This window comes from Juglans regia, chromosome 15, assembly GCF_001411555.2.
Source record: "Juglans regia cultivar Chandler chromosome 15, Walnut 2.0, whole genome shotgun sequence".
NCBI lineage: Eukaryota > Viridiplantae > Streptophyta > Magnoliopsida > Fagales > Juglandaceae > Juglans > Juglans regia.
The window spans coordinates 4,224,468-4,285,415 of record NC_049915.1 but is presented as its reverse complement, the minus strand read 5'-3'; the positions used below and the strand labels follow the sequence as shown (position 1 = coordinate 4,285,415).

General features: G+C 34.7%; 5 protein-coding genes and 1 pseudogene across 5 annotated transcripts; all 6 read right to left on the bottom strand.

Annotated features, from left to right (window-relative positions):
• Positions 1-209: 209 nt before the first annotated feature.
• On the bottom strand, positions 210-2,876 carry LOC108990346 (annotated as a pseudogene).
• A 10,599-nt stretch (positions 2,877-13,475) lies between these two features.
• LOC108990345 (putative receptor protein kinase ZmPK1) lies at positions 13,476-16,196 on the bottom strand. The gene has a single exon (XM_018964286.2). The coding sequence runs from the start codon at positions 16,030-16,032 to the stop codon at positions 13,630-13,632; it is 2,403 nt and encodes an 800-aa protein (XP_018819831.1). The 5' UTR covers positions 16,033-16,196; the 3' UTR covers positions 13,476-13,629.
• A 4,282-nt stretch (positions 16,197-20,478) lies between these two features.
• LOC108990336 (putative receptor protein kinase ZmPK1) lies at positions 20,479-23,272 on the bottom strand. The gene has a single exon (XM_018964276.2). The coding sequence runs from the start codon at positions 23,212-23,214 to the stop codon at positions 20,812-20,814; it is 2,403 nt and encodes an 800-aa protein (XP_018819821.1). The 5' UTR covers positions 23,215-23,272; the 3' UTR covers positions 20,479-20,811.
• Positions 23,273-24,950: 1,678 nt separating this feature from the next.
• LOC108990412 (putative receptor protein kinase ZmPK1) lies at positions 24,951-27,631 on the bottom strand. The gene has a single exon (XM_018964379.2). It carries the CDS (start codon positions 27,561-27,563, stop codon positions 25,158-25,160), a length of 2,406 nt encoding a protein of 801 aa, XP_018819924.1. The 5' UTR covers positions 27,564-27,631; the 3' UTR covers positions 24,951-25,157.
• Positions 27,632-32,703: 5,072 nt separating this feature from the next.
• LOC108990414 (F-box protein GID2-like) lies at positions 32,704-33,817 on the bottom strand. The gene has a single exon (XM_018964380.2). The coding sequence runs from the start codon at positions 33,445-33,447 to the stop codon at positions 32,914-32,916; it is 534 nt and encodes a 177-aa protein (XP_018819925.1). The 5' UTR covers positions 33,448-33,817; the 3' UTR covers positions 32,704-32,913.
• Positions 33,818-55,793: 21,976 nt separating this feature from the next.
• LOC108990338 (MFP1 attachment factor 1-like) lies at positions 55,794-56,663 on the bottom strand. Its single transcript, XM_018964278.2, has one exon. It carries the CDS (start codon positions 56,497-56,499, stop codon positions 56,005-56,007), a length of 495 nt encoding a protein of 164 aa, XP_018819823.1. The 5' UTR covers positions 56,500-56,663; the 3' UTR covers positions 55,794-56,004.
• Positions 56,664-60,948: the final 4,285 nt, after the last annotated feature.

Sequence of the window (60,948 nt, the reverse complement as noted above, 5' to 3'; positions counted from 1 at the left end):
CATGGGACATTAATGGTATACCTTACACCAAGGCTAAACTAAAACCAACCCCATAACCCCATACCTACACATCATTTTTCTTTTCATTTTATTATTCCTACCTACCTTCACCCCTCTCTATCTTAATTACCTACTCACTTCTACAACATCACCCCCTACTACTATTACCATTATCAGCTAGCCTTCAAATTCATAACTTCCATGTCTCTCAAGCAAACTCAAGATGTGATCCAACACAGATTTTACACAAACTTATCAACTGCAACATCCATCCTATTTTAGTTACACATATTTTACACAAACTCATCATCACAAAATTATACATATTTTACACAAACTCTTCAACACAAAGTTACGCAGGTTTTACACAACCATAGCATCACAACATTACACAGATTTTACACAACCATATCATCACAAAATTACACAAGTTTTACACAATCATATCATCACCCTAACGATCATTTTCTTGGTCCAAAAGCATCTCAACGACTTGTCTCATGCTGGGTCGTGCATCTTTTTCTTCCTCTGCACATTGCAGAGCAACCCCAATCAGTGTTTCCATCTTTTGTACGTCATATTTGCCTTTCAACCTTGGGTCTATGATCTCTTCAAGCCAGGACTCAGTTAAAGCTGCCCTATTCTTCTTTTCCCTCACCCACGAAACAAGCCTTTTGTGCTGTGGCTGCTCTCCACTGTCTGTGTCATGGACACCCTTTGCTGCATCTTTTCCGGTCACCATCTCCAACACAACAATCCCATAGCTATAAACATCTACTTTAGAGGTGATGGGCAGATTGAATACCCACTCCGGAGCCATGTATCCGCGGGTTCCTCTCATCCTCGAGAAACTTGGATTGTCGGGTTCTCCTCTGCTTTGTAGTTTGGACAGGCCAAAATCAGCAACCTTTGGTTGATAATTAGAGTCTAGGAATATGTTTTCAGGTTTTACATCGCAGTGTAAAACCCACTCCAAGCACTCTTCATGCAAATAAGATAGGCCTTTTGCAGTGCCCAAAGCAATTTCAAACCTTTTCTTCCAGTCAAGTGAATTGGAAGAGAGGTTGTCTGCTAATGAGCCATTCTCCCTGTACTCGGACACCAAAAGCCGCTGCTTTCCCTCAGCACAGTAACCCCACATTTCTATTAAGTTCATGTGGTTAAGCCTACCAATGATGTTCACCTTCTGCTAGAAATACATCTTCTCCTTGGTTAGCTTCATAGAGTTGCTTGATTGCTGCAACTCGATTGTCCGCCAACACCCCTTTGTACACAATCCCTCCTGCACCTCTTCCAATCTCCTCAGTAAAACCCTTTGTGGCCTTCTTGAGCTCCGAATATGTAAATTTTCTGAATCCAGTGATGGCAAGAAGATAGCCTTGCTTGTCTGGACTAGAACTGTTGGGGGTTCTAATGAAGAGAAACCACACCAAAAAGATACTCACAATTTCTAGTCCACCTAATCCACATACAAACCAGAGCATGAATTTCCCGGTCCCGATTACCCGGCTTTTTAAGTATACTCTTTCCAGTAGCAGGGGACCTTCACTTGAACAATTTAAACCGATTTCTTCTGCAAGATTGGCATTCGAGAGGAGATTATTTTCCGGCACTCTCAGATAGAAGCTTCCTTCAAAAGAAGGCGATCGATATCCATTCATCAATTGAATCTTGGTGTAACATTTTGAAAAACCAAGAGCCTTATCAAAGGTGTATTGGAATGCTTTGCACTCAGCCAATTCCAAGCATAACTTCTTGCATTTATCGAGTGTATAATTATCAGGGTTGTTATTATAATCATGACCATAGAAATCAAGATGGGATAGCTGCAAAAAACCATTGTTTTTCCCGAAAGAGAGATCGAATTCGGGTTCACACCCTTGAGACCAATCGGTATGATCTATCATCTTATACCCTGGAAGGCACGAGCAATTTCTGCCAATACCAAGAACATAGTTGCAAATACTGTTAGCCCCACAAACACCATGAATTGTACAAGGTTCCTGAAAGGCCTGCCACGAAACAACCCACATCTCGCCCTCCTCGTCCAAACTGTACAATCGTAGATTACCATCGTAATCAAGTGTCAATCTTCTATGGAGCAATTGCCCATAGTCGGCTGAAGAAAACGTAAATTTATCAGAAGAACTAAACTTGCCGAAGGAATCGAGAATTGCGATTCTACTACTGTTGAACGCAAACCTTCCGCTTTGCACGCTCGAAAGCCATGGTGCTGGCATGTAACTACTGGAAACCTCTGCCCCTTCATAAATAAGGCAGAGGACGTTATGAATATCGAAAAGAAGCTTGTAGAAGCCAGAGGAATGGTTGGTCTGGCTTCTCGATGAGACAAGCTTTGTATTTCTAGTTAGTAATTGCTGGGGAAGCAAGGTATCTGTGGGAAAGTCGAAGCTTTCCCACAAACTTTTACCTCCCAAAGTTCGTAGAACAAGATTACCAGTATCGTAAAGAACTAATTCTAAAGACGAGATAGAAATAGTGTTTGTCTCCCAGACGGTGAACTTACCGGCGTCGGTTAAGATAAGATTACCAGTTCTGAGCAGGGAGAGCTTCGATTTCCTTCCGTTAACCGGTTGGTCTCGGTGTGCCATCCAGACAACGGTGCGGTACCGACTCCTTGAGGTTCGTGAGGCGAACCATATGGCAAAGCAATAAGCATTGTCACCGACGGAGTAAAATCCAGCGGAGAACACTCCATTCGGCGAAGTCAAAACATCTTCCGGTTTCTCGCTGGAGAGAGACAAACCTTCGCTCAAAATGCGATTTGTGGATTTTGCCGGAGCAAAAAATGCTGAGAAGAGGATGAAGGAGATCAGAGTGCCCATGAACTTCAGTTCAACCAGTTTTCCGATTTGTTTTCCCCACGCACTCGTTGAGTCGTAGGCGTTCAAATCTGGTTACTATATTTAAGAAAGGGCAGTTATACTTACAATCGTGAATTGCGTAACCGACGCGTAATCGTTTTGAAAAAAATGAATAAATATGGGACTCACATGAAAAAAATTAATTTTTTAATAATAGACCCCACTTTTTTTCAAAGCGATTACGCGGCGGTTACGCACTTCACGGTTGTATGTAGAATTACTCATTGGGCCACAGAAAATTCGGTACGGAATGTGTACCGAGCAGTATAATTTTTTTTTTCTTCAATTATTTTTTAAACTCTTTTAAATATTTTTAAAAATTAAAAATCATAAAATTATTAAAAGATATTTTCTTAACCATTAAATAAAAAAATATTAAAAAAAATTAATACAAAATATATGTTATATTTATTATATTTCATTTATGAACCTATCATCTAATGTCACTGCTACTTATCATTTTAATTTTCATCATACTTTAATCATCTCATAATGTGATATTAGATTATTAGAGATTATTTATTATATTTTATTTATAAACTTATCATCTAATGTCATATCATGAGATGATGAAAAAATGAATGATGAATATATTTACCCTAAAAAAAATGGATAATTCTATGCATCAGCCTACACTCTCCACACACAATGCATTTAAATTTTTTTTTTTTTTTTTAAACTCAATACACTAAGTGTATTGAGTGTGTGATAAATAGTAGGCTGATGCAAATATTTTTCCAAAAAAAATAGTTCTTCTCTCGCCAGTCGCCACAATAACGATGACTTGGCTTCAAGGTAGACAATAAAATTGATAAGAGCATTGGCAATGGCCAAGTCCAAAGTTCAGCTAGAATTCTAAATTTTGGCTATAGTATTAAACTTTAGCTAGATGAATTTACATTGGGCTAGCCATTTTAAAATCAAAATAATAATATAATATTTTATATTTTATATTTTTTTTACATTTTTTTTATATTTTGTAAATATACTTTATATATTAATTAATAATTTAATTTTCTTTTAAAATTATTTAAATGGTCAAGTCGGCTATTTTCAAAACCAAAACCACAATTAGTTTCAAAGACTGAACCAACACCAAATCAAGAACTTCTAGAAACTGAACCAATCAAAATAAAAACTAAACAATACAATGAAAAGTTACATGCATGCACACATTTCATTGGACTCGGCGAATGCATCCTAAATTATAAATCAGAGGGTATTAGCTTCCATCAAATAGAAAGGGGATAGACTTTACTTGATCAAAGAAAGACATCACAATATGTAGCAGTGAAACAATAACAGAGGTGGCCTTTTATAATAAAAAGGGAAGGGGTAACTCTCTACTTTTTTCTAATGTTCCACTTCCATTCAATGTTTGTTCATTGTCTTGGAAAGAGTTACTAATAATTATAATAACAACATGCTAATAAAGTTGTACTCTAGTATCAACAATGCCATCCAAGCATCATGGTCACTTGAATCTTCAAATTTTATGTTGCCCAAAGTTAGAGAAGCCTTCCAAAACTTCAAGCTACCTCCACTATTTGGCATATGTGAAGGAAAGTACATCTCAAGACCACTGTCGTCAATGAAGTCTTCATCATAGTCATCTTCAGAATCAAAGTTAGATGAATCTTCTGTCTGTGTTTCACCAATATCCTCACGAAGTCACCAATATATTTAGAGATTGTAAACAACTACAATTAACAGATGAGAAAACATTATCTAAGGAAATGCAGCAATGCTATGTTGGAAAAACTAATGTCCAATAATGCTCTGTCGCAATGCTCTATTTCTATAATTTTTCGATTACTTGAGGGAAGAACTAATGTCCAATAATGCTCTGTTGCAATGCTCTATTTCTATAATTTTTCGATTACTTGAGGGAAGAACTAATGTCCAATAATACACAAAAAAGCTACTAGACTTCCATAAAAATGCACAAACACGAAAACTCTCATTGAATAATTTAATTGAATTGAATTAAGAAGGGTATGCACAAACTTCATGAAAAAGTGAAATTGTTCAACCACCCTAACAAAATAAAATAAGGCAATCAAGCATCTTTCTTCATCATTATCCCTCCAGAACATTAACTATCAATCTTGTAATAGTAAGAGTGTGAAGAGAATCATCAAGAACCTAATGTTCTGTTGGAAAAGTAAACGAAGAAAATATACTTCAGCCATCTCTTTAGCCTCGGCCAAGCACCACCTTCTGAGATCACTTTTATTGTCGACAACTAAATATGAGCGTGAAAACAAGACAAATTCAAATAGAATAAAGCTTATACACACAAGAAGTTGTCAACAACCATTGGCTGTTAACAAATAGGTGTAAAAAATCACCCTCGTTCTCTCAGCCATTCACCCAAATATTAAATCTGCTTACATTGTTGGAGACTTGGAAGGAAATCATTCCCCAACAAATCAAAACTAGAATCGACATGAAATCAAAACCAGAATCAAGAAAGTCATAGAAATCGACAAGTCTCCAACAAACCAGAATGCATATAGAAAGAAAAGAAAAACCCATGGACTATGAGTAATCAAAGTTTTGCAGCCCAATATTTTTTTATTTTATTACGAGAAAGATAAGGCAAGGCCATCTAGCCCATCCCTTTACTAATTTGGATTTGGAAAGCACCACGAAACTTCACTATATTTTTGTGTTTTCTTGACAAACCAAGCAAGAGCAGTATTTCCAACAAAACGCATACAATCAAAACAAAACCTACAAATCAAAAGCACAAAACAAGAAGAAGGAACAGAAAGACGGGCAAAAAATGAAAAATAAATAAGAGAGAAGAGTGAGGAAGAGGGACTTACTATTTGGCCTGGAAGAAAATCAAGAAGAAGACGACCGAGAGAGAGAAGAGGGACGAACGAGGGAGAGAAAGAAGAGGGACGAACAAGGGAGAGAAGAGGGCGAGGAAGCGTGCGAGTATGAAGAGAGAGAAAAGAACGAGGGAAAAAGAGATGGGAGGTTGATGAAAATTATAAAATAATTTGATGGCCTGTGAACAATAACTCACCAATGTTGGCTAGTACCCTTAATTTACTGTAGTTCAAGTCTTGAGTTTTGAACTTTTAGCTAGTCTAATATAGATTTTTTTTCTTATATATATCTAAATTATAGACTTATATTGATATTTAGCTAGTCCATTATCAATATTCTAAGAATGCGATTGTTTGACACGTACTCCTAAATAGTAATTTACTAATTAATTATATTTACTGAAGTGTGTAAGTTCCATTATTATGTTTGAATAAAATGGTAAATAAGTGATTTATATTAAAAAAATTAATTTTTTAATAATAGACTCTATATTTTTTAAAAAGAATATACATAACAAGTGATATTTTGACATTAATTTTTAAAAAAATATATAATTATAAGGAGTAAAGTAGTAAAGCTGTTAGTCGTTAAATATTTTAAATTAAATGAGATAAGTTGAGATAAAAGGTGAAAGTTAAATAAAATATTATTAGAATATATTTTTTTTAATATTATTTATATTTAAGGATTGGAAAAAGTTGATTTATTTATTTTAATTTATATGAAAATTTTAAAAAAATAATAATTAAATAAATTAAAATGAAAATAATTATGAAAATAAATGAAGCGTAATTGGTCCCCACTACTTCCTCCTTCTGTAATGGCAGTGTAGTCCGGAAGATATGAAACAATAGCACTAGATATAAGTCATATAACCAATAAGGATGGAGCACTCGCTGGAAACAATAAATGCTGAGAAAGCAAGAACTGGCATGCACGTGCTTATAGTCACGTGCCCATTGGCTGAGCTGAACAGTTGCATACCTTTCTCGGAAGTTACTCTTTTCTTTCAAAAATTTTGACATTCTCACACAACACAATACATTATACATAATTTCTTATTAGAAAAATCTTCTTGCAAGTATATACACCAATTAAATTGCATACCGATATTAATATATAAGATATTTATTTAATGAAATAGTATGAATTAAAAATAAAAATATTTTTTGTGAAATAGATAATAATATTCTTTTCTCTTAAAATTTTTCTAATTTTATTTTTCTTTTTCATAAAAAAGAGAAGAGATATGTCAATGTTGGTACCCAATTTGGTATGCTAAACTATTTGTACCTAACAAGGGTCTTTTTTTTTATTATTTATTTTTATCTAATGTATAATATATGGATGATAATTAAAAAAACTCAATTAATTTAAGAAAAAAATTAATTTAGGAACTTAATTAACTACTTTTTTTTAATGTGAGTGTGTAAAACTTATACATCCTACAATTATATCCAATATTACTCAAACAATGAAAGAAACTCTCAACCACAGTATTGATGATGGTGTTGGGAGGCTTGTTAGCAGCTAGAGGACGAGCGTCTGACATGAAAAGTGCACAACTCTATAGGAGAAGACAAAGGAAGAAGTTGAGAGACTTGAGACTTGAGACTTTTGCCCATTTCAATGGTTTTAATGCTTTGGTACATGCTCAAAATTAGGATCATTAAATGGGATAAAGTCCAGACTTGGAACTTAAAGACCTCTTTGATACATTCCCACTCCTTTCGAACAGCGTCCATAGAAGTTTATGCTGAAATTTCTCTTCAATTCTCTTTCTTTTCCTTTTTTTTCTTTCCATGTGATTCGAATAGAAGAATGGATCTTAAGGGACTCAAAGTAGAAGAAATCTTTGCAAAAATAGAAAAGTGAGTTTCTTTTAGCTAGAATTTAGGTTAATTGTTGTTTTTAATTGAAATAACCATCCACTTGCTTCGTGGATCTTGGATCTTGGATCTCTAATATGGTAGTTATCTTCCTATATATCTTCCTTCGGTTCCTTTTGAAAGGGTACATACAAGATGATGTAGGATTTGAATCTTGATTAACAAAATAAATTGTATTCCCCATCTGTCAATTGTGACAGTTTTAGATAAAATATTTGTCAATTTTTATATTATCATATTCAAATAGGATTGTAAATGAACCAGTCTATTCAATAACACTCAGTACTTGTCCAGTTAAACTCGAATTAAATTCGACTCATGAAAAAAAAAAAAATCGCCCATAGAAGTAAATACTCGCTCAATTAGTAAATGACACATACCCGACAAAACTCAATTCGACTTGGCTAATGCTCATTAAGGTCCACTCATTTATGCTCAAATCATCTCATTAGCTCAATTTGATTAAACCTCATTCATATATTGCTAAATATATACATACACATGTGTATATATACATATATATGTATTAACTAATAATATAAGCATAACACTTTTAAAATTGAATATATAGTATATAACCTAATTATTTATGCCTATATATTGAATATACTTCATAACTATATTTTATAACTTGTACAATAATTAGTCGATAAGATTTAATAATTTCATATACTAATATGTGAGAACCACATATGAAATAAATATATGCTATCACATTATGTGTGTGTTTTAATAATTTATGTATGCATATAATATATTGTTATTATGGATAAATATCAACTAGATAGATATTAATTATTAATAAATTTTTAAAATCTTATAATTTAATAGAGGTTCTACTTATTAGTTGTACAAATTCAATATTAGATTTTTTATATTTATTTAATTTATTAATTATTAAATCTTATTAAAAAAATAAACAACTCGAGACAAGCTCTAAAACCGAAGATCGAGCTCGAGTTAGGAGTTTAGCTTACCAAATCAAACTCGAACAAAGATTAAATAAAAATCTCAAACTCGAATTTGTTTAATCGAGCGGAGTTTTGCAAACCAAAGATTGGCTCCGCTCAATTATGTCATTCTTTATAGCAATAAGAAGAACATATTATATGAAGGATGATGCCATCAATTCTAATTTATAAGTGCCAATCTATGGCTATATCTCTTTAAGATAGCAAAAGGAGGGAGGGATGGTGGATTCACTCATAACGGTTGTTTGGATATATACTTATTATCTTATAGTATTAAGAAATTTTTATGTACTATACTTTCATAATATTATGTAAAAAGCGACACTTTTATCATTATTGGATTATCTTTCATCTCGTAATTGTGGGATAAAAATAGAATGAGAGTGTAATTTATAGATTTCCATTTTTATTTATTTTTTATTTTCACTTTTCTAGTAGAAAATTATAAATATTGGACACTTGGGACTTGACTTATTAGTGGACCCATATGATATTAAGTTTGGCTGCGATTTCTATTTCAATCAAGATCAGGCTCATGCTATAATAGAGATCTCTTAAAACTCTAGGTGTGAGAAATATAGAAAAATAAATAGAGCTCCAAAACATTTATTTAGTATTGAATATTGTCCCATAAATTCACTCAAGTAGCTATAAATGTTATGAGATTTATTTAATTTGTCTCTCTTTCTCACTATTGACCCTAAAATTCCAGAAAAAAAAAAAAAAAAAAGATTCAAATCCTTCTCAGCCATCTTACTAGCCATAATAGCATTGAATTCAACATCATAGCTTTTGAATTATGGGCAGTTCACAAAATCTGAAATGCATGAGAAACCATATTATTATTATCTTGAAATTTGAAAAGTTGAATTTAGATTTAAAAATTTTGAATTGTTTATTATATTTTGTATGAGAATTTGAAAAGATTATAATGATGAAATAAGATTAGATAAAAATTTTGTCTCATCCTACTTGTTAAACCTGTCGTACAGGAAAAATTCTATTCTTAGGCCGGTTTTATGAGCACACGCCCCACACATCCTGATGTGGCAAACCCGGTCTAAGAGAAGTCTGGTCCAATTGTAGCAGCTCATTCCAGTGAATTGATTATGCCCTAGCATCCACACTCTCCCCCTCTGAGCCTCTCCCCACCTCCCATTGCCTTTGAGCAAACTGATTAGCTCTCTCCCATTAGTCCCCAATACCCCATGAACAGAATCGAAAGTGAGACCTTCTTCTTCGTGAGTCCAGAACATAATTCTTCCATCCCATCGATCCCCTCTCCCCCGTGCAATTCTCATTCGTTGAGCGAATTCACCCTTCTTCGATTTTCAGCTGTTGAGCGAATTCCCCCTTCTCTGTCATTCCTCCTGTGCGACTCCCCATCCTCCATCAATCTGATTTATTTGTTGTCGTTTGATATGTTCACCAATAGCAACCCTAGATCTATATTATAATAGCATTTATCGTGCGAATCCCCTCTCCCCCATGGATCTATATGTTTAGTTTGGATTTTTTTAGGATTTTATTCAAGTTGATCAATCAAGTTTTTATATCTATTCTTTGTTGTATCAATTGATCTTTCATCACTTCCCCTCTCAAGGTGGTACTTAGTTTAATTTGTTTTGTGTTCGACAGGGATGTAATCGAGTCGAGCCGAGCCGGATTTTAGCTTGCCAAGCTCGGCTTGACACAAAATACTCGAGCTCGAGCTTAGTTCAAGATTTTTTTTTTTTATTCGTTGTTCGAGCTCGACTCAATAAGCTAAACTCTCAATTCAAGCTCGTCCCACAAACGAGTTCGAGTCGAGCTGAGTTAGAGCTCGAGCTCAAACTGTTTATTTTTATTTTTTGAATAAGATTTAATAATTAATAAATTAAATAAAAAAATCTAATATTAAATTTATACAACTAACAAGTAAAACCTATATTGAATTATAAAATTTTAAAAAATTTATAAATAATTAATATCTAACTCGTTGATATTTATCTAAAATAATAATATATTATATGCGTACATATATTATTAATACATACACTTAATATGATAGCATATATCTATTTCATATATGATTCTCACATACTAGTATATGAAGTTATTAAATTTTATCGACTAATTATTATATAAATTATAAAATATACTAAGTATATTCACTACATAGACATAAGTAATTAGATTACATATTATATATTTAATTATAAAAGTGGTATGCTTATATTATTAATTACTACATATATATATGCATGTGTGTGACTGTATATACATAGGTGTATGTATATATTTATCAATATATGAATGAGTTTTAATCGAGTCAAGTTAACAAGTCGATTTGAGTATAAACGAGCAAGCCTTAGCCGAGTTTTGTCGGGTATGTGTTATTAACAATTCGAGCAGATATCTGATTTTACGAACGAGCTTTTTTTTTACGAGTCGAGTTCGATTCGAGTTTAACCTAGTGAGTGCCGAGCTGGCTATTGAACAGACTGGTTCATTCATAGCCCTAGTGTTCAATGCTCTAATTACTAGCTTCTTGCTTTATTGTGTTATTCGAAATATTGCTCTTCTTCTGTTTGTCGAAAGTCTTCAATTAAAATAACACATTCTTTCAAACTTTCTCTGTCCAAGACTTGATGTAGCCTTGGCCCTTCTTTTTTATTTCTTCATTCACAAGCTCATGTTCTAGAGTGTATATTGCCCTCGACAATAGCTTTCTAAGCATGTGATTTCTCTTAACACCGATTCAATCATTTTATTCCTGGTTTAGAAATTTCTGATGGATTCAATATTTTGCTTCTTAGTTTAGGGCCTTTTCCTAGAGTTTTAGCATTGTTCTACTATTGTTTTGGCAGCTCCAAGTTATTTCCAGCATGATTGCAGTATTGTTTGGCCTTGTCCAACATTTTTTTTTTTTTGGTGTTTCCTGGTATTTCAACGATACTAATTTTCCAGTGACTGTAACACCAATTTGGTGTTGAATTAACATCTATTGGCTTGGTGTTATTATTTCTATGTTTTTTTGCCTTCCCTAACTAAGAATCTATGGACTTCAAGAAATCAATATTTCGTTTATGGACAATATAATGCAAGTTCTGTGGCATGTACAAATCAAAATGTTCCAGCTTGAGGGAAAGAATTAGAAGTACTATTTCACCCATGTAATTATGTTATATTAAAACTATTTTAGTTTGTTGGCTAATTAGTTTTGGCTCTTTTATAATAGAGCTCATTCTGATTTTTCAGTGGCTTTTCTTTACCTCAGCTCCAATTTTGACAGAGATGCTACCCAAAATTAAGTTTTGGGAAATGATAATATTTCTCGATTTTTTTTTATTTATTTTTAAATCACCAAACTTGTTAGGCACTTACATGACAAAATATTAAATTATATACAACCTTTAATAAACGATTACTATTGAAATTAAGTGCTTGGGATGCTTGCTTACATTTTTATTTTTTAGCTAACTCATTACAATTGCTTGAAGTCACAATTAACCTTATGCATGCAGACTCATCCTGAAAGGGACCCCACAAAAGAAAGATGGATGATATCAGTCACAATAGTTAAATTTGTGCCCATGGCATACGTCGCAAAGTCAAAAATGAAATTGTTAAGGCCTGCTCAAGACTATCTCTTCAATGTGATCACAAACTCAATTGGCCTTGCAGCAGCAATTTTAGCTATCAAAATCTTCTGGTGGGTCGATCCTGTTAGTGCTTTGTATTGTATTAATAGAAAAATTGTAAATGAATCCTTTGGGCTCTATGAATATCTTGTAAATGTGTGCTTTGTAAGATTTGAGTATGGCTGTGGATGTTAAATTATTTGATTTGGGATAATGGTATTCTACGTGTTCATGTGCTTGGTTTAGTTTTTGTGAGAATGGTATTGCTTGGATGAATGGATATTAGTTGCTTGCAAATGGAAATTGAGTTTATATCAGTTGCTTGGAAATGGAAAATTGAGTAGGGGATTCACAAACGGAAAAACTGAGTTGGACAGTAGAATTAGGGGGCATACTATCATTTTCTAAAGCCAAATATCTCTACAACAGCACCAATCATTAGACATCACCAACTTCCTGCCATGCACTATCACTCTAAAAAAGACCCCAACACCACATTACCCACACGTTCATGCTCAGGTACATCCCACCAAATCTCCAGACATAATTTCCTCCTAAAGAATATTAATCCAACACCTATTCTAATCTTCATCCACCTAGAAAGAGTTTAAATGCAAGAACACTTTTTTATAATCTACCTGGAAAAAAAAAATTTATATTTCAATAAACATAAAGATTAACCAACTTTAAGAATACAAAAATTTCAAAGTATAATAGGTAATCAACAAATATGTCCATCACATTCTTTACAACCACAACAAATTTCATTACAAAGCCTCACAGCCACAAGTCCAGTTTACATTATTCAAGACCACAAGAAGTTTCATAACAAAACCTCACACAAGAAGTCCGGTTTACATTATTGTAGTACAACAGTCTCAAGCCTTGGTCCAATTATACAAAGCTCACGCATTCATTTTTTAAAATTTCAAAAAAAATAAATAACTTCTATTAGAGACCACTTTTTGAAAAAAAGTCTACACTGACGCTTGCACACTTTTATACTTAGAGTTAGCAGTACTCAGTAACACAAGTGGCACTTCTAAACAATATCAAAAGCTACAAAACTTAGCTCATTCCTCTGTATCTCATGTGTCTTTCATAATCAAATTGAATCCAAAAGTGATTGGAGTCAGGGACCTCAATGGCGATTAATTTATTTTTCCAGTGATACTAGTCTATCGTAGGCAATTGGAGAGAAGAAAAAACAATAAAACCATTGTTGTTGTTGCATGAGAGTATTGAAGTTCAAAGAGCTAACTTATTTTGTCAAAAAAGAGTATGGCACATAATTATTTTTTTTAATGAACTCCAAGCAAGGATATCATAATACATTGCTACAACAACGGCAGAAAATCAATCATCTTTCTGGGTATCAGAAAATCAATCGAGTCTTTCTTCATCTATGCCATGCCTGCCATCACTGTTGATCATTTTCTTGGGCTAAAAGCATCTCAACTACTTGTCTCATGCTGGGTCTTGCATCTTTTTCTTCCTCTGCACATTGCAGAGCAACCCCAATCAGAGTTTCCATCTTTCCTGAGTCATATTTGCCTTCCAACCTTGGGTCTATGATCTCTTCAAGCCAGGAATTAGTTGAAGTCGCCCTATTCTTCTTTTCCCTCACCCACGACACAAGCCTTTTATGTTGTGGCTCCCCTCCACTGTCTATGGCATGGACACCCTTTGCTACATCCTTTCCCGTCAGCATCTCTAACACAACAATCCCGTAGCTATAAACATCAACTTTAGAGGTGATTGGCAGATTGAATACCCACTCCGGAGCCATGTATCCTCGGGTTCCTCTCATCTTCGAGAAACTTGAATTGTCAGGCTCTCCTCTACTTTGTAGTTTGGACAGCCCAAAATCTGCCACCTTTGGTTGATAATTAGAGTCTAGGAATATGTTTTCAGGTTTTACATCGCAGTGTAAAACCCACTCCAAGCACTCTTCATGCAAATAAGACAGGCCTTTTGCAGTGCCCAAAGCGATTTCAAACATTTTCTTCCAGTCAAGTGAATTGGAAGACAGGTTGTCTGCCAATGAACCATGTTCCATGTACTCGGACACCAAAAGCCTATGCCTTCCCTCGGCACAATAACCCCACATTTCTATCAAGTTCATGTGGTTAAGCCTACCAATGATGCTCACTTCTGCTAGAAATACATCTTCTCCTTGGTTAGCTTCATAGAGTTGCTTGATTGCTGCAACTCGATTGTCTGCCAACACCCCTTTGTACACAATCCCTCCTGCACCTCTCCCAATCTCCTCAGTAAAACCCTTTGTGGCCTTCTTGAGCTTGGAATATGTAAATTTTCTGAATCCAGTGATGGCAAGAAGATAGCCATGCTTGTCTGCACTATAACTTTTGGGGCTTCTAATCAAGAGAAACCACACCAAAAAGATACCCACAATTTCTAGTCCTCCTAATCCACATACAAACCAAAGCATGAATTTCACTGTCCCGTTTACCCTGTCTTTTAAGTATGCTCTTCCCAGTAGCAGGGGACCTTCACTTGAACAATTTAAACGGATTTCTTCTACAAGATTGATGTTGGTGAGGAGATTATTTTCTGGCACTCTCAGATAGAAGCTTCCGTCAAAAGAAGGCAAAAGATGTCCATTCATCAATAGAATCTTGGGGTAACAATTTGAATAACCAATAGTCGTGCCAAATGTGTATTGGAATGCTTTGCACTCGGCCAATTCCAAACATAACTTCTTGCATTGATCAAGTGTATAATTGGGGTAGTTATTGTAATCATAACCATAGAAATCAAGATGGGATATCAGCAAAAAATCAAACACGTTTTTCTCAAAAGAGAGATCAAATTCGGGTTCACACCCTTGAGACCAATCGGTATGATTTATCATCTTATATCCTGGAAGGCACGAGCAATTTCTGCCAATACCAGGAACATAGCTGCATATACTGTTAGCTCCACAAACACCATGAATAATACAAGGTACCTGAAAGGCCTGCCATGAAACAACCCACTTCTCGGCCTCCTCGTCCCAACTGTACAATCGAAGATTACCATCGTAATCAAGTGTCAATCTTCTATGGAGCAATTGCCCAAAGTCGGCTGACGAAAATGTAAATTTATCGGAAGAACTAAAGTTCCCGAAGGAATCAAGCACAGCGATTCTACTACTGTTGTACGCGAACCTTCCGGCTTGCCAGCACAAAAGCCATGGTTCAGGCCAGTAAATACTGGAAACCTTTGCCCCGTCATAAAGAAGGCAGAGGACGTTATCATTATCGAAAAGAAGCTTGTAGAAGCCAGAGGAATGGTTGGTCTGGCTTCTCGAGGAGACAAGCTTTGTATTTCTAGTTAGTAATTGTTGGGGAAGCAAGGTATCTGTGGGAAAGTCGATGCTTTCCCACAAACTTTTACCTCCCAAAGTTCGTAGGACAAGATTACCAGTATCGTAAAGATGTAATTCTAAAGATGCGAGAGAAATAGTGTTTGTCTCCCAGACGGTAAACTCACCGGCGTCGGTTAAGATAAGATTACCAGTTCTGAGCAGGGAGAGCTTCGATTTCCTTCCGTTAACCGGTTGGTCTCGGTTGGCCATCCAGACAACGGTTCGGTCCTGAATCCTTGAAGGTCGGGAGGCGAACCATATGGCAAAGCAATAAGCATTGTCACCGACGGAGTAAAATCCAGCGGAGAACACTCCATTCGGCGAAGTCAAAACATCTTCCGGTTTCTCGCTGGAGAGAGACAAACCTTTGCTCAAAGTGCTATTTGTAGATGTCGCCGGAGCAAACAATGCCGAGAAGAGGATGAACAAGATCAGAGTACCCATGAACTTCATGGAATGGAAGCTCAAAGGGAGATGCGGCGTAGGGAAGATGCGCAGAGACGCACGCAGAACGGCAGATGTGAGACTGGCCCTTACCCTTTACTTCTCGCTCGTTTTGTGTTTTTAATTCATAATTGTTTGGGTGGGTGAGATTCGAAGCTAAATGCCCTGAACAAGTTGACGAAGCAATGACAGCGACGCGCGTCTGGACTTGCAGTCATCGTGATCTATTATTAAAAAAAATTAATTTTTTATTTATTTTTAAATCTTATATTTTTGCACAACTAATTACATCTTTTATCAGTTGTTTAAACTGAAATTGCCTTAAGTAGGGGCATAATCTCAATTTGAGTCCCTATTTTAGTCTTTGTTTCGACCGTTTGATTCATAGAAAATTGAAAAATAGACACATACGTACGAGGATAGCAGCCTGCAGATTTTAGAGTCCAAGCATTGTTTTTGTAAGTACTCCTAGTACTCATGATGTCTCAGTTTGTTTTCAGTCTGAGCTAGTATTTTCTAGCTTTTCAAACCAGTTTCTAATTCCCATGAGACTCCATACAAAACTGTGAAATGTGAAAGTTGTTCTACGTACATCTCTTAAACCCACAAAACAAAATTCTAAATGCTGCTAAGCTAGTCTTTATGACATATTTTAAAGAATTTTTTATGTCCATATGATTTAGAATATCCACTGGTGCATCCATGGCAATAACAAGCTAGTTTCTCGCCTTCATCGGGACCTGGTCCAAAATTCTTAACCACTTCTGGATTAGAAATGAATCAAATGATATTTACAACCTTAAGTTATACAAGTTATGCACATTCCTTTTAAAAAAAAAAATAGTAAATCTTGAACTCAAATGAAAATATTATTTTTTTAATAATAGATCCAAGCTATTTTTTTTTAATTGGAATACACAAAACTTACACTCCTAATAACAGTATAAAGCATTACTCAAACCATCAAAGAAACTCTCAACCACATTGTTGATGATGGAGTGGGGACTTGGGAGGCTTGTTTGCAGCTAGAGGACAAGCGTCTGACATGAAAAATTGCATTGCCCCATTGAACCACTTTGGTGGGTATATGGTTTCTAACAACGTTACCGCCATGATCTCTACCCATAAATTCTGCAAGGAATGCGAAACAGAGGGAAGGAATTTCATGGGTCGAAAGGGAGAACTCAAAGGGAAAAACTAAAAGAGTAGTTCAAATATGAAGTGACTAAAAACAAAATATGCAGAAAAAAAAAATGTCTGAAATTGTTTTCTTTACGTAATTGTTATTGAGCTTGGGTGTGGAATTCAGAGTTTGAGCTAGGAATTTCCCTTCAATTCTCCTCTCTCTTTTTTTCATGAGATACGTATAGAAGAATGGATCTTATAAACAATGGAAAAATTAGAGAACCAAAAGGAATGATGTTTAGGCCTCGTTTAGATACAATAAGTGTTTCATCTCATCTCATCTGATTATTATTATTTTTTTAAATTCTCACACAAAATATAATAAATAATTCAACTTTTTCAAACTCAAAAATAATAATAATATTAAGATAATGTTCTAACAGTATTTTATTTAACTTTCAAATTTCTTCTCAATTCATCTTATCTTAACTTGCTATTCAAACCGCACCTAAGTTTAAGCTTGGTAAGTGGGTGGAAGGAACCATGACCTGAAAATGCATATTTTTATTTTTAACTTTGAAATTTCTATATAATATAATTTTAAATTTTACATAATTGTCTTTCCTACACAAAGTTATTGAATTAACTAATTTCAAGGGAGCTTCTATTTCTTGCCTTCTTACCAAAAAGTTACGGCACCAAGAGAGTTTTTATGGCTCAATTTCTCAACTTTGTTATTATAATCATTATGACGAAAAAATCTATTTACTTTGCCACAAAAGCATTCCCTATAGTTCGAAAATTGCATCGTCAGAAGTATTGGTGTATATATTAGTGTTAGTGTATATATGTTATGTGAGTCCCACATTAGTGGTTAGTTGTTTTTAGCTATAATTTAGGTTTTTTTCAATTGAAATACCCAATCCACTTGCAACATGGGGGCCCCGTTTCAATTAAGAACAACTCATCTCATCATTACAACTTTCTCAAATTTTCACACAAAATATAATAAACAATTCAAATTTTTTAAATCTCAATTCAACTTTTTTCAAATCTCAAAATAATAATAATACTAAAAAATAATATTCTAACAATATTTTATTCAATTTTTAACTTTTATCTAAAATTATTTCATCTTATCTCACTATCCAAACGGAAGCTCTCCACTATAGTAGTTATCTTCCTATATATCTTCCTTCAGTTCAATGGGGCATTGCAATTTTTTTCTTCTCTGTTCATCCTAGGTTTGACTCCATATTGCACAGTATCTCCTCCTCACCTTGCTCATTGTGAGCAGGTATGGTGGTATTACTAGATTCAGCATTCTTTTATCGCAAATCGCCGTTCTCCTTCTTCAAGATCTCCATGGCTTCCAAAGCCTACTTTAGTTTTCTTTGGCTGCTACTACTCGTGCCTTCACGAATGTTGGCAACGTATCCATTGCTCGGCTTGCTAAGGAACGGGTTACAGTCGGCATGTGAAAATCAAGTAAAGATAAATGAATCTCACAGACGGCGCCACTGTAAAGGACGTGTCTCACTTCCAGTCTACAATTGTTCACCTACGAGATGACAAGAAGTTTCGGCGTGATATGCATGGGAAAACTCCAATACTTAAGTAAGTAAGTATAACAAACAATTCGGAATTTAAAAGGGAGAGCGATCGATTACTATCAAGGGTTACCTGATATATATAGATTCCAACGTGATGCCTATGTGGTGCAGAGTTTGTCGGTGTGGATCATTATCCAGTAACCGAAGTGATCACGTATCTGCATGAAATCTCTATCTTCCCGTGAAAGGTGGCTTGTGGTGTGTGTGTGTGTAACTTTGCTAGGCCTTGGACTCTCTAATTCCCTTCGGTTAACAAATAGCTTTTTATATTGGGCTTTTAACACATAATGGACCCTCAACTAAAATAGGCCCTCCAACAACTTTTTTAAATTTTCACACAAAATACAATAAACAATTCAATTTTTTTAAATCTCAGTTCAACTTTTTCAAATATAAAAATAATAATAATATAAAAAATAATATTATAACAATATTTTATTCAACTTTTAACTTTTATATAAAACTATTTATTTTCATCTCACTATCCAAACAGAAACTCTCCACTATTGTAGTTATCTTCCTATATATCTTCCTTCAGTTCCTTGTGAAAGGGTACATACAAGATGAAGTGGGATTTGAATCTTGATGAACAAAATAAATTGTGTTCCCCATCTATCAATCGAGACAGTCTTAGATAAAATAACTATCAATTTTTATATTATCAGATTCAAATGAATAGGTTTCATGTTTAAAGTTCAGTGATAATTTGTGCAAATACCTGGTTTTAAACGGGTGTGTTAATGAATTTAGCCATATCTACTGATATGTCATTAAGTTATAGTACTAAGAAAATTTTATGTACTACACTTTCATCCTATTATCTAAAACGCTTTTATCATCATGTGACTATCTTTCATCTCATAATTGTAAAATAAAAATAGAATGAAGAAAGTGTAATTTATAAGTTTTTCATCTCAACTTTTTTTTTTTTCTTCTCTCTTTCCCAGCAGAAAATTATAGACTTGACTTATTAGTGGACTCATATGATATTGAGTTTGGCTGTGATTTCTATCCGAATGATAAAACCCATGCTATCAGTAAAATAGAGGTCTTTTGCAAAGTTTTTGACATAATTGTAGAATCTGAGTAATTCTACGTACAATCGTGAAATACATAAAAAATATGTAATTATTTTGAAAAAGAGTGAGATCTATTATTAAAAAATTAATTTTTTTTTTTTATATGAGTCTCATATTTTATTCATTTATTTTAAAATGATTATGCGATAGTTAATCAATTCACGATTATAAATATCTTTTTTCATCCTAAAATTTGAAAAAATAAACAAATCTAAAATATTCAAATTCATCGAAGCCATCTTACTAGCCATAATAGCGTTGAATTCAGCATCGCAGGGTGTGAATTATGGGCACTTCACAAAATCAGAAATGCAAAAGAAACCATATTTTGCTTATGGCTTTTATGAATCCTTCACAATTCACATCACTTGTACTAGTCCGTATTAGACTTGACCACCTAGAATTTGTTTCTTCTGTTTGGGATTAAAAAAAAACAAAATTTGATACTTGCACCAGTAAATATATAAATATTATGTAATTATTTAAAAATAATGAATAAATATAAAATTTACATGAAAAGAAAATTAAAATTTTAATAATAGATTTTACTATTTTTTAAAATGACTGTATAATACTTACTCATACTGTATATAGCATTAAAAAAGAAATGGTTAAGAAAAATTAAAATAAGGCGGAAAAAACATAAGAAATAAAACGTTGGCAAGCATGCTAGCCATCACTTTTATCTCTCTAATTTACAGAGCAAACGGAGGCGTACACCCTTTCCTCCCAGTACCTACCTACGCATTTATATTTTATCTTACTACAAATGTCCTCAAGCTTCGGTCCCTGGGCTGAGCCGAAAATAATAGAGTAATAATTCGTATAAACTCCAATTATATAAATCAATGAAGTTCATTGCTACAACAACAGCAGAAAATCAATTATCTTTCTGGGTCTAATTTTCACTCTTTTGTTCCGGGGTAGCAGAAAATCAATCGAGTCTTTCTTCACGAATGACATGCCTGCCATCACAGGTCATCATTTTCTTGGGCTAAAAGCATCTCAACTACTTGTCTCATGCTGGGTCTTGCATCTTTTTCTTCCTCTGCACATTGCAGAGCAACCCCAATCAGAGTTTCCATCTTTCGTACGTCATATTTGCCTTTCAACCTTGGGTCTATGATCTCTTCAGGCCAGGACTCAGTTAAAGCCGCCCTATTCTTCTTTTCCCTCACCCACGAAACAAGCCTTTTCTGCTGTGGCTGCTCTCCACTGTCTATGTCATGGACACCCTTTGCTGCATCTTTTCCGGTCACCATCTCCAACACAACAATCCCGTAGCTATAAACATCTACTTTAGACGTGATGGGCAGATTGAATACCCACTCCGGAGCAATGTATCCGCGGGTTCCTCTCATCCTTGAGAAACTCGGGTTGTTGGCTTCTCCTCTGCTTTGTAGTTTGGACAGGCCAAAATCTGCAACCTTTGGTTGATAATTAGAGTCTAGGAATATGTTTTCAGGTTTTATATCGCAGTGTAAAACCCACTCCAAGCACTCTTCATGCAAATAAGACAGGCCGTTTGCAGTGCCCAAAGCAATTTCAAACCTTTTCTTCCAATCAAGTGAATTAGAAGAGAGGTTGTCTGCCAATGAACCATGCTCCATGTACTCGGACACCAAAAGCCTGTGTTTTCCCTCCGCACAATAACCCCACATTTCTATCAAGTTCATGTGGTTAAGCCTACCAATGATGCTCACTTCTGCAAGAAATAAATCTTCTCCTTCGTTAGCTTCGTGGAGTTGCTTGATTGCTGCAACTCGATTGTCCGCCAACACCCCTTTGTACACAATCCCTCCTGCACCTCTCCCAATCTCCTCAGTAAAACCCTTTGTGGCCTTCTTCAGCTCCGAATATGTAAATTTTCTGAATCCAGTGATGGCAGGAAGATAGCCTTGCTTGTTTGCAGTAGAATTTTTAGGGCTTCTAATCAAGAGACACCACACCAAAAAGATACCCACAATTTCTAGTCCTCCTAATCCACATACAAACCAAAGCATGAATTTCACTGTCCCGTTTACCCGGCTTTTTAAGTATGTTCTTTCCAGTAGCAGCAGACCTCCACTCGAACAATTTAAACCGATTTCTTCTGCAAGATTGGCGTTTGAGAGGAGATTGTTTTCTGGCACTCTCAGATAGAAGCTTCCGTAAAAAGAAGGCACGCGATTTCCGTTCATCAATAGAATCTTGGGGTAACAATCTGAATTACCTTTAGTCGGGTTAAAGGTGTATTGGAATGCTTTGCAGTCGGCCAATTCCAAGCATAACTTCTTGCATTGATCAAGTGTATAATTGTAGGAGCTATTATAATCATAACCATAGAAATCAATATGGGAAAGTTGCAAAAAATCAAACTTGCTTTTCCCAAAAGAGAGATCCAATTCGGGTTCACACCCTTGAGACCAATCGGTATGATTTATCATCTTATATCCTGGAAGGCACGAGCAATTTCTACCTATACCAGGAGCATAACTGCATATACTGTTAGCTCCACAAGCACCATGAATAAGACAAGGTGTCTGTAAGGCCTGCCAGGAAACAACCCAGATCTCGCCCTCCTCGTCCCAACTGTACAATCGAAGATTACCATCGTAATCAAGGGTCAATCTTCTATGAAGCAATTGCCCATAGTCGGCTGACGAAAATGTAAATTTATCGGAAGAACTAAAGTTCCCGAAGGAATCAAGTACTGCGATTCTACTACTGTTGTACACGAACCTTCCGGCTTGCCCGCGAATAAGCCATGGTTCAGGCCAGTAAAGACTGGAAACCATTGACCCATCATAAAGAAGGCAGAGGACGTTATCATTATCGAAAAGAAGCTTGTAGAAGCCAGAGGAATAGTTGGTCTGGCTTCTCGAGGAGGCAAGCTTTGTATTTCTAGTTAGTAATTGCTGAGGAAGCAAGGTATCTGTGGGAAAGTCGAAGCTCTCCCACAAATTTTCACCTCCCAAGGTTCGTAGGACAAGATTACCAGTATCGTAAAGATATAATTCTATAGACGAGAGAGAAATAGTGTTTGTCTCCCAGACGGTGAACTCACCGGCGTCGGTTAAGATAAGATTACCAGTTCTGAGAAGGGAGAGCGTCGACTTTCTCCCGTTAACCGGTTGGTCTCGGTTGGCCATCCAGACAACGGTTGGGTCCTGAATCCTTGAGGGTCGGGAGGCGAACCATATGGCAAAGCAATAAGCATTGTCACCGACGGAGTAAAATCCAGCGGAGAAGACTCCATTCGGCGAAGTCAAAACATCTTCCGGTTTCTCGCTGGAAAGAGACAAACCTTCGCTTAAACTGTGATTTGTGGATGTCACCCGAGCAAACAATGCCGAGAAAAGGATGAACAAGATCAGAGTACCCATGAACTTCATGGAATGGAAGCTCAAAGGGAGAGACGGAGTAGGAAAGATGCGCAGTGGCCAACGCAGCAGTGAGAATGGCCTTCACCCTTTAATTCGTAATTGTTTGGGTGGGTAAGAAAGTCAATGCCCTGCACAAGTCGACGAAGCAATGACAGCGACGCGCGTCCACATTCTCGTCGAGCCTCGGTGTTCAAATATGGCTTCTAAAATTAAAGAAAACTTGTTCTCTCGATCGCTTACACACGACGACGTGGCTTCCAGAGACAATAAAACCGACAAGGACAGGGTTGGTGGACACGAACTCTTGAATGGTCTTCATGTATTTAAATAAGTAGTAAAAATATTATTCACAATATACGGTTATAGTTTGGATATAGAAGGGATCAGGGAAAGGGTCATGGGATCAGGAATGCTCCAAATCCAGACACTTTTTGTTATTATAATCTTTTGGACAGAAAAACAGAGTGTTTGATACCTAAAGCTACAAACTAGGAAATAAGCAAATAGAGACGGTAGAGTACTTACAAAAGCGGTGCTTCGGTCAAAGGTTTGTGGCCTGATTGACATAACTTTCAATCTCTAAAAGAGAGATTTGGAGTTCGAAACCCTCCTCCATGACTCAAAAAAAAAAATGGTACTTCGACTCTAAAATCTGCATATTGCTATCCTCGTATGTGTCTACCCTTTAAATATTTTAATATTCAAGGGTTAAACAGTTAAAATGAAAACTCAAATTCAGATTATGCCTCTACTGAAGGCAATTTAATAGTTTAAATAACTGATAAACGATGTAATTAGTTGTGCAGAGATACAAGATCTTAAAAACAAACAAAAATAGATATACAAGAATAATTGTTTTATTTATCTTCACGTAAAAGCCCGTTTGAAATTTGTGAAAGCTAAAAAAACTAAAATCTTGAATAACAAATAAATATCAAAGAGCAACAATATCAACAACTAGAATGAAAAAGACGGCACAATTTTTGCGTATTTTATGGCTGTATCTATCATTACTCTAAGATAAAACCCATGTTATCAGTCGAATAGAGATCTCTTAAGGTTTTTGACAAAACTCTCTAGGACCTGAGTGCGAGAAATATGGAAAAATGAATTGAGATCCATAACATTTATTTAGTATTAAATGTTGTCCCATAAATTCACTCGAGTAATTATAAATGTTGTTGGATATGTTTAATTTGTCTTTCTGTTTCTCACTATCGGCCCTTAAAAAAAATAAAAATCTAGAAGATTGAAATCGTTCTCAGCCATCTTGCTAGCCGTAATAGTATTGAATTCAGCTTCATTGGGTGTGAATTATGAGAACATCTGAATGCAGAAGAAACCAGATTTTGCTTATGGCTTTTATGAATCCTACACAGTTCACACCGCTAGCAGTCCGTATTAGACTTCTAGGTTTTTGTTTGTTTGTTTTTTTTTTTGCTGTTCGGGATTAAAAAAGAAATGGTTAAGAAAAATTAAAATAAAAAGGAAAAAACTTAAGAAATAAAATGAAATTTGCCAAGATAAAAAAAGGTGTGAACCATGATAGCCATCACTTTATTTTCAAAACTACAGAACAAACGGTAGCGTACGCACTTTCTTATTCAGGGATTGGAGTCATAATGGCAAGAATTGACTACATAAGACATTGGAGCCAGGGACCTCATCAGCGATTAAAGTCTATCGTAGGCATTAAATAGAGAAGAAAAAACAATAAAACCATTAATTGCTGTTGCTTGAGAGTCTTGAAGTTCAAAGAGCCAATTTATTTTCTTAAAACAGAGTATGGCACATCATTATTTTTATTAATAAACTCTAAGCAAGAATATCATAACTACTACAACAACAACAACAGAAAATCAATCATCTTTTTGGGTCTAATTTTCTTTTTCATTTTGTTCTGGATAGCAGAAATTCAATCGAGTCTTTCTTCAGGAATGACATGCCTGCCATCACTGGTGATCATTTTCTTGGGCTAAAAGCATCTCAACTACTTGTCTCATGCTGGGTCTTGCATCCTTTTCTTCCTCCGCACATTGCAGAGCAACCCCAATCAGAGTTTCCATCTTTCCTATGTCGTATTTACCTTTCAACCTTGGGTCTGTAATCTCTTCAAGCCAGGACTTTGTTGAAGCCGCCCTATTCTTCTTTTCCCTCACCCACGACACAAGCCTTTTGTGTTGTGGCTCCCCTCCACTTTCTATGACATGGACACCCTTTGCTGCATCCTTTCCGGTCACCATCTCCAACACAACAATCCCGTAGCTATAAACATCTACTTTCGAGGTGATGGGCAGATTGAATGCCCACTCCGGAGCCATATATCCCCGGGTTCCTCTCATTCTCGAGAAACTTGAATTGCCGTTTTCTCCTCTGCTTTGTAGTTTGGACAGCCCAAAATCTGCCACCTTTGGTTGATAATTAGAGTCTAGGAATATGTTTTCAGGTTTTACATCGCAGTGTAAAACCCACTCCAAGCACTCTTCATGCAAATAAGACAGGCCGTTTGCAGTGCCCAAAGCAATTTCAAACCTTTTCTTCCAATCAAGTGAATTAGAAGAGAGGTTGTCTGCCAATGAACCATGCTCCATGTACTCGGACACCAAAAGCCTGTGCTTTCCCTCCGCACAATAACCCCACATTTCTATCAAGTTCATGTGGTTAAGCCTACCAATGATGCTCGCTTCTGCTAGAAATACATCTTCTCCTTGGTTAGCTTCGTATAGTTGCTTGATTGCTGCAACTCGATTGTCCGCCAACACCCCTTTGTACACAACCCCTCCTGCACCTCTCCCAATCTCCTCAGTAAAACCCTTTGTGGCCTTCTTCAACTCCGAATATGTAAATTTTCTGAATCCAGTGATGGCAAGAAGATAGCCTTGCTTGTCTGCAGTAGAACTTTTGGGGGTTCTAAACAAGAGAAACCACACCAAAAAGATACCCACAATTTCTAGTCCTCCGAATCCACATACAAACCAGAGCATGAATTTCACTTTCCCGTTTACCCGGCTTTTTAAGTATGCTCTTTCCAGTAGCAGTAGACCTTCACTTGAACAATTTAAACCAACTTCTTCAATAAGATTGGCGTTCGAGAGGAGATTCTTTTCCGGCACTTTCAGATAGAAGCTTCCATCAAAAGAAGGCAAACCATGTCCATTCATTAATAGAATCTTGGGGTAACAATTTGAATAACCAATATCCGTGCCAAAGGTGTATTGGAATGCTTTGCAGTCGGCCAATTCCAAACAAAACTTCTTGCATTGATCAAGTGTATAATTGGGGTAGGTATTATAATCATAACCATAGAAATCAAGATGGGATAGCTGCAAAAAATCAAACTTGTTTTTCCCAAAAGAGAGATCAAATTCGGGTTCACACCCTTGAGACCAATCGGTATGATTTATCATCTTATATCCTGGAAGGCACGAGCAAGTTCTGCCAATACCAGGAACATAGCTGCATATACCGTTAGCCCCACAAACACCATGAATAAAACAAGGTATCTGCCAGGCCTGCCATGAAACAACCCACATCTCACCCTCCTCGTCCCAACTGTACAATCGAAGATTACCATCGTAATCAAGGGTCAATCTTCTATGGAGCAATTGCCCATAGTCGGCTGACGAAAATGTAAATTTATCGGAAGAACTAAAGTACCCGAAGGAATCAAGCACTGCGATTCTACTACTGTTGTACAAGAACCTTCCGGCAGCTTGCCCGCGCATAAGCCATGGTGGAGGCCAGTAAAGACTGGAAACCTCAGCCCCATCATAAAGAAGGCAGAGGACGTTATCATTATCGAAAAGAAGCTTGTAGAAGCCAGAGGAATAGTTGGTATGACTTCTCGAGGAGACAAGCTTTGTATTTCTAGTTAGTAATTGCTGGGGAAGCAAGGTATCTGTGGGGAAGTCGAAGCTTTCCCACAAATTTTCACCTCCCAAAGTTCGTAGGACAAGATTACCAGTATCGTAAAGATATAATTCTAAAGACGAGAGAGAAATAGTGTTTGTCTCCCAGACGGTGAACTCACCGGCGTCGGTTAAGATAAGATTACCAGTTCTGAGCAGGGAGAGCTTCGATTTCCTTCCGTTAACCGGTTGATCTCGGTTGGCCATCCAGACAACGGTGGGGTCCTGAATCCTTGAGGGTCGGGAGGCGAACCATATGGCAAAGCAATAAGCATTGTCACCGACGGAGTAAAATCCAGCGGAGAACACTCCATTCGGCGAAGTCAAAACATCTCCCGGTTTCTCGCTGGAGAGAGACGAACCTTCGCTTAAAGTGTGATTTGTGGATGTCACCTGAGCAAACAATGCCGAGAAGAGGATGAACAAGATCAGAGTACCCATGAACTTCATGGAATGGAAGCTCAAAGGGAGAGGCGGAGTAGGAAAGATACGCAGTGGCGCACGCAGCAGTGAGAATGGCCTTTACCAGCATTAGCATTGGTACATGTATAAATAAAATTATTTATTTTGTATAATTATTTTGTCATTTAAGTAAAATTTTTATATTAATTAAAATAAAATAATAATAAAATATTATTATTATTAATTTTTTATTAAAATCAATTTTTTAATATATTTTATAATTAGTATTTATTACATATATTTGACATTAATAATATAAATATAATAATAAAAAATATAATTTTTTTATATATTATATTTAAAATATATATATAATATATTATAATAATAAAATAAATATACGATAGAAAGTTTATTGTATTGTTAAATGAGAAATAAAAAGAAATGATTGTGAAAGAGATAATGAGAAGAGAGAAAAATAATTATTAAAATATATTTTATAGAATGAATAGTATTTATTTAAATTTAAATAAGTATTATTTATAATTAATTAAATATTTAAATATATATATAAATTAATATAAAATAGTTTAAAATCATATTATATAAATATAATTTTTTTTTTATATATATATATTTAGACTAATGTGGATGCTCCAAAGAAGCAAATGCCGTGCACAGAGTCGACGAAGCAATGACAGCGACGCGCGTCCACACCCTCGTCGAGTCGTCTGTGGTCAAATATGGCTGCTAAAATTAAGAAAATTTGTACTCTGGATCGCTTACACATGACGGCGTGGCTTAAGACACAACAATAATACAAGGATAAGGTCGGTGGACACGTACCCTTGTTCACAAGAGTCCATGTGTACTATACTTATCATATATTTAACGCTGTCTCTTTTAAAAAAAATAACGAGGGTTTTCATCTGGTGGCATTTAAAACGATTAGATATGTATCCACCAATATTGTGTTGACAAGCAAGCTTGTAATAGCATCCTTGTTGTTGGATTGACTAAATTAGAAGATTAGTTAAAATTTAGATAATTTATATTAAAAATATTCTATATTAGATTCGTCATTTCTAAAATAATTTAAATTTTTATTATAGTAATTAATTAAATATAGAGAATCATAATTGGTTCACCAAATATTAAAATAATAATTTCTCACTCTAATTAAATTTAATCTCAATTTTTTTTATTAGTATTAAATGACATTTGAAAATATTATTTTTTTAATATTAATTTAATTAGAATATAATTATTATTAAATATTAAATTGGTAGAATTATAAAATGTGATACAAATAAATTAAATAAATAAATTATTAATTTAATAATATTTTATTATTATATAGAGAGTGAATGGTTAATTCAATGTAAAGATTGAATTTAAATGAAATAGATAAATGTAAAAAAAAATATGATATTAATTAAATTTTAAAGATAAATTTGATCAATTCAATAAGAATGTTCTAAGTAACATAATTTTTTAATAAAATTATGTACGGCGAAAAGTAGAATCATGTGATAAAGCTTGCTGTTTTTGTACGACAAAACTTGAACCAATTCGGTTGCCCACAACAACTTCTCATAAAGGACCTGTTTTTAGGTAGAAATCATAGTTACGGTCGTGGGCGGATAAATATTGTATAATTATTTTTTTAAAAATAAATATAAAATTTATATTAAAAATAATAATTTTTTAATAATTTTTTTTTTTTTTAAATGACTTTACAATATTTATGCACTCTATAATTATATGTAATATTATTCATTTTTATAAGGGTGGCACTATTGTTATCGAGAAATTTTATTGATAAATATAATTTTTTTATATTTTTTTTTAATAAAATAAAATATCGAGACTCAGAATTATATGGAGACTTGGCATTTTCTATTTTATAAAGGTAGTGTAGTCAAGAGGATATGAACCACTAGCACTAGCTATAACAAATAATGATGGAGCAGTTGGTGGAAACAATTAAATTGAGAAAGCAAGAACTGGCATGTACGTGCTTAGAGCCACATGCCCAGCAGCTGAGCTGAACAGATCCATATCTTTCTTGGAGGTTTCTCTTTTTGTTTGTTTTTAAATCTTGTATCTCTGCACAACTAATTACTTCTTTTCTCAGTTATTTAAACTGAATTTGCCTTAAGTAGAGGCATAATCTCAATTTTAGTCTTCATTTTGACTGTTTGACCCTCGAAAATTGAAATGTCAAGTACATCTTAGCTGCATTTGGATATTGAGTTGAATTTAATTGAGTTCAATTTTTTATAAATAGTAATGAGTTGAGTAGTAGAGAGAGTTATGTATGACTCATCTAAATTAAGTTTAAAGTGCATTTAGATGTTAAGATGAGTTTAGTACTTTTTATAAGAATTAAAAAAGGTTGTGGGTCTCACGTATAAAGATGTGTTAAGTTGAAAAATATTGTGGATCTCACATATAAAGAGGTTTTAAATTGAGATGAATTTAATAATTTGAGAGTTGAATGTTTAGATGTTAGACTCAATTTAAAATTAGACTGAACTCAGCTAAGTCTTATAACCAAACACATCCTAAATGCTGCTAGTAAGTACTGTTTTTGTAAGTAGTCCTACTGTCTCAGTTTGTTTTCAGTCTCAGCTAGTATTTTCTAGTTTGTAGCTTTTCAAACCAGTTTCTAATTCCCATGGATCTCTTCTAGTCTCTGAGAAGGATACAATAATGCAATTATAGACTCATACCATAAATTAGTGACTTCAATCCAAAGTTTCTTCGATCAGTACAGGCTTAGGTATCAAACACTATGTTTTCATGAGACTCCATACAAAACTGTGACAGTTGTTCTACGTACATCTCTTAAACCCACAAAAAAATTTAAAAAAAAAATCCTACATGCTGCTAAGCTAGTCTTTATAACATATTTTAAAGAATTTCTTCTGCCAATATTCACTGGTGCATGCATGGCATGATGGCAATAACAAGCTACTATCTGGCCTTCCTCGCCCAGAATTCTTGACCGCTTCTAGATTTCGAGCGGTCTGTGATGATCCTATGGCCCTTTCCCATTGTTAATCATGGCGCTAGGAGGCTTGTTAGCAGCGAGAGGACGAGCGTCTGACATGAAAAGTGCAGAACTTAATAGGAGAAAAACAAGGAAGAAGTTGAGAGACTATTAAATGGAGTACAGTTTAGACTTTGAACATAAACATTTTTAATACTATATGAAATGTTCTCTTTACGTAACTGTTCTTGTGCTTGGGTGTGGAATTCAGAGTTTGAACCAGGAATTTCGCTTCAATTCTTTGCATAATTTTCTTTCATTTTACACAAAGTCATTAAATAAACAACTGACTTCAAGGAGTTGCTTAATATTAAATTCAATTATAAGATGTGCAAGTTCCGTGCATACTATTTAAAAAAAAAAAATTAAAGTCTACTATTAAAAAATAATTTTTTCATATAAATCTCAAATTTATTTTTTTTTTTTTTTAAATGCGCGAAGTTTTTATTCTCTAAAACTAAAAATATCATTTTTCTTATAATTATGGCAATAGTTATTGGGAGTTTGTTGCGACTCCACCCTTCTTATTCATGTATCTTTAATTTATTTGTAATATTATCATGCTCAGTGGAAAAAAAATGCAATTGAGGCCCATATAAGATTGAATTAGACTGGGCTAGTTGAGTTGGGTCAAGTAGTTGATTAAGAATCGAGGTCCCTTTGCTATGTTGTGGGTTTAATTCACCCTGTGAGTCCATACAATTGTGGATGAATAGCAATAAAAAAACGAAACTTGTCACACACTTCCAAAACAAAATGCAATCTCCATAAAATTTACCCATTCGGTAAGGGAAATAGAAATAAAGTGTAATAATGATAGGTGGATACGAGAGAACGCAAGAAATAGAAGAGAAGTACTATATGATCCATTTGGTTACACTTTATTATAATGATAGGTAGATTAGAGAAGTACTATCTCATTTGATTACACAGATTAAATGAGATGAAATGTTTTGTTAAAAATTGAATAAAATATTATTATAATATAATTTTTTTATATTACTTTTATTTTGAAATTTAAAAAAATTTAATTGTTTATTATATTTTGTGTCAGAGTTTAAAAAAATTATAATGATTATATAATATGAGATAAAATAATTTAATTTTATATAACTAAACCAACGCTTCAATCTAATCTAAAAAGCTCGTGCAGTCCAACACGATTTGGGGTGGGCATTAGACGTACAAATCTTGTGCAGATCCTTTGAAAAAAAAAAGACCCACTTAAAAAATATCCGTTAATGTACGATGGAGCTAATTTTTTTCAATGAACTCCAGCGGAAATGGCTGCGATCGGATAGGGCTCAACCTAAATAAGTCCTAACAACTAACAAACATGTAGTTTTATCTGCCACATTCTGCAATCCTTTCAGAGCAGAGAGCATGATCAGAAGCACCAACCATGTCAAGATATATTTAACGAAAATGGGAAAGCGAAAATTAGTCTGACCCTGCAAGCCATGGTGGAGAACAAAGTGCCTAAGATATTAACTATAAACAAGGTAATCTTTAGGAGTTGGAACAAGTGGTAAGTGCGTCTCGGGGACATTCTCGCCGAGGTAGCATCTCATCGGTGAGAATCATTCATCGTAATTTATGTGATGTGGATGGATCGAATAAAAACTAAAAAGACATCTTGCATTTGTACTATCTCGAGATTTCTTGTCGTCAAAACTACAGGCACGGCATGAATCCAAAGAGATACAGCCATGGCTGCCAGTTCAATGCCGATGCATTCCTGATCAAAAGAATAGGGACGAACAATAAGACAAGTTGGTCACCCTATGGATTTTGGCCCTTTTTGCAGGTACAGTCTATTACGAACTCATCTGGGTGTCTTTAGCAGACTAGGCCATGGGAAATGCCAGAAAGCTTGGCCAGTTCGAAACTTGGCCAGTTCCGGACATTTAATACAACTGGACTTTCTAACATTTTGGTACCCTCTCTTTGTGGGTATTCGGAAAACGCATCCACCACAACATCCTGCTAAGCCCCCCATCGACATCGACATCTACATTGCCCAGTTCTGCTCAGGTTATTCCTCTCTTTCTTTCTTAGCTTCCAAACACGAATTTCCCAGCAACCCAATAAATCAAGGACGAAAATATAACAGGATGTGGATGATCCTAGTTATGACACAATTATGCACAAATTTGACAATTCCATTTCAGTTTATACAAGAAGCTCAAAAAGTCAATCAGGAAACGTTAATACATAGTAAGCATACAGATCTAGATATCGACCCATGTGAAAAATCAAAACCATAAAAGACATCAAATGCTGCACTTAGCGGCACCAAGGAAAAAGAAAACTGCAATTAGAAGTATTAATGGATGATAGAAATCATCTGCCTCCGTTCTTGAAGTTCATCTTCTCGTAGTAGCGAATAGAGAGAAGTGAGAGCGAGAGATGAACCTCGTCTTTTCCCCACCGAGTTGGCGGCTTCGATCCCATCATCGGCCCGAAAGGGGCCCAAGACGACGACGATGGAGAGGAAGAAGACGAGCCGGACGACTGGGACTTAGAAAGAGGCCAGATGAAAAGGGAGTGGAGACGACGGAACCCCCCGAGAGCGAGGACCACAGATCGGAGCTGTTGATTGGCGCAGCCGATGTTAGCCCAGTGCCTGGTGCAGATCAGCTCCCAGAGCCGCTCGTCCTGCGCCGTCCTGTGCCAGAGTTTGCTCACGCAGGACGCCGCCGCCAGCGTCCTCGCGTCCACATGCTTCAACACCTCGTACAGCAGATTCTCATCCAGATTCACAAACCCAATTCCTTTTTCCCCATCTTCTTCCTCTTCGTCAACCCTAACCCTCTTCATCTTCTTGTCTCCCCCAGTATTCGCCGCTGCATCGTCAGACATGAGTGCACGCTTCATAGCAGACGCTCTGTTTGTCGGTCTGAATTTGGCTATGTGGGTTGTGCTGAAGAAGAGAGAGAGAGATGATAAATCGAAGAACCGGCAGTACTAATTGGTAAAGTAAAATGAATAATGTTTTGGGTTGTAATGGTGGGGAAGGGGAAAAGGATGGTTATCGCCATGTGATGTGTGCATAATAGATAGGGGGGGTGGAGAGTAGGCACCTGCTGGTGTTTTTGGTGACGTTCGAAGACGACAAGATGAGAAATGAATGCTGTTCGGGAATTCACGATTTTGTCCCATCGTTATCTGTCTCTGCTCGCCTTGTGTTTGTTTTGTTGCCTCTGATGATGGTTGCAGCCATTTTGTGTTAAACAATTCGGCTTCATTTACAGTTTTACTGGCTTTGCCTTTGTTTGCTTTTTCACCTCTTGCTTCGAGGATTCCAAGGCTTTGTTTGGGTACGCAGAGGCTTGTGATTTTGAGTAAGACTGGAAGCCCATTCTGCAGGTGGATGGAGTGGAAAGCCCGCCCATTCAGGATTCTCGTTTGGCTATTTACATGATGTGGCTTAGACTTGGCATGTTTGGATTAGACCATTAATCAATCCTTTTTTAGCATCTTAAAGGTTGAGGTTTGACTTTATATCATCTCACTAAAAGGTTAATCTTATAGTACTTGGTATTCTGAGTTTTGAGTTAGTCATAATTATGTCCATCATGAAAAGTATCTAAGACTTGATTGGTAACATTTATTATAGAATTTTTAGTAAGGATGAAAATAAAAATCGATAATTGATGAACCGGCCCGAATCGGACCGTACCAGTTATTCGGTCCACTTCATCTTTTGAAAAACCAACACAAACCGATCCGGTTCAGATTTTCCTTTTCCTAACACCGGACAGAACCGGTTCGTATATAGAAAATATTTTTTATATGATTTCTATATTATATATCATTTTTATATATAATTTTATATAAAATAATTTTATATTAGATGCTAAATTGCTAATTAATATAAGATTAAATTTTAAAATCATTTTTCTCATAATAATCAAGTAACATAAAATTAATGTTATAAACCTTAATATAACATTTGATATAACATTAAAAATTTTAATTTTATAACATATAATTAATATAACATAAATTTTAATCTTAAACATGAACATTTATTTGATCATATGTTATTAATATTTTTCAACCATATATTTTATAGCTGAAAAATTATAATATATATTCTTTTTCATAAATACATTCTATACATTTGATCATATACACGTATATAAAAAGTGTATGTAACCATCATATAATATATTATATTAGCATATATGTAACCACTAGCATATTAATTATTGTCATTGACATATATAATCAAATATATTAATAAGTTAGACACTAACATATTATCACTAATATACATAAATTATAAATAAGTTAGATACTAACGTATTAGTATTTAAATAGCTATTAGTATTAGTATAGTATATAGTATTAGTATTAGTATAGTATATAGTATCAGTATCACTATTAGCATTAGTATCACTATAATATATTAATATATTAGAATTAGTATCAATATTATATATAAATAACTATATAAATCACTATAACTATATATAATATTAGTATTAGTATAGTATATAGTATTAGTATTGCTATATGTATAAATATATATATTGCAGAGTTTTGTATTTATATATATATAATATGGACTTGTAGTAGGTTTTATATTTTTATAGCAGAGTTTTCTATAGCAGATTTTTTACGGCAGCAGATTTTTTACATGGCAGCAGTTTTTTTTTATGGCAAATGATTAAAATCGAAAAATCAGAACGAACCGGTAAAACTGAAAGTATCAGTCTAGGGTTGTAACCAGTGTTGTATTGATTCTTCAAAATTCAAAACAGGTGTATACCAGTTCAATTATAAAATTTGTCCAAAACTGAACTAAACCAGACCGATTACACTCCTAATTTTTAAGTTTATTAAAGGAGATCTAAGATATTTTGCAATAAAACGAATTTTATAATCTATCATAATTTATCAAGACACGTTAATTTTAAATAAGATTTTTTGCAATTCTTTATGTGGACCAAATATTTCTCAATTCTATATCAACAGTTAATGGATTGAAAGTTATAAGTAGAGTTTCATGAATTATTCTACAAGAAAAATTCAGGCTCCGCCTTTCGTTTTTCTTTTTTTGACTACTAGGTTTCTATGAGAATGACATCAGGTTATTACCACATGAGGAAGTGTTTTGATTTGTCCTGTTTGGATTGCAAGATGCTCTTATCTCACTTCATCTCCTTTTCAATTTTCAATTTTCAATTTTTTCATCTAATCATTACCTAATCTCATCTCACTTCATTTCATCTCATCTCATCTCATCTCAACATCCAAACACATAATACAAACACTTTTCAATTTTGATCTTACCCAAGTATTCATATATTATTTTATTGCACCAAGTGTTAGGAATTAAGTTCTACTAATTCCGGGAGCTTACAAGCTCTTGATAAAAGAAATTTCTATAAGTGCATTTAGGGTAATTTAAGTAAAAGAAAATTCACTCCAATAGACTCTAAAATTTATTTCCACACAAGAGTTTGAACTTTAGAGTTAGACGGAGTATACCACCAAAATCAATACTCTTACCAGTAGAGTTAATATTTAATAGAAGTATTATATCTATAAAAAGATCTTGTAAAAATAAAATTATAAATTGATATATTTTATATGATATATTAAATCTACTTTATAAAGTAGAGGCGTCAAAGATATATACATGGTATAATGTTATAATATGTATTTCTCTTTTAAGCTTAGAAAACTCGCACGAACTTCAGCAAATGCTATAAGACTCGCTGGAGTGCTTCGCCCTGATCAATTTTGTCACCAACTTTCTAAATTAGATGAAAACATTAATTTAATAATATCTACAATAACAAAGCATTATAATTTTGTCAAACATGATAATTTTGCTTTGTGATTGCACACTTCGATAATTATGAAGCGTTTTTATCATAGAAATGGATATTTAAAACATGAAAAGTGTTACAACTTACAATAGATTTTATAAAAATAAATTCATCAATTAAAGTATCTCCATATAATACATTAGATTTACTTTATAATAAAAGTAGTTTTAGAATCTAACGTGCTACATCGAACTACGTCAATTTATGAATTTATTTTTTTTAAATCTCTTTATAATTAAAACATTTCTCTTAAAACATATATATCCTAAAAAAACAAAAAAGTGATCACAAAGAAATATATATCTATAGTGAATAAATAAGTGGCAATAGAGGTGAGCAATAAAATTGTCGTCCTCCGTGTATTCAATCCATTTTTAAAGTGTTTTGTCTTTTTTGTCCTTTTATATCTTCTTTTGTATCTATTTAGGTAGGGATATTTTGGTCTTTTTAGTATAATTGTGTCGGGGGTGCAGCTTTATCTTCTTCTTTTTTTTTTTTCCTTCTTCCGCTTTTTTATTTCCTTTTCATCTTCTCCCCCTTTCTTTTATCTTCTTCTCTTATTCTTTTATGCACTTTCTCTTTCTTCCTTTTCCCTCTGATTTCTCTCGCTTTCTCTGTTGGCGTCTTCTCTCGCTTTCTCTTCGTCTTCTCTCTTCTCTCTGTGTTTTCATCCAAGTTGTTTTGTGCGTTTTTTTTCGCCTGCTATTGGTTGTTCGTATGATTTGAGTTTGTATATTGTTAGTTGTTCGTATTTGGATTTGTATTTTTTGTCAATTTTTTTTTTTTTACGCGGTCTTGTTGTTTTTTTCTCTTTCGATCTAGAGATATGTTCTTCGTTTGTATGTTGTGGGCTGTTTGTATTTTTGGTGATTTTTTTTTCGTGGGTTTGTGTATTCTTTGTGAAAAGTAATTTTTGCACATAGTTTTGTTCAGCTTCTATCTTTGGTTTTGTGTATTTGTTTTTGGATTTTTTTTTAGAATGTGTGTATTTTTCATCGGTTTCCATCAGTTTTTTTGTATTTTATGAGTTTGCATTTTCTGGATTATTTGTATTTTTTGTGAAAAATTGTACCTTTTTTGCGGATTTTTGCTTTTTTGTGTTGAGCCTTTTTCTCATGCGGTTTTGTTCATTTTCTGTCTTCGGATTTGTGTATTTTTTTTTAATTTTTTTGAGAATGTGTATTTTTTTCATGGGTTTCCATGAGGTTTTTGACTTTTATGGGTTTACATGTTGTAGATTTTTTGTATCTTTTGTGAAAAATTATATCTTTCTCATGGATTTTAGCTATTTCGAGTATTTTTTTCACAGATTTTGACTTTTTTGCATTTCTCACGGATTTTAACTTTTTTGCATTGGATTCTTTTCACATGCAGCTAGACATTTGTTTATGTGTTCTGGGTTTGGATACTCTCGATTTTTTATATTTTTTTATTGAGCGAGTGGCTTTATGTTGCTTTTTTGGGAGTCGTCGGGTTTATTTTTTATTTTTTGTTCTGGGTTTACGTCTTCTTTGCATTTTAATATCTTTGTTTGTATGTTGTGGTTTTGGATACTCTCAGATTTTGGTATTTTTTGCTGAAAAAATAACTTCTTGGTGTTGCTTTTGGGTTTTTTTATTTTTTTGGTTGTGGGTTTACATTTTCTCAATTTTCTATATTTTTTGTTTGAAAATATAGGTTTTTTGTGTCATTTTTATTTTTTCCAACAGAGTTATAGCTTTTTTTTGCAAGTGTGATTTAAATGTTGGTGAAAAAATATAATTTTTTTTATAATGCAGTATCGTAAAGTTTGTATTTAGTTATGTTCTTATCTGCGATGTATACATTTGTAAGAAAATATATAATCTTGTGGGTGTTTTTGTAATCTTGTTGGTTGTATCTTTTTTTTTGTAATGTAATGTTGGATTTTTTTTTTTGTTTTGTTTTATCATCCAAAGATGTCGTTTTCTCTCATACAGCTAAATATTTGTTTGTATATTGTGGATTTGGATACTCTCAATTTAAAAAAATACCTTCTTTGTGTTGATTTTTTTTATGCTATAAAAAAAATAGTTTCTTTTTTATAATCCAATGTTGTGTCTTTTTTTTTTTTGTAATCTAATGTTGGAATTTTTTTGTTTGTTTCATCATCCAGCGATGGGGTTTAGATACTCTCAGTTTTGGTATTGTTTGTTAAAGGATGGATTTTTTTTTTGTTTTGTTTTATCGTCCAACGTTGGGATTTTCTCTCATACAGTTAAATATTTGTTTGTATATTGTGGGTTTGGATACTCCTAATTTTTGGTATTTTTTGTTAAAAAAAATAACTTATTTGTGTTGATTTTTTTTTTTATGCTGTTAAATGTTTGTTGGCATCTTTTGGGTTTGTGAATCCTCTGTTTTGGGTATAGATTTGTGATTATCTGTGATCCATATATTTGTGAGAAAATATAATATTTCTTATGATCCAGTGTTGTGTCTTTTTTTTTTTTTAATAATGTGGTGTTGATTTTTGTTTTTGGTTCTGTGATTTACACATACAATCTTGTATTTACATTTTTGCGGTAAAGTTGGCTTTTGTTGGTATAGATAAAAAAAAATTTTAATATGTTCTATGGAGTTTGAGTTGTGTGAAGTTAGTTTTTTAGGTATAATGCAGTGTTGGCTTTCTTCCTTTCATGTTCTTGAAAGTTTAATATGTGCTATACTTTTATTTTTTATTTTGTTTTAAATTATTATTTTGTTTTCATTTATTGTGTAAGATTAACTTTTTGTTTGTTTCTTGCAGGAGGTTTCTAACAATAGCATTCGTATTGCAGTTTTACTTTAAGGTTTGTATTTCTCAAGTTTTTCATTTTGAACATACTCTCAGTTTTGGTATTTTCTGTTAAATGATGGATTTTTTTTTTTTAATCATCCAGCGTTGGGATTTTCTCTCATGCAGCTAAATATTTGTTTATATATTGTGGGTTTGGATACTCTCAATTTTTGCTATTTTTTGTTAAAAAAATAGCTTATTTGTTTTTTATTTTTTTTATGCTGTTAAATGTTTGTTGGCATCTTTTGGGTTTGTGGATCCTCTGTTTTGGGTATAGATTTGTGATTATCTGTGATACATATAGTTGTGAGAAAATATAATATTCCTTATGATCCAATGTTGTTTTTTTTTTTTTTAATAATGTGATGTTGGTTATTGTTTTTGTTTTTGGTTTTGGTTTTGTGATTTACACATGCAATCTTGTATTTACATTTTTGCTGTAAAGTTGATTTTTGTTGGTATAGATAAAAAAAATTTTAAATCTGTTCTATAAGGTTTGAGTTGTGTGAAGTTAATTTTTCAGGTAAAATGCATTGTTGTGTTTTTTTTATTTTGTAATGCAATGTTGGCCTTTTTCGTTTCATGTTTTTTAAAGTTTAATCCGTACTATACTTTTATTTTTAATTTTTATTTTGCTTTAAAGTATTTTTTTTATTTTTTGTTGTTTCATTTATTGTGTAAGATTAACTTTTTGTTTGTTTTTCATTTTGAACTATATTGTATATAGATTTGTTGAATTTTAGATTTTATGATATTGCTTCATTTTCTTATGGCACAAGATTTAAAGAAAGTAATCAAAGTCCTTTTTTGCTTTTTGCTCTGCTAGGGCTTTTTCTTTTCTTTTCGAAGTTCTACGTTCTGCATGGCGGCCGTTGATGGCCAGCCTTCCTTGGCTGGTCCTCCTCGGTCGTTTTCTGATCTTTTCTCTACCGCTCCTCAACCACTGCCGGAGGTGTTGGTCCCTTTTAGGCATCCGAAATACTTGGAAGGTGAAGTTTTCTTCTCTTTTTCTTCTGAGGAAATTCTCAAAACGTCGGAACCATTCAGATTTTCTATGGTGGTAAAATTCTTACGACAGAGACCTTCTCTCGATAGCATCTGTGCCTTCATCCGAAGCCGATGGGGTCTGTCTTCGATACCCGTTGTATCAGCCATGCAACGCCCTAGAAATATTTTCATTCGCATGACTAATGAATCTGATCTTCGTAAGGCCTTGTCAAGGGAGTCGTGCGATATAGATGGTGTTCCATACCGCTCTTTTTCTTGGTCTCCTGAGTTTGATGAAGATCTGGAACCTCCGTTTGTTCCTACTTGGGTGTTTTTACCGGGCCTTCCTCCCAACTTTTACCACGCTTCTGTCCTTGAAATGCTTACGGCACCGATAGGAAAATTTATCCGTCGAGATAATCCCACGACGTGTGCCACTCGCACTGATGGGGCTCGGGTCTGCTTAGAGATTGATGCCTCAAAGGAGCTAATCCATCATTTTTGGATTGGTCTTCCGGGGATGCCAAGCAGCCGTAGGCAGGAAATCATATATGAAACTTTGCCGGCTTATTGTTTGAAGTGTCGATGCCAAGGACACAATCAAAAGACTTGTCGGTATGGAAGAGACCCGAATCATAAGGAAAAAGGAGGAAAGATTTGGGTGAAGAAACCTGAACAATTAAAGGCGAAGGGGGAACACATTGCTAGTGATGTTCCGAATGCAGTGTTTGCGTCTAATTCTGCAGGAAAAAAAATTTCAGTTCCGGTTGATGGCGTGGGGATAGCTGATCAGGGAGAAACTAGTCAAGATGATACACGGGTTGTCGAGCAGATGCTAGAGGCTTCTGAGGAGCATATGATGAAGGCTGTTTCTGACTTGGTTGATGAAAATATGGCTGCCAATAATCACGAGATTATCCAGAAAGTTGTGAAGGATGTTGAACCTCCGTTGGATATTTTTGCTGCTGAAGATGATGCGGGTCAAGAAACTGGGGGTAAGATGAAGGCTGGGCTATGCGAGGACGATTTTGGCATGTGGCCCAGGTCGGATGTATTCAGGCCCAGGATGGGTATTCCGCAGGCTGGTTTGTGCGAGGATGCAGGCCAACAACCCAGCACAGTGGCTCTTATTGAAAATGGGCCCAGCTTTATTTTGGAACCATTTATAGCTGAGAAGCTTATTGAAGAAGTTGATGAAGAATTGGCCCAAGATGATGGTAAACATGCCCAGTACGGGTGTGATCCTGTTTGTGCGGACGATGAACGTGAGAATAATTGCATGGATGGCGTTGTTTGTACTGATTCTGATTCAGACGGAGTCTTTGAACATCTAGCTAAGGAAAATCTTGTGGTTTCTGACTCGGATATTCAGCCAGGTAAGCAATGCAAAAGGAAAAGTATTAATTTAAGGGTTTCTTCTAGGGTTGTAAGCAAGCCCTCCCGACTTAATTTATGAATAGTTCTTTCTTTTATTGGAATGCTCGGGGTGTGGGGACGTCGAAAAAGCGTCTTAAAAATCTGGTTTCGAAGTTCCATCCTAAAATCCTTGTTATTGCTGAGCCTATGGTTAGTAATTCCAGATTAGCTATGTGGTGTGATAGATTACAGTTTGATTATTGTTGTTCTAATGTTGATGAAGGTGGTAAATTATGGATGTTTTGGACTAAGGATTTAAATTTAGCTGTCGAGTGTATGGGAGATCAATTCTTGACTGTTCGTATTTCTAGTTTGCATGATTTCCGGATTACTTTTGTCTATGCAAAATGTTCCTATTTGGAGCGTCGAAGAATGTGGGATTCGTTGATGGGGGCTAATATTCATCAACTTCCTTGGATAGTGATGGGTGATTTTAATATTATCAGAAATGACTCTGAGCGTAGAGGTGGGAGGCCTAGGTTGGCTCTGGCGATGGAGGAATTTAATGGTTGGGTGGGCGCTTGTGGGCTCCTTGATATGCCTTTTCGTGGAAACTCTTTATCTTGGTGTAATGGTCATTCTGGTAGCTCCAGGCATTGGGCGCGTCTTGATCGTTGTTTTTTTAATACTGCGGCTCTTGATATCTTCCCTGATGCCACTATGGAATACTTGGCTCGTACCTCTTCGGATCATGCTCCGATGACGGTCTGGTTGGAGAATCAGTTTGTTCGGTATGGTTATCCTTCCTTTAAATTCCAACAAATGTGGGTTTCTCATGCTCAGTTTTTTGATTGTGTTTTGAATTCTTGGAATAATAATGTTATTGGGGGGTCTCGTTTGTATATGCTTGTTAACAAACTTAAGAGAATTCGATCTGATTTGAGAATTTGGAACAAGAAAGTTTTCGGGAGAACAGATACTCACATTGCGGCTCTTGAGGATCGGATAAAGGGCTTGGAGGTCAGTTTGCAATCTGATTATTCCGAAGACGTGGAGGACGACCTTGTGGCCTCCCAGTTAGAGCTATCAGTTTGGATGGAGAGGGAAGAAAAACGTTTAGCTCAACAGGCTAAACAAGGTTGGATTCAGAAGGGTGAAGCTAGTTCTAATTTCTTTCGTGCTATCAGTCGTCGTAATTATAAAGAGGTGAAAGAGATGAAATTAGTAGATGGTTCTATTCTTTCCTCTCCTGAGCAGATTCACGAAGGGGCTATTTCATATTTTTCTCAATTCTTGGAGGCTGGCATTGCCAGTGTTGAGCCGTCCCTGGGAGATTTAATTCAGCCTATTATATCGCAGTGTGACAATGATTTTATTTCTCATGTTCCTTCTTCTCGGGAAGTCTATGATGCTCTTTGTTCCATTCCGGAAGATAGTAGCCCGGGTCCTGATGGTTTTGGGTCGGGCTTCTATCGTTCTTGTTGGCATATAGTGGCTTCTGATGTTGTTGAGGCTGTGGCAGAATTCTTTCGAGGTATGGCCCTTCCACGTTTTTTTAATGCTACTTTTTTTATTTTAATTCCTAAAGTGGATAATCCAACGAGTTTTGATAAGTTTAGGCCTATTAGTCTTTGTAGTGTGTTCTATAAAATTTGCACTAAAATTATGGTTAACCGTATCTCTCCTTTGCTTGCTAAAATTATTTCTCCTGAACAAGGAGCTTTCCTTCCGAGTCGGAGCATTTTTGAAAATATTAGTGTCACTCAAGAGATGATTCACTCTATTAATAAACCTGCTCATGGTGGGAATGTTGTTTTGAAAATTGACATGGCTAAGGCCTATGATAGTGTTGATTGGTCCTTTATTTTGCATGTTCTTAAAGCTTTTGGATTTTCTGATTTTTTTTGTATGTTGATTCGTCATTGCATCACTAATCCTTGGTTCTCAGTGGTTATGAATGGTGTTCCCAAAGGTTTTTTTAAAGGTGGGCGTGGGTTGCGTCAAGGTGACCCCATCTCTCCTTATTTATTCATTCTTGTGGAGGAAGTTTTTTCGAGGATGATAAAAACTCAGGTTCAAATGGGTAAGATCATTCCGTTTGTTCATCCGAGAGGTTCCCCTATTATTTCTCACTTGCTTTATGCAGATGATGTGGTGATTTTTTGCAATGGGGGCAAGGCTTCTTTGAAAGCCATTACTGAAGTATTGAAGACTTATGAACTGTGGTCGGGGCAAACAGTGAGCAAACCCAAATCCTCTATTTATTTCTCTTCTTAGGTTTCTGTTTCTAGACGTCGGGCTCTACTTCGCTTCACTGGTTTTTCGGAAGGAAGTTTTCCTTTCAAATATTTGGGAGTTCCTATTATTTCAGGACGTCTGAAGATTTCTCATTTTGATGACTTGATCGCCAAAGTTCAGTCCAGATTGGAAGGATGGCAAACCAGATTGCTCTCCAGTGGTGCGCGGTTAATCCTTATTAAACATGTGCTCCAAAGTATTCCTGTGCATAGCCTTTCTATTCTTAAGACGCCTAAAGCCGTGATTGAGAAAATTCAGAGAATTATCAGTACCTTCTTTTGGGGCTTTAAAGATGGTAAAGCTAAGAAAAAATGGCGTTCTTGGGGGGATATTTGCAAGCCGGTCATGGAAGGTGGGCTGGGAATTCGTAGCTTGCAAGACGTGCAGTCTTCTCTTCACATGAAGTTAGCTTGGAACCTTTTGCAAGGTACTTCTCTTTGGTCCCAGTTTTTCTTTGCTAAATATATTGGTGACAAACATATTTCTATGGTGGATCCTAAGAAAGGGTCTATTTTTTGGAAGATGATATTGAACAATATTCCCTTAGTGCAAGCTAATTCTAAATGGAGAGTTCGGGAGGGTAAAATTTTTTTTTGGCATGATAATTGGGCGGATGATGGCCCTCTTTGTGCTACCACTACGATTTCTGATAAGCCTAACCTTAAATTGGAAGATTGTAAAACTGGGTTGGATTGGAATATGGAGTATCTTTCTCAATTGGTTGGTCATCATAAAGCTGAGGAGCTCATTTTGAAGCTGGGTCGAGTTAAAAGTGGGAAGGATTTGTTGATTTGGCTCCCTAATGCCGACGGGCACTTCTCTACTAAAAGTGCATGGAATTGTATTCGCATGAGGGGTCCAGAGTTCCCTTGGGCAAAATGGATATGGCATCCTGCTCTTCCAAAAAAAATGTCTATAACTATGTGGAAGGCCATACATGATTGTCTTCCTGTTGATGACAGAATTTGCAGAATTGGTATTTCTATTGTTTCTAGATGCGATTGTTGTTCCAATCCTAATTATGAAGATGCTAATCATTGTCTTGCGAGAGGGGATTTTGCAAAAAAAATTTGGCGCCTATGTTCGGTGGTTCTTGGTGTTCCTTGGATGGAAGGTGGTTCTTGGAGACATATGGTGGAGTGTTGGTATAGGCGGGCTAATAATTCTAATCGCCCTGGTCAACTGCTGGGTCTTCTTCCGGCTATCATCACTTGGAGATTATGGGGTCGTCGGTGTAAGGCTAGAATGGAAGGATTGATGGAATCAGTCCAACATGTTTGGTGCTCTATTAAATATTGGGTTTCTTGGATTGCTTTAAAACTCAAGGATGTCAACTTGCTTTCTCGGCGTGATGAAGGTATTCTTCATTCTTTCAATATGCCATTAAATGTCGTGCGTAAGGAATATATTTTCTCTATTAAATGGAAGCCACCTAAGCAAGGTTGGGTTAAACTTAACGTAGATGGTTGCTCTCTTGGTAATCTGGGTCCTTCGGGTGCGGGAGGTATCATTCGGGATGATAAAGGTGATTTATTGTGTGGTTTTGCTGAAGCCACTGGGCATAACTCTAATAATTATGCAGAATTGATGGGTTTAATTCATGGGCTTCGTCACATTGGTTTGTTGGGTTTTTCTTCTGTGGAGATTGAACTAGACTCCATGTTAGTGCTTAAATGGTTGAGAAATCAGAGATGTGGCCTGTGGTATATGGAAGATTATTGGGATGAAATCCAGAGCCGTTTGTCTGGGCTTAATGTTTCTCTTACTCACTGCTATAGAGAATGTAATTCGGTTGCTGATGGGTTTGCTAAAATGGGTGCCATGGGTCATTCTGGATCTTGGTTTTCTTTATCTGTGCTGCCTGCTCCCATTAGAGGTAATATCCGGTTGGACAAAGGGGGTCTTCCCTATATTCGGAAAGCTCGAAGACGTTGCTAGTGGGTTATGGTCACTGGCTTATCTACAGGTATGGTTTTTTTTCGCGCTCAGTTTATTTTTCTTACCTCTTTTGGTGCAGGTTTTTTTCTCTTTCTCTTGCAGGTTTTTGGTTTTGGTTTTATTTTATCGAGGTTGGGTTTTGGATTCCTCCTGTAGTGTGTTTGAGTTTTTGGTTTTTTTGGAGCCCTGGGTTTTGGTTTATTTTATATTTGTAGCCCCCAGGCCTCGGGTTGTAACCACGGTATTCCTCCGCCACAAGTGAGGGCTTTTTAATAAAATTGGGACGGGGCTGCTATGTGGGTGGCTTCCGGCTCTTCCAAAAAAAAAAAAAATCAAAGTCCAAATTTGCTAAAAAAAGTATATGAATGTGAAGTTGTATGGTGTGCAGTGTGTTCTTTGGTTTGCATGTTATGATTGTTGTGTGATATATTCTTACAATGAAATAAAAAATAACATTTGTCATTTTGTTTGTTCTAAAATAAAGATGTTGTAAAGTTGGTTTTTGTTGGTATAGATAAAAAAAAAATTTAAATCTGTTTTATGGAGTTTGAGTTGTGTAAAGTTAATTTTTCAAGTATAATGCAGTGACGCATTTTTTTAATTTGTAATGCAGTGTTGGCTTTTTTCCTTTCATGTTCTTGAAAGTTTAATCTGTACTATACTTCTATTTTTTATTTCTTATTTTGCTTTAAAGTCTTTTTTTTTTTTGTTTCATTCATTGTGTAAGATTAACTTTTTGTTTATTTTTTGCAGGAGCTTCTAACAATAGCATTCTCATTGGAGTTTTACAATTATAAATCAAAACTTTTTCAATTACATTTTTTAAACTTTTATAGTTTTTTTTTTTTTTTTTTGCAATAGCATTTGTCATTCTTGGAAAGTATGGCCAAAGCAATCTCAGAAAAAGAATGGATAATCAAACTTCGTGTAGATATAGACCAGATGAACCAATAACGTCATAAGAATTTTAATATCTTATCAATTAATTCTACAAAAAAGAAAGAAATATGTTAGTTACTATGGTTGTAATATGAACTTTACTTCCTGTTTAAAACTTAAATCAAACTACATTTTTTAAACTTATATCAAACTTCTTTTGCATATATATTGCTATGGTTGTTGTATATATTATTTGTTTTCTTTGACATTTTTTTTTTTTTTTTGTAATTAGATTATAACTTTTTTTTACTATATGATTCATAGATTTGTAAGAAAATATACTTTTTTTTTTTTATAATGCAATTGTGTTATTTTTATTTCTATCTATATATATAGTTCATATCTATATAAAATTAGCATATATATTTTGTCTTCACTAGGCAAAACGTCTCTTGAACGTTTCATTACTACTAGTGGCAAATTCCAAGGCCAATTAAATAAGCCAAGAAGCAATGCTAAAATTTCAATGGAAAATGGTGTCGAATTCCAATTGGCCGTTAGACAGCTTCAAGCTCAAACAAATTAGTAATAATTTCAACCCAAAATTATTCAATCTCGAGTAGCACGAGATGGAGACAAGCGGCCTTTACTTTCTAATTTCAGAAATTAAAAATATATTCGTAGTAGTACAGCTCATAGACGTCGTTATGTAACAACTACTATATAAATGGGAGACCAAAGTCCACACCACCTTTTCAACATAAATCAATAGGCTGTTGCTTCAAAATATTGACAAATAGATTTGCTTTATATGTTTGAATTATTGGTTCAAATATATAGCTTAAGCTTGGTAATATTGACAAGCTATTTAAAAAAAAATAATATTAAATACAGTTATAACGTGTAATTACCGCACATTCTATTTAAAAAAGAGTAAAATTTATCGATTATTAAAAAAATAATTTTTTTATGTATATCTTAAAAAAAAATAACGACGGAATAGGCCGTTACATACAATATAGTCGAATAGGCCGTTACAATTAATGGTACGTCTAATCGGAAGCATTCTCATCCACTCGATCGATCCATACCAACCCACATATTATAAGATTCCAACTTTGTATTCAAATTGCCCCGATCGATCAACCTTTAATTGTAATTTTCTATTCGCTTGTACTAGTTGCTCATAAAAAAAGTGAGAGATAGATCATCTCAATCTTAGAATGGAATTAGGATTTATAAGTCGTATTGTTTAGGTGGGCGATTACAACAAGTGTCTAAATTATAGGGACTTCAAATCCAAGTCCTAGTTCAACAACACGAGATCAGAACCCGGCAATTTCTTCGTACTATTCATTGGGCCTAATTTGAATATTGAGATATTCTCATAATATCTCATTATTATTTTTTATTTTTTATCTATTTTTTATTATTATTTACAAAATACCCGATAATATCTCATTACTCAAACCCGCCAAATGTGTTGCAGGGAAGGGAGGACCCATTGGGGAAAAAGCAAAAGCAAAACAAAACAAAAAAGTTTGCTCACCCAAATCTAATTCATGTGATGGCCAAATGTATTAGGGAAAAGAAAATTTAGACATGATCTTGACATGAATGCGTCAATGGTTTTCTCACCATGCATTGCCCCACTTATACATATATATATATATATATATATATGTGCAAAAAAAAAACAGTTGTCTGCAGTACATACGCTGTCGGTACACGCTTTCGATGACCAGATAGGAACCGTGTGAAACCATCTGGGCAGAACGTGTGGTGAGGCAAAAATAAACACATAAAAACCAGTAGAGATATTAATAGCGCAAGTGCAGTGAGCTTTCTTGCCTTTTTTTCCTGCATTTTTTTTCCTAATTTGCTTTCGGAATTCTTCCTACATCATGAGTTCATCTATTCTGCTTATATAAAATACAAAGTCAAATTCCAACAACATAAAGAATTTCAAACTAAAATTAACAGGGCCCTCCTGACCCCACTAACTGATCCTTCCTCCTAACTCACCCTTCCACCAGACCCAATAGCCTAAAAGAATAGAAAAAACTGAAAAAAAAAAATGAAAAAGATAATAAGCCAAGTCAAAATTATACTGTAAAGGTGCCACATTGAAATGCGTACGCTCACCGTCCTCCCCAAGCAAACCTCTTGTGTATATATATATATGTATATCAGCACAAGCTTCACACAGGCCAAAAACCAGCTTGCAAAAGCATTGATTTTGAAAGTGAAAGATAGATATACACACGATCAGATTACGATAGATATCAACAGCAACATCAATGAAGAGTAGTGGTTTGCTTGTTCTGGGTATGACAATATTGGTTATATCGGCACAGTTTAGTGTTGGCGAGTGCAGAGCCCTCCGAAACACGACGGGCGACACTGCCATGGAGGCGTGCGAAGATGTCCATGGAGCCGAGTCGGTTGGAGTGGGTTCGTTTGTGGTATCCTCTAACAACTCGAGCAGTACGAGTACTCGTCCTCCGCTGATGAGGAGCTTGGCGACAAGATTTACGTCTGGACCCAGCAAAAAAGGCCCCGGTCATTAGCCCTTTTCGTCCAATTCATTTTCTGTGTTCTTGTATTCGTTTTTTGGTTCTTGTCCATAGGACTCTCATCAAACTTTTTTGACAGGATTTTCTTAGACACAGATCGTAATCTTAGTTGATAAAATTAGAAACGTTTGAATACATGCGTTAGGGTTTTTTTAAGCATCTGTACGTTCGAATTGTTATCGAAGTATTGTAGAAACCATATATACATGATTAGATCAACCGGGTGTTTTCTGAATCTTCATGACAGCAAAATGCAAACTTGTTTAGTGGGATCACCTGCATACTCTCTCTCTCTCTCTCTCTCTCTCCGCGCATGATTTTTCTATCTGTAATTAATTTGTTGTTCCACTTAGAGATCAGGGTGGATTCTTCATTTGAGTTGAATTTATTTGAAGATCCACAAGTAGTACTCTTCGATCAAACGATCGTGGTTCACGTGAATATACTAAGAAAAGAGAACAGATCTAGATGATCAAACGGCACTTCCTTTTTCCCAACGATAATGAAATTCAGTATAGACTTGATTCAGAATAATTACAGGCCAGGCCGGAAGATCCAATCTCGCTAACCTGAGACTCATGATGATCTGAAGTACTGTTGCGTACATCTTTTAGCTAATCCGAAAGAAGATCTCCTTTATTGAACTCAAAGAAGAATATGATCTCACTGGATAGATCAGGAATTAACAGACATTCCCCCACCTGCTAATTGAAAAAATTCATGGCCTAATTCATCTCATAAAATCAGTTCAATAAGCAAGAATTGTTCATTTTTTATAAACATGGCTAAAACTTTATCCACAGGCAATGTGAGATTATTCATCAATACCCTTCTCATGTGCAAGCCAATATTTTTCTTAGTCCTTGTCACAGAATAAGTAGTGTGGACCCTCATTCGTCCTGTAACATGACTCTGATACTATGAAAAAATTCATGAACTTAATTCATCTCATAAAACCGGTTCAACAAAAAAACATGGATCATTCTTTATAAATATGCCTAAAATCTTGTTCACAAGCAATTTGAAATTATTATTCAACACTAATACTCTCACTAATTCGTATTGTACTGCATGCTTGATGGAAAAAAAGAATGTTTTTTTTCTTTTGTGGCGGATGATAATTTATTTTGCAATTCCTACATATATATATATATATATATGCCTAATTACTACTTAAATTTTGTTAAAAAATGCTGAAAATTATCAATTTCGATTAATTTTCGAGAGAATACCTAATAAACATTCATACATGAATTACCTATTTTTTATGGAATCAGCTTATTGCATTAATGATGTACAGAAACTAGCTAGAAAATCTGCATATTGGACTATTAATTGATTAATTAGGATTACTTTACTTGGTTTTAAGAAATGGACCTGTACTCAATGTAGACGCGCCTTTCTAATTCTTGCTAGCTGTGAAGCATTTGGACTTTAGCGTAAAGAGAATAAATTCAACCAACAGATTCTAATGCAATCGATTTGTATAAATGGATATATATATATATAAATATATATATATATAATAATTTAACCATTCATGTGAATGAATGAATGATTCTGGTCAAAGGGTAGAAGCAGTCAGCAGCAGAAATATGAAAATGGAAGTAGAAATGTTTGGTGGCAGTCACAAACGTTGAAATTCTCAAGAGAACTGAGATTTATTAGAGTCTGCATTGGTGCATGAGAAGCAATATGAATGAGTCCAGTCCAAGCCAATAGATATTAGAGTCTGCATAAAGCTCCAATCACCATAAGACACCCAAAGGAGAAGAAAGTTACACAGTGATCGATACCAGTATCATGTGATGAAGGGGAAGATGATCAACGTCTTAGAAGTCAGACAGTCATTCAAGCAAGCAAGCAATCTCTTGACCAGAAAGAAAGAAATAAAGAAAAGACAATCTCTTGCCCTGCAGAGTGGAATTGAATTTGTTTCCCATGCAGTCGACTGACCAAAAGCTTTCGATGTTAGCTAGGTTGCCTAAAGTTTGCATATGAATGAGTCAAGCCCACGTTGTAGAAAAATGAATGAGAAAACCATCCCCCCCACCTACCTAAAATATTATTAAGTCATCGATGTCATCGAAGAAAGAATTCAAAGGTAATCAGTTAAAAAATAAGGAACGGCCGGGCCTTTTCCATCTAAATTCAATGAGATTCTCTTTAATTTCTTGACATAATTGAACCAGCAATGTTAGATACAGTTTGATAGAGGGTGCAAATCTCGTATAATTTTTAAAAAAAAAATGAGATTTATTATTAAAAAAATAAATTTTTCATGTGGATCTAAGATCTATCCATCTTTTTAAAATAATTTAATACTACAAATATCACTTCTTTAATTAATATTATTAAGTGCCAATCCAATAGATATTAGTACACACAATGATGACACTTAGGTCCCGTTTGGTTGTTAAACTCATTTAAATTAAGTCTAATATCCAATCATCCGACTCTCAAATTACTAAATTAATCATATTAACTCAAAATCTATTTACATGTAGGACCCACAACCTTTTTCAATTCAATACTTCTTTACACGTGGGACTCATAACTTTTTTCAACTTCTTATAAATACATCTTAACATCTAAACACATTTAAACTCATCTTAGGTGGACCTTCCAAAATTCACTCTATCATCTCATGAACTTATTATTATTTATAAAGAACTCAACTCAACTCAACTCAACATCCAAAACGCAGCCCAATACCCTATCCAATCATGTGAGGATTGAGAACTGCTAGACTACACAGTGACAAACCTTGTCAAATCCAAACATGGATCGAGTCATAACCCGAACCCAAGTCCACCCATTTTCGTTCACCCATATTGACGAGAATAAGTGACGGGCAATCTTCTTCCAAAACCAATTTTCACTGAAAGGATGCATACGAGTGTTAAAAAATGTAAATAATTAAATCTGCCTTTTAATAGAAATATATAGATTTATTAATACTCCTCACATGTAGATCATATTTCCTCTCAATAAATGAACCCAATGCATTTAATATTTAATTAACAGAGTAACTTACATATCAATAATGATTCAAACTCATAAAATCTGCTTTAATGTCAATATTAATCCATCACTTAAATTAAAATTTAAATTGATAAAAAAATTAATTAATAATATAACTAGCATGAAATGGACCTTCAAGCTCTTTACAAATTTAGTTCTACCACAAACTTAGATTTCCACAGCTCAAAGGTCCAATAAACCCTTCAATCACAATTGATTTGCCTAAGGGTGGGAAGTCGTCCCCCATTACTCCGCCCCGTCCTCCCCAACCCTGACCCCTGCAGGGCCCACTCCGCACCCTATCCTATTTAATATAAAAAATTATATTGTTAACATTTATATAAATCATTTATATAAATATAATGTATATAGATATATACAATTGGTTAAAAACATGAAGTTGAATTCAAATTAATGGATTATCTTGATCTCTTAGGCCAACCTTTATATAGGAAGTCAAGGCAATACAATAATTATATTTAAGCAATGTAAGACTTAACAGTCTAAAATACAACTCTAATGAGTTTATACTATTTTTAAATGTATAAATTTTAATTTATAATTTAAACAATATTATAATTTGGGTCTAAAAAAAATTTTAAATCCAAAAAAAAATTTAGACCTAATGGGTCATTGGGTTGAGCAGGGCGGGATTTCAACCCCGCCTTTCCCCTCCCACACACCTAGATTCGCCTACCATTCAGGGACAGGACCAAGAAATGCAAGGTGGGGTGCATAATTATAGAAATAATTTTCTTGAGAGAAACTAATTTTTATAATTTTTTTCTCATATAAAATAACCGAACTTTTCTGTCTTCTTTTTTTTTTTTTTAAGAAAATTTTGGGGGCTCCCCAAAAGCAAAGACTAGTTCAGTTCAGCCGCTGCCACCGTACGCTTACCGCTTCACATTTAAGATGTGTGCTTTGCATTCTGGTGACCAGTAGACATGATGGCCAAGACCAGATTTAGGATGCTAAAATGTTGCAATACTTGGAGAGAAATTGATAGCACAAATACCTTGTTTACAGGGATTATGATTTCTGATACAAAGCAGACAACATGGGTATTGAGTACCCTCCCAAATAACCCTACCATGTAGTAACATGAAAAAATATAAACCATCCATAATACACTTCTAGAGCTTTGATGAGAAACATCCCAAGGCCCAATGAAACAAACAAAAAGGTCAGTAGCATGTGAGAAGAATTGTACAAGACAACAAGTAAAATAACATGTATTTCTTTAAATGTCAGATACCCATTCACACTCGAGATAAATGGTGTTTGATGAGATGACGAAGCATTAGAAAGAAACTAATCATTTCCAAGTCCAAAAGGCAAGCAGGCAACCAGATGATGGATGACAGGGAAAGCCAAACTATTCCATCAAAATAAACGAGAAAAATATATACCTGGTAACATCCACATACTCCAGTCATGGAGTAGGATCGAGCAACAAGCAGGTAACAGGTGCACACAGATTACGTTGCACTACTCCAAGCCAAGATTTGGAGAATTGCAAATTTGCAAGAGAATAAGCTTGGCAACCCATCCATATTATTAAAGTAAAATCAAATACCAAGGGAAGAAAGCTGCAAACTAAACACATCAGAGAAGGGAAAGTTTTGGAACCCTCAGGCAATGACATGATCCACATTATAAGACATCATAGCCCCTAGTGATTGGATGAGCACTATCCTGACAAATTCCTATCAAGATCCTTTCAGGAAAACGGGGAAGCAAGATCTTGCATCATCGGCACCCTGTAACTGACCTAAAGCACCGTTTGCAAAAAGAGATTATCTACTTCCATTCTCCTAATCGGAATAAAAAGGAACCAGACAGAAGTATCTTTATAACTGCCCAAATATTAACCCCAAGGGGTTGGCCCAAGTGGTGAAGGCGGTCTTGGGATATCACCCCCTTCAAGGTCCAAGGTTCAACACCTCATGAATGCAAACAATCATTTAGGGCCACACCTCCTGGTGAGCCGGCAATTTAACCAGTTCCGTATAGAGAAACTTCTAAGGGGCAGTGCACGGGACCGGAATTTACTCTGTAAGGATGGGTCCGAAGGGCCCTACCTTAGAGAGGTTCCCCGACATAAATAAAAAATAAAAATCTATAAATGTGCACAAATCGTGTGCATGTATGTGAAGATTAGTATGATTGTAAAGATGGTGTTCTGGCATGATAACAGTCAAGGTGGCGGTCACAGAGAGAACCTAGCAAATAAGTTTCATCATTGTGAAGAACATAAAAATGGATGAAATAATGCAATCATCCATGAGATAGAGGAAGAGAGAGAGAAATTTTTAAAGACAATAACATCATCAATTTTAAAAACTTAAAATTACCTGAACCGTATGGAACCACAGTATTTACGGAAAGAATTCAACCAGGTAAAGAGCATAGACATTTTTTTTTATAAGGAGCATAGACATATCAAACCAAGATGTAAGAACGGGTGGCAGTAATAAAACCATAATTCCCATCTTGCCCATAAATGATCACCTTCTATCCCAAGAGCACATCTAATAAGATTCTAAACCCAAACAGGAGGGCATTATCCCTGGTCAAGTGTCACCAAAGAGACAACGCACATTGCACTGATTTAACCGTGCATCAGAACACACATCCACTAGCCAGAAAACCCCCATCTCTGTTCCCTACAATCCACTAGAAACAATTAGATATTAAGATAACAATGCACATTTAGGCATATCATCACAGAAGAAAAAGCAGAATTTGAACTTGACAAGAAAGAACCATACAAGATTAACTCATTTCATTGCGATGGCAACAGAAAGATCCATATAAATTATATATAGATAAATTAGTTGCAGTCCCATAAAAGAGTAATGTAGCAACAGAAATGAAAAGGTTCTTCAAAATGTGAGGAACATCAACCAGATTATCATAACCATGCAAGTTCCAAAATGATGCACTAACGTTCAATATGACCACTCTTGGTGCCTGTGGAAAAAAATAATTGAAGAATAGTTCCCGGAATGTTAAAGACCCAACCATTGATCCAAAAACCATAGGATTGTTGGATACTAATTTGTTTAAACCTTTAACCCTCTGAATCATAACATTCCACCACGCTTCTGAATCCGACGTCCACGGCGGCCCACTATATCGAGACTGACCCGGTGGTAGCCCTTTCCCTTTTGATGGCTTCAGTATTCAATAACTTAACATTATGTTCATACAAAGTACCAAGACATTTTAATCCAGCTTATAGGTCACCCCTCCATGACTTAAACCCATGACATGATCCATGCTCTGATACCAATCGTTAAAGATCTAACCATTGATCCAAAAGTCTTAGGACTATTGAATACTAATTTGGTTAAACCTTTAACCCTCAAATCATAACATGGAATTGCCTTCATCCTCCACTTTCTCCAAATTCCCATTCCATCCACTCTTCTCACTCTCTTCCTTACATCGTTCAACGCTCCTAAAATACAACTCTAAACAGAATAATGACCTATTTCCTAAGAAAATTTGGAAAGACAATGGCTAACACGCATTATTATTGACTTCCAAGTACATTAATGAAGAGACCAAATCATACTACGAAAAATAAACAAATTGAACATTAAAGAGGGTAATTATCATCAAATACGCATCAAAATCCATAAAGAGTACAAATAGGTCTGAATGTAGCACATACTATCCCAAAAAACAGGAACCCTTATATAATATATGCTCTAACCCTAAAGATAGATCAAGATTCAGTCTCAGCAGACAAGTTCTCCTCACTGGCAGTAGTGGTGGTGGGCTCCACGGACGGACTTGGAGTCTGCGACGCAGTGGTGTCGACCGTAGAGCCAGTAGCGGCACGGTTCTTGACAGTCTCGAGCATACGGCGGCTGATCTCCCTGGAGTAGACCTGGAGGACCTCGATGCCGTCGTCTTCTGCGGAGCTGGAGCCGGATGCAGAGGAGAACGCCTCTTCCTCAATGAGGCGGGCGGCCGCGGAGGCTTCGTCGTGTGGCAGGATGCCATAACGCTTAGAGAGAACGGAGAAGGTCGAAAGAGTCTCAACGAGGCGGTTCACCACGGCCTCGCGGGTGCGCTGCGTCGGGGGCCAGATGCTGAAGGTAAGGCTCTTGTTGCCCGGCTTCTTGTCGGGCTCTTGCTGGTGCTTTTCCTGAGGTTGAGCTTCGATCTCCGGCAGCACCTCCGCCGACGGGGCGTCGATGATATTCGAATCAGACATTACGGACAACGAAGTGGAAATGGTATGGATTGAATCGGGGGATTCGAATTGGGGGAAGAGAGAGCGCGTATGGCGTTAATAAAAGGCTGAAAGCTTTGTGAGGAGAGAGAGAGGGAGAGAGGGAGCGTTGGCGTAGAAGTAAAAAGCTACGATAGATGTTGACGTGTGATATAGAATTACAAGGACAGTAAACCTTTTTGTTCTTATTTTCGTTCTCAATTATTTGTGGTTTAGAGGATGGGTCACATATTTAGGCTGAGTGTATTCAATTGAATTGAGTTGAGGTAGTAAAATATTATTTTTTAATATTATTATTATTTAAAAATTAAAAAAAATTAAATTATTTATTATATTTTATATTAAAATTTAAAAAATTTATAATGATGAGTTGAGATGAATTTAAGAAGTAAATAAAGCCTTAATTTTGATTGATAATGCTAGATACATCATACATTTATGAATTGTGTAACTACTCTACATTCTTTTAGAAAAAGAATAAAATTTATTATTAAAAAATTAACTTTTCATGTAGGTTCTATCTTTACTCACTTTTTTTAAAGGAGTGCGTGACGCTTGCGCATCTCATGAGTACAAATATCATTTGTCAATTTAAATTAATGTTATATATAGTTTTAAAATGTTCAAGTTTTATATTTTTTTAAATAGTATTTATTTTTAAAAAATAATTTATTTCATGTAGATCTCAAATTTATCTAATTTCTTAAAAATAAATTGTGCAAAATTTACACATTTTAAAATTGTAAATATTATTTCTTTTTAATTTAAATAAATATTTTGTTTTAAAGAAAATATTTTGAATTTTGGATTTTGAAACAAATATGTAATTCCTACAAGACTTGTAGGTATAATTAAAAATAACAATCTTATATTATAATTATCATGTCATATTCTCAACCAGTGAATATTCAGAGTATAATTATAAAATATATAGCAGTAACAATAATGCTAAAGACAACTATAAAATGTCCAAAGGATGGTCACCGATTTTTTTTTTTTTTACCTAATGATTAAGAAAATATTTTTTAATGATATTGTGTAGTTTTCTTTTAAATATTTTAGAGTATAAAAAAATGTATGGAAAAAAAAGACCATATAAATAAAAATGTAAGTACCTGTAACACTGCTCTTTAGGTTATCGGTGGGTATAGCACGACTCTAGTAGAAATATTTATCACAAGGAAAATTTGGATTGATTGAGTTTGTTCCACAAGCACGAATTGTTATTCCAATTAAGTCTTTCTCGATGATGGAGGATGCATGGTAAAAATAATAATAATGCTCATATATTTCATAGCCTAAATGTTAAGATTAGAGAAAACCTACGCACTTGAGAAATATTTGAAATATTTGTATTTGTGTCTAAAATCCACCATTATACCGAAAGGACCATATATAGCTCATCCAATTTGTAACTCTCAACTAGCTTTAAAAGTCAGCCTTCAAGGCACTTCATATGTTAATGTCATGCATATGTTAATGTGTATGAAGAGGATTGGGTGACCATTATGGATGCCCTTTCCTTACAGTATCATTGGGGCCTTAGCCAACAAAAACCTACAAGAAGAGAGAAGATATCTCATTTAACATTGTTGTTTGCAAATTGATAAAATGAACCTATTTTATGTGATGTAAATTTATTATTTGATATTAATAACATTGAAAGCAATTTCAAAAGCTTGGGAACATAAATTTCAAATAAATTTGTTATATATCTTATTTAAATAAAATATCTTATATCATGATATTAAAAGCAAAAGAGCTTGATTTTGATGTGTCGCCTTAGGTCTTGGTTTATATTGAGAAATTCCTTAACGTAAATTTAGTCACATACTCATGATCTAAAGTTTTAGGTTGCGTAGTGATAGTGAAATATTTTGAGATATTCTGTGAATAGTAGTAAAAAAATAATGAAAAATTAATGATAGAATATTAAATAGTAGTGAATGGTAATAAAAATTGGATAAAAAATAATAATAAAATAATAAATAATAGTGAGATATAATATCTTGACACCCAAACTAGGTCTTAGACATTATATTCTTGGAAACATAAATACCGAAATAAATGTTAAATTCTCGGAACCAGACACCTCATAATAGGGTTGTATCAACACTATCCGTGACATGTTTGGTTGGTATTAATTTGAGTATTTATATAAGTACAATCTCTTTTTATAATTATTTTATAGTTTAAAACAAGAGTTTATAGTTAATCAAAATTTGAAAAATAAATTTAAAAACCCAATTTTTTTTCATAAAACAATAGTATTACATTGGTTGTTTATAATATTGAATCAATATCATTATACTTTTATTATTCTTTGTTTAATTGTTTATATTCTAAATTTTGATGTTTGTAGCCATCGTAATGTGTCTGTAATGAGCCATTTAGCCCAATAAACTTCTGTATATGCCCAAAGAAGGTCACTACAAAATACAAAACCAATACTACTTAATTATGAAGGAAAATGTTAGGCCCATTTGGATAACGAAATTGTTTCATCTCATCTTATTTCATTATTACAATTTTTTAAATTCTCACACAAAATATAATAAACAATTTAACTTTTTCAAATCTCAAACATATATATTTTGAGAAAGTCCTAACAAACCACGATCTCTATCACAACATATTTTAATGACAATCACAAAAGAAGCTTCCCCAAGATCTTACATCTTAAAATTAGTAGATAACATTTTATTTGTCTCATGAAGTAATCCCAAGTCATTGCTGGCAAGCTAAATATCATCAGCATACAGAATAAGGAAAATAAAGTTTATCCCACTGGTCTTTCAATATATGTATTGGTCAACTATTTTTTCAATAAATCCAAGAGAAGTTACAACATCGTCAAACTTCAAATACCACTGTCGAGACGCTTGTTTCAGGCCATATAAAGATTACTTACATATCAAGTTTTTTTTCCCTTCACAACAAAACTTTCAGGTTGTCTCATGTAACCCTCTTTATAAAGATCTTCATTCAAAAATGTTGTCTTTACATCCATCTGATGAAACTCCAAATTATAGTGTGCCGCAAGTGCCATGATAATTTTAAAAGAATCCTTGGATAAAACTGGTGAAAAAGTTTCGTTACAGTCAAGACAATGCTGAGTGGACCTTTTTGCAACTAATCTTACATTCTTTCGTTCAACATTCCCTTTTGAGTCTAATTTGATTTTGAAAATCCACTTATTATCTATAGTCTTAGCATCTAGAGATAGTTCAACAAGTTCTCAAACACCATTATGTTCCATATAGTGCATTTCATCTTTCATAGCACTTTGTCATTTATCTGACTCAAGGCTTGTCAAAACTTGATTAAATGTAGCAGGATCAATAATATGCCCAATATTAAAATCACTCTCCAACAAATAGACAATGTAATCATTTGAAAATGCAAACCTTCTTTCCCTTTGTAATCTTCTGACTTGTGGCTCAGAAACTGACTCAATAGCTTTTGGAGGAAGAAAATGAAGTTCTTCTTGATGCCTAGGTTCTTCATTAACAATTTCAATTAGCTGAGAAACAACTCTTTCCTGTATAACAAGAACTGAAACCACAACTTGATTAGGTTCAGCAAAAAGTTCTTTTAGTACAGAATTCTCACTATCACCAACATCATTCTCCAAAAATTTGGCAGTAATGGACTCAACAATTCTGGTGCCACAATTAGGACAATAGAACTTATATCCTTTTGATTTGTCTAGGTACCCAATAAAATAGCAAGGAATGGGTTTTGGGTTTAATTTCTTTTCAAGATGATTATAAATCCTAATCTTAGCTGGACATCCCAAACTTTGAAATGAGTCAAACATGGCTTACGTTCTGTCCACAATTCAAAATGAGTTTTTGAAACAGCTTTACTAGGAACCCTGTTCAAAATGTACATAGCAGTTTTCAAAACTTCACCTCATAAATACTCTGGAAAATTTGTTATACTCATCATGCTCCTAACCATATCCTTCAAAGTTCAATTTCCATTTTTCAGAAATGTCATTTTGCTCAGGTGTCCTTGGCATAGTGTATTAAGGCACTATCTCATACTCTTATAAAAATTTTACAAAATCACCCATATTTTGACTAGACTCATCATACTTCCCATAGTACTCACCACCACGATCAGACCTAACAACTTTACTATTTTTCACACATTGTTTCTCTACTTCCATTTTGAATATCTTAAATTTTTCGAGAGTGTTGAACCATCTAGCATGTCATCCATGACAAAAGCTCTACGGCAAAGCATCTCCAAGGCAACAGTTGTAGAATTTTCAGGAATAACATAGTACAAATAGTGCCATGAATTGTTGTAAATGGTTGTAACCGTATGGCAAAGCACTATAACAGACTCTGCCATTCTTGGGCAATATTACATTGTATGCACATCCACTGTTTGTAGTATTGTCAAGTAGAGTCACTGTAATTA

Excerpts from the sequence above, each read along its gene's own strand:
- LOC108990345 (XM_018964286.2), bottom strand. The coding sequence starts at position 16,032 with ATGAAGTTCATGGGTACTCTGATCTTGTTCATCCTCTTCTCGGCATTG.
- LOC108990336 (XM_018964276.2), bottom strand. The coding sequence starts at position 23,214 with ATGAAGTTCATGGGTACTCTGATCTTGTTCATCCTTTTCTCGGCATTG.
- LOC108990412 (XM_018964379.2), bottom strand. The coding sequence starts at position 27,563 with ATGAAGTTCATGGGTACTCTGATCTTGTTCATCCTCTTCTCGGCATTG.
- LOC108990414 (XM_018964380.2), bottom strand. The coding sequence starts at position 33,447 with ATGAAGCGTGCACTCATGTCTGACGATGCAGCGGCGAATACTGGGGGA.
- LOC108990338 (XM_018964278.2), bottom strand. The coding sequence starts at position 56,499 with ATGTCTGATTCGAATATCATCGACGCCCCGTCGGCGGAGGTGCTGCCG.